Source organism: Tiliqua scincoides, chromosome 3 (genome assembly GCF_035046505.1).
Source record: "Tiliqua scincoides isolate rTilSci1 chromosome 3, rTilSci1.hap2, whole genome shotgun sequence".
NCBI classification, from domain to species: domain Eukaryota; kingdom Metazoa; phylum Chordata; class Lepidosauria; order Squamata; family Scincidae; genus Tiliqua; species Tiliqua scincoides.
Window position 1 is genome coordinate 151,813,707 of NC_089823.1, and position 72,089 is coordinate 151,885,795.

Below are 72,089 nucleotides of genomic sequence, written 5' to 3' on the forward strand. Positions count from 1 at the left end.
AAAACACCATGCCCAGTTCCATTCCATCCACATTCTTTTTGTGCTTATTAACATCTAACCTGACAGTTCTGGAGAACCTGAGAGGCAGCTGCTCAGGACTTTGTGTGTCATTTTGGTTGGTCCGAGTACAAGTATTACTAGATTGTAGCAGTGAGATTTTTTTTTTCTTAATGGACCAACATTGCTACCTACAATTTTATTAACAACAGGTGAGTCTCCTACGCTCTTGACAGATAGACTGCACTTATTCCTTTTCCATAAATTCGTCTACCAATAAATTGTTTTCCACTTGGTCAACTGCCTCTCTCTTCAAGTGGCTAGGCTTGTAAGAAGCTGCTTCCAAGTTGTTCATCACTGACTGTTACTAAAGCACAGGAGCAGGAGCTGGTTGACACTTTGGCAACTCTAGCCATGAATTTTGGTTATAATTTAATCATGATGAAGAAACTGTACCTGATGCCAAACAAGAGGTAGAAGAAAGAAAGCGCGTCCTGAAGAAAGCTCGGTATATGGGTAAAGCTGTCTATATGGGATGAGAGCACAGAAGGACTGCTGGGCAGACCAGTGTCTGATGAACAGCAGTCATGGCTTTTGCCTGGTTGATGTGTCAGACACGTCTATAGAGTGTAGTGACTAATTGGAACTGAAAGGGAAGCAGGATAGTCTCAGGACAGAGCACATTGCAGGCTCTAACGTGGCCATCTAGTTTCTAACCTTTTGACCTTAGAGATGCTGTTTGGGAATCAAAGTTCATTCATTGGATTGAAAAAAGGATCCTTTCCCTCCCCCCCCAACTTTCTTTTATGCCCCTTCACCACTGCCCTTCACGGAGAAACCCTTGTTCAGTCTTTCCAGAAAAGGAGAGTTCAATTAGCTCAGTCAATCATCAGGAGAAGAAAAAGGCTCAATGTGTGGGCCTCATTTGGGCCTGCAGTGGCTTTGAAGATATGATTTGCTCAGCCCAAGCAGAACCAAACAGATGCTAATTCACCTGCAGTGTGCAAGACCAGGGCTCAGTAAATGCTTCTCTCTCAAGGCAGCGGATGGGTGAGCAGGCTTCTCTGACTTGACCGAATGACTCAAAAGGAAACTTGTGTGAGAGAGTACTAGAATTCCATTCACTTCTCCTTCTCTCACATCTCTCTTTTTCTAACTTCCTTTTTCATTATGTCGAGTGATGATACAGCCGTCTTTCCTTTTCATTCATCTTTCCTGGCAGGAGGCGAGGGAGATGGCAAACAAAGGAATACCATGAAACCCTGCAACAGAAATGTTGACACTCTGGACAAGATCTTAGGGTGGGCTCCCCCCTTTTCATATTCCCCCACTTCTTCCCCTCACACCTGTTGCGGAAGTTTCAAGTTGTGCAAATTTGGCCCAGTTCACACCCAGTTAGTGATCTGTTCACACTGATCAATGGTTCCTGGTCCTTCCTGTCTCATTTCTGAACACAGGAAGAAGAGCCCTGCTTGATCACACCAGAAGTTCATCTTGTCCAGCATTCTGTTTCCCACAGCAGCCAATCAGCTACTTCCGGAAAGATAAAAATATAATCCCAGTCTCCAAACACAAAGCAATCTTTTGGTTATCCTTTTCCAGTTATGTTTCTTCACTGGTAGACTACCAAGAAAGCCTAAGGCTCCTGCTCATAGTGCAGTTGTTATTTTACATTCAGTCCTAAACGCGTTTATTTGGTAACAATCCCTGTCTCACTCCCAAATACATGTGTTTATGATTTCAGCCTTTATTATACTTCTTCTGAAGGAAGACAGCCCAGGGCCTTTGCGGGCCTCCCTCATACAGGGATATTCTGAGCTTCTATTCTGGTATTTTGACCTTGTGGGAAGGAGTGGATGCAGTGACAATGGCATGTGCTGGATCCTATCCTCTGTTTTTGTAACCTCCCCTCCCTCTTTTTCTCCTTGCACTCGCTGGTGCAGGTTTGCGGAGACCCATTGCCGGGTGGGAGGCTTAAATCCCAGATTTAAAACTTCATTCCCTTCCGAAGCCTCCCTTCTGAAGCCACCCCCCCCCAATGGATACAGCTCCTGCCCTTTTAGCACAGCTGCACTGGTCTGAAGGGAGGGGAAGATACGATTGCGCCAGAAGCTTTAAAAAAAGAGCAAAAGATCAGATTCTTAAGATTATAAATGCAGCTACCAGAATTTGTATATTCCAGATTTATATCTGGATTTATATCTGTAGTGTCTATTTTGTACTGGAGCAGTTGTATTTTCTTTCTTCGGTTCCTGCTGATAGTTGAAGAAGGCAAGTAGAGATGTAAACTATGATTCTCATGCTACCCTGCTAGGAACCATCTCCTGACTGTCTGAATCAGGGAAACTGTTACCTGTTCTCCTAACTGTCCTGCCTCCGCTGCTACTTGGGGGCAGAACTGATAAGAGAAATGTTAATGTTTTTTATTTTTATTTTTCAAAATATACTTTCCCTTATCAAAAATTGATATAAAAGTCAGGAGAGGCTGTTGACAGTTTTTCTTCCTAGTTAAACACATCCTCATCTCTTTGGATTTTTTGCAATTTCAAACTATACATCACTGGATGATTCTCATGTAAATGTTGGAATTATTTCCGTTAAAAAGTGTTGTGTTTGAGTTGGCATCGGGGGATATGAAAGTTCTGTCGGTGGTGATTATTTACACATGGCTCATGCAGTTATGTAAATGGGCAATAAACATGCATATGAGAACCGACCCAGAGTGACTGCCTCACCTGCGCATCAGTCAATTGCCTTCCAGCTGCCTAATAATGTAGAGGGCAAAAAGCTAGATCATCTTGTCTATGGCATTTCACCCACCTATTTTCTATTTTTCACATGCTAAGATCAACTAGTTTACTTTGTTATATAGTTATATTACAGTTTTTTGAAAAGCGGTATATAAATATTCTGAACAGTGATAATAATTCCAGCATGCTGAAGGGGGTCAAACACCCATTCAGTCGGTGACTCACTCACCACATCCTGGTTTAAATAACTTTTCAAAGATTTTGCTGAACACCTGTGGAAAAACACACAAGACTGGCTCAGCATATCCAAATTACTCCTGGATTTGGAATCACTCCAGGAGTTGTTTGCTTGTTTTGAAGTTTTATTCCTTGATAATTTTGACCAAATTATCTCCAAGGCAGCTTGCAACAGTTGACAATACAAGACCTTCCCCATAGTCCTTGATCTTCAGGGTGGAGGCAAAGGGTGAAGTGGTTTCCCCCTCACTTCAGTGGCAGTTAGACAAGAGCCCCCCCCCCCCCCCACTGGCGCAGAATGCAGTTGTTCATTTTCTGGCCAATGACTTAGGATGTGATGTAGCCTCCCAGTAGCCCTTAGTTATCCTCCAGCTGGTGGCAAAGGTCAGCCAAGAGTGCCTTCTCCACCTCAATTCTGTAGTGACAGGGCAATTCAAATTGATTTCACCCTGTAAAAATTGTCTTACGAATGAATTATCCTTGAGTCACTTCAGAAGGACTGCAGAAGATACCCACAAGACAGAATCAGGGTATTTATCACTCTTCTCCCTGCAGGAGGACACTTAGGGCACAGTCCTAACCCCTTATGTCAGTGCTTTCCAGCACTGACATAAGGGCAATGCAGCTCTGAGGTAAGGGAACAAACATTCCCTTACTTTGAGGAGGCCTCCGTGGGTGTCATCCAACTGCAAGATGCAGCACACGTCCCATTGGCAACGCTATGCCAGTGCTGGAAAGCACTGACATAAAGGGTTAGGATTATGCCCTTAGATGTTCAAATATAACCAATGAAAAAATTACATTTTTCTTGAATGATGAATAAAGTATAAATGAATACAGTATTTTTTTTCCTTTTATAAAGCACATGTAGCTTTCCCCAAAATCTATTAAAAACAAACCCAAATCTCATCTTTCTTTCTTTACATAAAACCAAAATATATTGTAACACATGCTGAGGCTCAAAAGATAGAGGGCCTGATCCAGAGGAAGTTTGAAGTTTGATTTGCTTATAGTCTGATTAAAATCTATTAGGGCCCAATCCTATCCAACATTCTAGCGCTGATGCAGTTGCAATACAGCCCCAAGATAAGGGAAAAACAATCCCTCACCTCAAGAGGCCTCTGTGACTGACCTCCAACCGCAAGATGCAGTGCATGCCCAGTTGGCACGGCTGCATCAGCTTCAGAAAGTTATTATTATTATTATTATTATTATTATTATTATTATTATTATTATTATTATTATTATTATTATTATTATTAACAGTATTTATATACCGCTTTTCAACTAAAAGTTCACAAAGCGGTTTACAGAGAAAAATCAAATAACTAAATGGCTCCCTGTCCCAAAAGGGCTCACAATCTAAAAAGATGCAAAAGAATACCAGCAGACAGCCACTAGAACAGACACTGCTGGGGTGAGATGGGCCAGTTACTCTCCCCCTACTAAAAAAAGGGGAGCACCCACTTGAAAAAGTGCCTCTTACCCAATTAGCAGGGGTTAGTTAGATAAGTTAGATAAGATAAGTTAAGATAAGTTAGATAAGATTGAGCCGTTAAGTGAGTTGCTACTGATTTCAATAGGATGATTAATGTTTTATAAAATTGAAGCAATCCTGTAGTAAATGCCCAGATAAATACTTTCCCTTTCTGCTCATTTTTCATGTGCCATAGTAGGGCCCAATCCTATCCAACTTTCCAGCATCGGTGTAGCCAAAATGCAGCCACGAGGTAAGGGAACAAATGTTCCCATACCTTGTGGAGGCCTCTGTGACTGCCCCCCCCCCACGGGATGCAGTGCACACCCCATTGGCACGGCTGCACCTGCACTGGAAAACTGGATAGGATTGGGCCCCTAATGTGCTATAAAGAACCTTCAGTGTGGTGGCCCCCCAAGTTTGGAATGTGCTATCAGAGGTGAGGAAAGTGTGAACTGTCTTGTAAAGCAACTTTTTTGTTTTGCTGGGCCTTTAGACTATGATTATTATTGAGGACTGCTACTCTTTCTTGCTGTGTAAACTAACCATGCAGTGTTGTATTATTTTAAATCAGTAGCTAATTATTTGTTTTGATTGTTCTTATGGTGCTGTGGACCCATATGGTGAAAGGTGGGATATAAATGTAAGTCATAAAATAAATATTCCTTCTGCCTTCCACTTCATTGTATAGAATTTTGCATATCTTGATGTTATATAAGGCTGTGCCTTCTCATTTCTCTGTGAGTACTGGTGACCCTTGAAAGAAAATTTGCAGTAGTCTTTAGGAACAACTGTTCCATGAAATATCATTCAGCCCTTAAGGCTGGGCAAAGTTTTATGTGAACAGGTGCTGAGGGAAGGATAAAGAGCTGGTGTTTGAGACCTTATTATAATCACTTTAGTTTTTGGTCTTCAGTGGCCTAGAAACCTCTCACAATGTGGATCCGAGTTTATCTTTCCAATATAGCGAGGAAATTTTTCTTCAAGTTCTCTTCTTAAAAGTGTGACCCTTGGCATCTGTCTGGCTTCAATCCAGCGTGACTGTAGCAGGCAGTCTCCACTATAGGCTGTTTTCCCTTCTGCTGGAACGCTAACCACATTGTATCTGTCCAATATACTATAGCTACAGAGACCCTTCCCAGACTTGGGTTTGGAGAGTGGTTCCAGGCCTCTTCACCCTCCCTACACACACTCTCCAAGTTGAATGGCCTATTAGGGAGCCCCTTTGTGATGTAATTGGATTTCTCCCCTTGTTAGTTTGCAATGAAAATGTCATCTAGATCAAGAGAGGCGCCCATTCTTCTCAAATTAAATTCAGTCATCTCTTTGGTGAGCTGTGAAACTATTCACACTGCAGCAAGCAGAGCAGCTGCAGCCCCTAAGCTACTACTCTCCAACCAGAGCCCACTTCACTCCTGCCAAGTTGGTTCACTTCCTGTGGAGAAATTCACTGGGGCCCTTTTAATTCCAAGAAATGAAGGCTTGTCCCATTTTCAAGATGGGAGTCTTGATCTTGACTGTGACATTTTTCCATGGATTCTGATGTACCATAGTGGCTTAGAAGCTTTTACAAATCAAGAAGCTTCTGGTTCAAATGTTGCCTCTGTGATGAGCTCACTAGATGACTGTACACCAGTCATTCTTCCTTGACCCTTCCTGTTGCAGCCCCTGAACCCATTCCACTCCAATCTTGGGGGCTCCCCTAATGCTTAAGAGCAGTTCTTAGGTGGCAAGGGTGATGCTGTGAAAATAGGTAGGGTTGGGAACTTGACTCAGACGACTGAAGTTGCAAAAATGCGCATTTTTCACTGACTTATTGACTCGCAGGGGAGTGTTCAAAGAGAACCCCGACACACAAACACACACATCCCGGCAGCAGTACTGTTTTTTCCATGCCAGGCTTTTTAAAGGGGGCGGGGCAACTTGTGTCCTTTAGACTCCTGAAAGTGTGACTCAGAGACTCAGAAAGTGCCCCCATTATGACTCTTTTCGAGTCAAGTCACAGGGGGGCGGTGACTCTAGACTCGACTCAAGTCAAGCTGCCCTGGACATTCACATCCCTGAAAATAGGTAGGGAATAGGTATTAGGAAACCCCCTTTACACAATTGCAGTTCCACTCACGCTTCTTAGGACCCAAGCCTATGTCTTAGTGTTTGCATGTTATTGTCTTGTTTAGTATAATTCTGAAGAAGAGCTACATGTTGCTCAAAATGCATTGGATACTCACATATTATTTCTTGTACTAAAATTGCATATGTATCCATTTACTGATTATTAATAGAATTCTAGGCATGTCAACTCAGAAGTAAATCCCATTGCTTTCAGTGGGACTTACTCCCAGGTAAGTGTGCAATGGATTGTAGCCTATGCAAAACAGGGAAAGTTCTTGGTTCTGATTTTATCAGGCATCAATTGGTTTGAATTCTGATATTGAATATTGAATTCTGATATTGAATATTTTGATGGATGCATTACATGATTCACCTCACTTAAAGCAGTGTTCTTCAACCTTGGGCTTGGGACCCCAATGGTGTTGCAGCAACTTATGGAAATGAAAAAGACCACTGGACTAGAGCACCACCAGGTGAAGGGAGAAGCATCTGGTCTAACCCTTCAGGTACCATTTTGTCCAGTCCTGCTCAGGATCTTAGCAATTGTGCTAAAATAGCCAGGCTTCATGGTAACGTTTTCTTCTCTCTCTAATAAGAACATTTGGTCACAGTGAACAGTGCTGGGGGGGGGTGTAATGGGAGTGGGGAGTGGGTAGTGACAGGGGTGGGGTGGACAGAGAGGCTCTCTGGAGGGGTACGGTGTCAACAATGGGTCCCCAGGCTCATACTTTATTAATTTATTTATTTTGCCTTGCAAGGTTTCTGAATTTTATGCCAAGTTAAAATCAATGGGTTTAGATACTGCAGGATTAGGCATGCTAGGATATGCTGCTGCATTTAGGATTATTAGAGATAGATCTTTAGACATCAACATCAGGAATGTTTAGCATGGCAAACACCATACGCTCCTCACTGTTTTCTCATTTACCTATTAGCTACCAAGTGATGGTACTTATTTATATCCACTCTACAAACTACAGACAAGGAGTTCCTTTATGTTAGCAAAGTGCAATGCCATCCCTTCAGCCCTGCTGATAGGTCAGTATAGTATACCTAAACTAGAAAGACTCTGTTCCTGCAGAATGAAGCATGTGGAAACACTTGAACATGTGGTTCTGTCTTGGCATCTACATCAATCCCCACATCAGAAGTATCTTGCTTCCATGCTCACTACCTTCAGGGGATGGGTCAATGCTGCCTCTCTCCGAGCCCTCCTATTGATAGAGGAGGACACGAAACTTGAAAATGTAGTGTGATTTATTCTAACAGTGTTGAAAAAGATTGAAGACCACTGACTTAAAGCATCAGGACCATTGCTACAACTCTTCTCCCTATGCTTTGCATTCAGTGATGATCTAACATTTACAGAAGGGCCTGGGATAAGTAACAAATAAAGTGGTCGATGCTACACATGAAGCAGGTTGAAAATGCAGGATTTATGGTTGTATTCAGCATGAAGATCAAGTTATTCAGCAGCTCCCTCCAGTACATAGAGGTATCTCTTATGGCAGTGGTTCCCAACCCATGAGCTATCATTCCCTAGGGACCTGTGGAACTCAGCCAAGGGAGCCACTAAATCCTCACGAAACACCCTCAGCCCTATACTATATAGGATTGTAGCCCGAATTGGGAGCTGTGACCAATGGCTAGTAGGTAAAAGGAACCACCAGTTGAAAAAGTTTGCGAACCACTGTCTTATGATCTTATGATAGGACAGGAATCCTCCCCCCATAGTGAACAGTCTGGAGAAAGGGAGTTTTAACTCCTTCATAAGAAAGGCAGATCTATACCACAAATTTAAACTGGATTAATTCCCTTTTCACAGGAACTCCAACAGACAACAGAATGGGGAACTAGGAAAACAGAATATACTCAACACCTTCATCTAATTCTAATTGCCAGGATCCTTTGGGGGAAGCTGTGATATTTAAATTGGTATGCAACCAAGATAAGTTTGTGGTATTGATATACATAAATAATGCTGGATTGTTTTCATGTTTAGGATTACTTTTATATCATCCTCAAAAACAAGTAGAGTTGGCAATGTCTCTTATTTTGTATGGTGGTACATTTTCTTTACTGCTCTGCACCTTCAACTATAACTTGACATACAGAAATTCAGCAGATGAAGTTCTCCTTAAAATAGAGATATTGTTTCAGGAATAGCCTCACATGCTACATTCATGTGTGCCCGGTTGCCATTAAAGGGATGTCAGCAGAGCCCATAAAGGAGCTAGTAACCCTTGCTTGACACAGGCAGAATTCATGTGTTGGGTCTCTAGGATACAATTCAGGGATCAATTTTAAATTATCTAGAATTGTACCAATAGGTTGAAAAATAAATCCCCAAAAATTCTCTCAAAAAGTCTTTAGAATTCTGGGCAGCCTTAGGAGGTGGAATGGGTTGCTAAAAGTGCTCAGAAATATCCTTTAATGATTGTTTGTTTCTGAGGCAGTGGAAGGGAAAGGGATTATTGCTGCAGTCACAAACTTTGAGACTGCCTTCCCTACTTTTCCTTTTCGTCCCCCTTGTCCATTAGGAAAGAAGGCAGTCATCTGTTAAAAGAATTAGTTCAATTGCTCAGGCTCTTACTGTGGGCCTATAGCATAGATAGGTTTCTCAAAGCCCATGTTAGAGCCTGTTTTGCTTCCCTCTAAGGAGGAGATGTAAATTGAGAACCCCAAAAAGATGGCTTGTGCTATGAATGTAGGTCGAGCTTCAGCTGAGAGGTAAACTGTATTTGAACTGAGAAAATGTACTATGCCCCTCATGCCAGCTCATGTAATGTTGCTTCCTGCATGAGTTTGTGCATGGTTGTGGGGGACACACACACACACACTCAGGATTACTTAAACTGTAGTGGAAGGTACTGTATTTCTTCCTGGCCTTCATTTGATACAGCTTTCACACAAGCCTGCACAATTAGTGATTCACCAAGACAAATGCAGCCCACCTACTATACAACCTCCTGTGTTTGCCTACCGGCCTAGTACTGGAGAAACAGTTGTGTGGACAAACATCTGACAGCTTGGTAGCACCATGGAAGCCCCAATAAACTGGTGGACTGTATCTGACTTACAACACAGGCCTATGCATGTTGACTCAGAAGTGTCAATGAGTTCAGTGGGTCTTATTCCCAGGTAAGTATATACAGGATTGCAGCTTGAGAGAATGCAGGTCTGTTCTTAACCTAGTTTTGCTCAGCCCACAGGTGTACACACTTGATCCCTGTTGCATATATGTAATGTTGGGCAGAAATGGCTTAGGGCCAGGCCTCAGCTCTGGAACATAGTAATGCCTTTGAGCATTTGCAGACAGACCTAGTGTTACCAACATCTTTCTTTCTTTGACAGAAGTTCTTGCAGAGGGTTTCAGGGTTTGCCCCATTTTATAGAAAGAAGTTTTCTGCTTTTAACAAATCATCAGGTACCACTGTTGCAACTGTGGTACTTCAATGTGATAAGTCAGTAGTATCCTCTGCAGTGATGTTCACTGGAGGCTAGTACTGAAGGTCCTTCAGTATAAGAAGCCATTATGCTAATACTGGTGGGTTCCAGCAATCACTCTTGACACCTGGCTAAGAACAACAGATGATTTAATAGTGAGGTAAGAAGGAAAGCTTGCAATCTCAGGGTGGTTATGGTAGCACAAGAACAGAATCTGAAAAGGATAAGTGAAGTCTCCAGTTGGGCCTCTGTGGCTGCTAATTCAATAGTAGTACTCTTAGGAGCAACAGCCTACTAGGCCCAATTTTCCAGGACTTCCCCAGGACAGCCTGTGTTAACATTTCTGCCCAGCCCACAGGTGTACGCATTTGATCCCTGTTGCGTATATGCAACATTGGGTAGGAATGGTTAACAAAAGACCCAGAGCTACCTTGCTCCAGTTCCTCACTGCCCCCAACCCCCCCCCCCACTGCTCCCTGACTGTAACTCTCTCCATCTTTGTCCTTCAAATTCCCTACTTGTTACCACCTCTCTCCAGCAAGGCCTCCCTTAGTTATTACAATGGTTCTATGTCAGAAAAAGTGACACCTACTGATGCCTTGTATGAGAGACTGGGGGCCCAATCCTATCCAACTTTCCAGCACTGGTGCAGCTGCAATGCAGTCCTGAGGAAAGGGAACAAATGTTCTCATACCTTGAGGAGGCCTCTGTGACTGCCTCCCCACCACAGGGTGCAGTGCGCGCCCCATTGGCACAGCTGCACTGGAACTGGAAAACTGGACAGGATTGGGCCCTGAGAGTCCAGTCCTATGCATGTCTGCTTGGAAGTAAGTTCCATTGTGTTCAGTGAGGCTTACTCCCAGGAAAGTGTGCACAGGACTGCAGCCTTAAACTGCTAAAAGAATGACAATCCTAACTTGGTCTTTAGCTTCCTTCTGAGTAATCCCAGACACCCAGATGCACCCCCATCTAAGAGCCAAAGATTAATTTCAAGTCAAATTGCTTATTTCTGTGACTTCATCTTCCATCCAGACTTAGTGCCCTCTTCAGCTGTCTGCAGGATCTCATTTCCAATGGAGGAAAGGAAATTAACAAGGTTGGCCTCCTTTTGCATACAGTCAATACCAAGTAGGGAAAAAGCCCCTGTTGTGATTACTCTTTCCTGTATCTCACAATACGTGGTGGAGAGATTGAGGCTGCAATCCTATCCATCCTGCAATCCTGACAGTAAGCCCCACTGAACTCAGTGGAACTTACTACTGAGTAGACCTACATAGGCTTAGGCTGTGAGGAGCCAGCCCAAAAATTGAGCATGCCCTCCACTGCCCACAATGAGTGCTCCACTCTGCAGTGACAAACCTCCCTGTGATGAAGGACTCTGGGAGGGAGGGAGCCCAGCAGCACCATCCCCGGCCACAGCTTGTTCTTTCCTGGTGGTACCCAATGCATGGTGCTGTGAGACAGAGAGAGGAAGCAAAGCACATAATTTGGAGGTGCAGGAACAGCACCCCCCCCCCCATAACCCAGGGCCTCTGAGAGGAATTTTCTCAGTGGGTACAAAGTTTCTTTTGGGCCCCTTTGCAAAGGGGGAGGGGAGAGTGGAGACAGTTGGAAAAACCTTTGGAGCCCAGGTCTAGCCACTTGTGTGGCATTGGCAGCTAGATATAGTAATATGGAAAACCAAAAACACTCCTAAATCTCTCTAAAATCTTTAAAATAGAGGAAATCATGCAGAAAATTAGCATCATCATATTTAGGCTCACACTAGAATGGAAAGTGTCCTGAGCATACCAAAACTTGCTTCTGCAGCAGCTGTAGTCTTGCAGCTGTGTCCCTGAGCTCCTATACACTCCTTCATGGCAAGCGGATCTACAGGGCAAAGAGCTACTGTAGCAGGCCCTGATTTGACACTGTGTTAAGGAGTGTCATGTATGCATTCCTTGGCCCAGCATATTTGGCTTGCTGGTAGCTGCAGTGGCACGCTCATGGTAGTGATGCCAGCATCCCGTGTGGGCAACAAGTCTGAGTATATAGGAAAATGTGAGATCACAGGAAATTTCTGGGCCCCCTCCTTTCGCTCTTGGGCCCCTTTTTGACCCTGGGCCCAGGTACAAAATACCCCCTTTACCCCCTCTCCTAGGCCCTGCCTTAACCCATTTTTGCCCAGCACACAGGTGTACAAGTTTGATCCTTGTTGCGTATATGCAACATTGGACAGAAATGGCTTAAAACAAGAAATCCCTCTTCTCCTCTGAGCAGTGGCATAGCTAGAGGGGGGTGCCAAGCACTAAGTTTTGCAGGGAGCCTCACCGCAGCGTGCAAGGGGCGCCTGCCCTTCGGAGCCATTCAGCGGAGCATGCCTCCGTTTTGCGCCCGCCGCCTGGAATAGCTCCGAAGGGCAGAGGCCCCTTGCACGCTGCGATGAGGCTCCCTGCAAAACTTAGTGCTTGGCACCCCCCTCTAGCTACGCCACTGCCTCCAAGCCCGCTTCCCACACATCCACCCCCCAGTTCGCCATGGTGCCCGAAGAGGCGGGTGCTCCACTCTGCGCAAGAGAGAGGACAACCCACCACCTCGCAACTTCCGATGATGTCAGGGCTGGAGGAAGTGGTGGTGCTTCAGCTGTTCCTCAGAGCGAGAAGAAGTGGGGCGTCAGCGCGCCAGCGAAGTGGTAAGCGGATTGAGCAGGGACGGGGGGGGGGTGTTGTAGCCGTCGCCCCCTTCTCCATCGCCGGCTGTGGACTCCGTGGCTAGGGAGGCATCCAAGAGAAGGCAGCGAACGCAACTCGCTGTGCTCGAGTCAGGCTGCGGCTTTCTTGCGCAATCCTAGGAATGTCTACTCAGAAGTAAGTCCCAGTATACTCCAAGGGGCTTACTCCCAGCTAAGTGTGGTTAGGCTTGCAGCCTGAGAAGCCAATCCTCTGCATGCCTACTCAGAAGTAAATCCCATGATAGTTAATGGGACTTACTCCAGGAAAGCGTGGATAGAATTGCAGCCTTGGGCAGCTTTGCACTGGTGCTGGGACAGGCGGTGGAAGTGCTGACTAGGGCTTCTCCCTTGTCGTGAGCAGCTCCCTCACCCTCAAGTCTTTGCTGCAAGGCAGTGGTCTCCACCCTTTTGAGTGCCACAACCCCAAATAAACGAAGTATAGGACTGGGGGTCCACAACTGAGTCCACCCCCTTCCTGGGACCCAGTCCACCCACCCCTCACTTGCCCTGTTTCCTCCCTACTTCTTGTGTCTTCACAACACCCCTGTGAGGTAGCACCCTGAGCAGGGTTGGCCTAAGGAGCTGAGGGACAAGACAGCCAGAAGAGGCTATGCAGGATTATATTAACCATTTCTGCCTGTTTGCAACAGGGACCAAATGTGTACATCTGTGCGCTGGGCAAAAATGGGTTAAGAACTCAGTTTTGATAAGGCAGTAGCATTATTGGATTGGACCTAAGCCCTCCCTTGCATGAGCTCTGAAAGGCTGCTGTGACCCCCCTCCCCCTTTGAGTGTCACAAGCCATAGACTGAAGAACATTGTTGCAATGATTTCTAGGCCAGAAGGTGAGAGTATTCCCCAGCTCCTCTCCTTTTGGAAATTAAACTCTTGGTGCAGGGTGTGGAAACTTTCCTCAAGTAAATCTGATTATGATAATCTTCTTGTCTGTAGAGGCCTTCTGAGCGTTTAGAGTTCTTCCTCATTTTCTTTATAGGGCACTGTTGGTGGCAGTGGTGGTGAGACTGAGCGATTGTGGCTTGTCTAAGGCTACCTAGTGAGTTTGTGCCATAGGTGAGGTTTGAACTGGGGGCTTTTCTGCTTCACTCTTAGCTCTTTGTGCCTTGTGCATCCATCTGATTGTTTTTCTGTACCGTACAGATTTGGCTGGGTCTTCAGTCAGTACTGGCTGCCTTGCTGCTTTTGCTGCAGTAGGGTAGTGTATGATGCCTGTGTGAAGCTTTCATGCATGACATTGAACTTACCGTTATGGGAATGTTTCCAGTCTAACATTTCAACTGGGATGCAAAAAGCTCTGGTTTGAATGCAGCCTGGAGCCCGTTCTAAGACAGGGAGCTATGTTGAGAACTTGTCTGTTATGCTTCCAGCAGCCATGACTGAGCAGGGTGGGGTGATGGTGTCTTCTAAAGAGTGAGAAGGAAATTGGCTTCCTCAACTTTCAGTTAGATTAGGCTGCAGTGTTTAACTGATCAGTCCTTTGGTTGACTAAAAAGGTGTGGCCAGTTAATCAGATGGCAGATTTAAAAACATTTTTAATAAAAATAATTATATAATTGCTAGATTGTGGGCACAATTTTGAAAGTAGCATTTCTTTCACATTCAGAGTTGATTATCTTTTCTAAGATGATGTTTGTTGCAATTCATTCATACATCCTAACAATGGATAAAGCACAGTTTTTCTTCAAAACTGTTGGTTTCATTCTTATGTATTTCCTGCAGGTTTAATGGATTGACTGTGCAATCCCATGCTGATATCAGTGCAATATCCATCCTGTCCTGCCCAGTAAAAGGGGGAGGGGAAAGGAGCCCAAGCAACTCACTGCTGGCACTGCCCTCCTGGTAACTCTACCAGCATCTATGGAAACCCTGACACAGCCCACCAATCATGGGGTGATAGCCTGATGTCAGCCTGACATGCAACAAGCCACTGCAATCTACTTAATCCCAATAACAGTGGCCAGAGAAGCACTACCAGGCAGAACTAAGCAGGGGGTGGTGGCAGGTTCAGGTCCAATGAGTGGCCACCATTGAGATGATTAACACAGTAACACCCACATGCATACACAGAACAAAAGTATGCCACAGCAACTCCCCTTGTAGGAGGTACTGTGACACAGACATAAAGGAGACAGAATAGAGAACTGCTAGGAATTCTAGACCTGAGCGCCAGGTGCTAGAATTCCTAGCAGTTCTCTACTTCTGTCTTCTGCATGTTTGTGTCACCATAGCTCCTACAAGGGAGTTTTAAGCCTTTCCGCACAAACACACAATCCCAAGAAAGTTTTTGACTAGAGCAGACCAACAGAAGGAAGATAGCTCCTTTGGAAGAGACTAGCCATGTGAAATAAACATGCAAGTTGGCTCTGGCAAGGGTTTGAATTACACTATCGCATACAATGTGGGGAAAATTACTGTATTGAATAGTTGATGTATCAGGATGTAATAATCTTTGCAGGACAAGGATGTGGCAGTTAGTTTTGGTGGGATCAGGCACCAGCATTCTAGCTGATTGTCCATTAAAGGATGTGTGTCTATTCTGAGAATGCTGCATTTCCCCAGAGTTCAAATAGCAATATATTGTCAGGAAAATTAGGATTTCTCCCAACTACTAGGGCTGTTGAGATTTGGGTGCCATGTGGAATGTGATTGTGCCAATCTTGTATGAATTTTAACAAGCGTTTATACAGTTTTATTTCAGTGGGTTTTTATTGTTAATTTTTGTCATTTTGTCAGTAGTTCAATCATCAAAGTCAGTAGTTCTTATTTATCCCTTAGAAATTAAAAAGTTGTGTTTTTTTCCATGTGTGTTAGTTTTAAGGGCAGAGTGAAAATTCTAATCTGTATTAGCCACTGTGAATCAGAGGGCTAACACTCATTCTAGAGTAATTAATACAAAGGAAAAGGATTTTACTACACATATATGGAATTGATATGCCCTAGGCTGTCTTGCCCATGCCCATATTCCTAAAGAAATAACTGGTTTCATTCAAATCTTTTTTTCCTCATGTAGCAGGTGTTACAAGATAACAATACAGTACAGTTCTCAAGATGGTGCGAATTTTGGCCAATGGAGACATTGTACAAGATGATGACCCTCGAGTAAGACAGAACACTAGGAACAGGGAGAACTCATCCCGACCGGTGAGGAGAGATGTATGTATTGTTTCAATGTTGTTTAGAATTACTCTGTAGGGTACTTGAAATAAATATTGAAACCTCTGAAGAATTATGAATGGTCATGACAATCTACATTTGAATTTTAAACCGCCTTCCCCGGTAGAGAAGGTGTTCCTTTATGAATGAAAGTCATAATATGTGAAATAGTCCATACGTGTATTACAGGGCAATCTTAACCCCTGCTAATTGGGTAAGAGGCACTTTTTCAAATGGGTGCTCCTTCTTTTAGCAAGGGAGAGTAACAGGCCCACCTCACCCCAGCAGTGTCTATTCTAGTGGCTGTCTGCTGGTGTTCTTTTGCATCTTTTAGATTGTGAACGCTTTTGGGACAGGGGCCATTAGTTATTTGATTTTTCTCTGTAAACCGCTTTGTGAACTTTTAGTTGAAAAGCGTTATATAAATACTGTTAATAATAATGATACTAATTATGTCTGTTTACTTGCAAGTCAGCTACTGAGTTTAATAACATTTCACTGTAGTTATTCATGTTATGTCAAATATTTCTGTGAAAGTGTGCATTCTAGAAAGTTTAAATGCTAAGATCCAGTAGCTAATAGGAGGGTATTGGCTTATTGCTTTGAAGTTATTTTACTTAACTAACTTTTTATGATGCTTTCTGTTGTATTGTAGTATCTTAGGTTAGCTGTGTTTTTGAGAGTAAGGTGGAATATAAATATTTTAAATGAAAAGCAAATATCAGCAATCACTGTACTGATTATAGTTCTTTAGTGTATGAATTATCCTCCTTTTTTCCTTTCCCAAAATTACCTCTATGGCAATAATGGCTCCCATAAGCAAACTTAATCCCATAAATCAGCGGTTTTCAAACTCTCAGGGAGAGTTTGAGCTACTCTAAGTTCTTGCAGGGGCAGGGGGGAGGCAGCGGGGGCGGGGAAAAGGCAGTGGTGCAGTTGCGCCGCTCAGGCAGGGGCTTGAGTCCACTTACCTGAACCTCCTGCAGCCTCCAGGGGGTGCAGGGAGCCCTTTGCGACCTTCTGCAGGGCTCCCCGCAGCTTCAGAAGTGAAAGTGGAGCAATCGTGCTCCACTTCCACTTTAGCAGAGGCGGAGCGAGATCGTTCCGCTTTCACTTTCAAAGCTGCGGGGAGCCCTGCAGAAAGTCACGCAGGGCTCCCTGCTGCAGGAGGCCTGGGTAAGTGAACCCAAGCCCCTGCAGTCCCCCTGAGCAGCGTGATCCCCAGGATTGCGCCGCTGCCTCCTCCCTGCCTCCAGGCTGCTCCCGCTCCTTAAGGGGAAAAAGGCCAGGGCCCACAGGCTGGGACGTTGCGACTCCCCAGTTTGAAAAGCCCTGCCATAAGGAATCCTATAAACCACCTTCAGCTACATTTCTGGTTTTTGCAACTCTGTGTTCCATGAATAATGATATAGTTTCATGAATTCACTCTTTCCTCTGGGTTCTCTCCACAGGGGTTTTTCAACACAATGACTAATGCAGGCCCTGCCCCACAACAGTACTACCACCAGCAGCAGCCGCCTCAGGGTGCCAGGCCAGAGGAACGCTCACCATTTTCAGACATCAACCAACAGTTGGTGAACATGGGATTCCCAACCTGGAACCTTGGCAACCAGGTGGTGGAGCCAATAATGTCCATTCTGTTGCTTTTCCTCCTCATGGTGGTGGGTGTGCGTGGCCTCCTCTTGGTAGGCCTCATCTATGTCATTTCACATTTGAGCCAGCGATGACAAGGACTTCTATGGAGGCTGTGACTGCTGTCCAACTAGGGTAGAAAGCCAGGGGTGAGTGAGTGAGTGAGTGAGTGAGTGAGTGAGTGAGTGAGTGAGTGAGTGTGAGAGAGAGAGAGAGAGAGAGAGAGAGAGAGAGAGAGAGAGAGAGAGAGATGAATTGAATGCTCCCCTTGTGTGAGTGTGTGCTTGTTTATGTGTACAATCATCTCTCCTGAGAACCTTTGTATATATAATTCATGCAGGGCAGAATTGAGGAACAGGGGTGTTCATAGTGTCTGTGTTCATAAAGGTACTATTACTTCCACATCAGTTGCCTCCTTAGTGGCCTGAAGACTTTCACCGGGAACGCAACGTTTATTTTACTGTCCTGTGCAGCATATAGTTGACTCTAGTGATGGCCTCTGCTGAGAGATGAAGCTTGATTTTTTTTTTTTGTCCAAAGGATTGAAAGAGCAGTAGCAAAATCCCTGATTAGCAAGAACAGAGGCACACCTGGGCATCTCCTTGAACCTAGTCACAGAAGACCCTCTCTCTTGTCATTGTCTAAACAAGTGTTGGTAGAGCTCTGAAAGAGAAAATACATGAAACACTGCCTGAGGTAGCAGTGGTAGGTAGCACATACTGCTTTGGTCGTTCAGGTCCTTAAGTGTGCAGATCAAATCCAGGCGGACAAGAGAATGGGTACAGTTGAGAGGATGTGCTTAAGTCCTGTGGGATTTATACTCTTTCTCATCTTATTTACACAGAGGTAAGTCCCACTGATTTCAGCATGCTTCCAAGAATGTGTGCTCACGATTCCAGCCACATTTTTATTTCTTTAAATTGTTTGTATCCCACCTTTCCCGCCGAATAAGTGAGGTATTCAAGATGGGATTTTGAGATTTATATCAGCGGACATGATTCAACAGAACCTTCAGGATAGCTGCAACATGTAATGTAGCAGTAAAATATCAGATCAGGTAACATATGTTAAAATCAGAAGAACAGCACAAAGCAGTAAAGACTGTAGTACATCAGATCCACAGCAGCAGCAAAAAATTCCCTGTGTAACCTTGGAACAGTATGGGTGGAAAAATTAAGTGTTGTCTCCTAATGCTTGCTGGAACAGATCAGGCTTTGTTGACCTCCTAAAATGTATACCAACATAATTCAGAGCAGTTGCGAAAATGGGCCATGTTGGAGCCCTCCAGTGTGAGAGGAGGTAGGACTTGTAGGTAAATTCAGATCTTTGAGCCACACTAGGCCAGTGCACACTTAGAGTGACTCCCACATGTTGGGACTGTGAAGGGGCTGCTGGACTTGTGGCTAGGCAGTGCTTTGCAGAAGGACCATTTGCAAGTCTAGCTTCCTCCACATAGGAGCTGCATGCAAGCTCCTTGCAGTTTGTGCAGTCATGTATACAGTCTCCATGTGGAGACACCAATTCTTGCCAGTTGCTCATTTGGGAGAGTATTGCTCACAGACAATCCTTGTGGTGTGTATTTGGAGGCGGCCTGAACTGTGAGTCAATCCATTGTCTCATAATACTGTGTGAGTGTGTGTGTGCATTGCAGTGGGGGAGCTTTGCTGAGTATGGGTGCAGTGGGCATCAGTGTATTTCTACTAAATAAGATGAATTAATGGAACGATGCCTCTTCAAGTGGCTGCACTTTGCATCCTGATATAACATGCTGGGAGTTTTGCTGCAAACTTTCTTCTGCTAAAGTGGTTGAAGGAAGAGAATTCAATCAAGGAAAAACTATTTGTGACGCTCTTTCTCGACTCTGTGGAGCACTGATTGCAGATTGTTCCATAATACTTTATTTTTCTCTTTCCAAGGCTCTAGCCTCAGTTTTCTTCCTTTTGATCTTGTTCTAGAAATAAATAACCCAGGCTTAATGAAAAATCAGAGACCTACCTACATTTATCTGTTTTATTTCAAGTTTGTCCTGAGGACTAGGGAGAAGTTGCAACATTCACAACCAAATCTGTGAAAAATATAACACACACACAAAATGCCTGACTAACTCATATTTATCTATATTAGATTCTAGATCTATCTATAATGTTTATAATAACTCCTGTCTATAAATCACAGCATTTCCTTGAATAGCCACCAAAAGACACTGCAAGGAAGGCCTTTTTTGATGTTTGGAAGATGCTATGGCTAGCTTCTGAGGCGGGAGGGGCGGCTGGGGGAGAGATTAGAGACAGACAAATCTGAGTGGAGAAATTGTAGGCCCTATTGTTTATTTTTAACCTAAAATGTCAATAGCAATTCAATGAACATTGTTTCCACAACCTCCTCTTCCTGATTCCTGCCATTTTCTGCATGCAGTAACTTCTGGAGCCATCCCAAGCAGGAATATCTGCAGTGACAGGGGAGAAAGTAGATCTGAAAATGCCTGAATTTTGCCTTCAGGTCCTGGATGTGGGCTTCCTGGATTCATTTGTTTGGCCACTGGGGAACAAGTTACTGAACTAGGTAGAACGCTCGTCTGATGTAGTCCAGCTTTGTTTATGTTCTTGCAGTGGGTGGAGTGTAGGCCTTATTAACAAGTCTCATGGAGGGAGTTCATTTTAAAAAACAAAGCAATAACAAAACAGCTAAGCATTTTCTATCATTTTAAACATTCACTGAGAAATTTTCTAGCTTGTGGATGTGGAGCAGCAATATACAGAATGCAACATTTTGGTCAATTATTTGAACAAGCACAGGGTTACAATGAATAGCAAGCCATCAATAGGGCTAGGATCCAAAGAACCACTCTATCTGCTCAACCCACCTAGTGGGACTTTGGGTCTGTGTTTTCTGGAACAACAGCCACCTCTGTTAACATGGCAAACTGAGGGGAAAACTCCAAAGCAGTTTATAATAATGGCATGCATGGAACAGCCTGTCTGCTGTTTCAAGAAAAAAGGAGAAAAGTCTCACAGGGCACACTCAAGCTCTTGGATAGCAGTCAGTTGACATTGGCAAAGGGTTGAAGCAGTATCTCACCTGCTTCCCTAAATGGTGCTGGTGCTGGTGCTGGCGCTGTAGTGCAGTGTAGTGTTTCCATAATGCTGATACACAGGTGGGACACGCACTTGAGGCTGTGTTTCTCAATCATAAGGTCTATGAATAAAAATAAAGTTTTTTTTTTAAAAAAAGTTCTGCAAGTCTATTTGGCAATATGACATCAAAATATTAGCTCAAGGCAGACAAAAGTCAGAGATTGGGGGAAAAGAAGTTGTTGTACAACAAACAGATCAGCAGCAGTGTATCACTATTATTAGGTGGTGTCAGACTGTTCTCTGTGCTCTGAGGAGATGAACCTGAATGTGTATAAATGACGGTCCATGTCCCTGAGCAGATTTATGTGAAAGTAAATGGAACTTGAACATAGCAGCTTTCAGAGTCCCTTCTGCTCTGAAATCTTTGGTGTTGTAACTGAGAGTTGTGAGTTAGCAGCTCACATCAGGTTGCTCATGAAAGTGGGTGACTTTTCTGTTGGGAATAAAGTTGGCCCACAGTGACTGGCAATGTACCAACTGGCGGATGTCTTCCTAGTGTGCTTTTGTCACATGGCTTTTTTATTGGCTTGCACCCATAGATTGTCCAAATTTCTTTAAAGAAATACGTGCTAGAGATGGAGCTTCAGTGCTGGGGGCCCCTATTGTGAGTTTGAGTGACATAACTAATCCTGTTAGTAACTTGTTCTTGAATTTGTGATGGAGGTGATGCTCCCTATAATAAAAGAACAATGAGCATGAGTGCAAAGGGTGAGGGTGCCTCCTCTGAGAGTGTTAATCTCCAGGCCTAATCTTCTCAATAACTGTTCCTGTGGTAGGTTAAATGCAAAGCATGACTATTCAGAGTGGGGGGATGACGACAACGCAACAAGGGTATTCATGCAATATGCGTGTTTGCCACGTAGACATCGAATATATATTTTCAAAATAATACAAGTGTTCATCAAAGAATGATCTTGAAATTCTTACACTGAGATCAAGAAATTTACAAAGCACCTGCTATAAATTGGAGCAGCGGTCTTCAAGTTTGTGACCACTGAGCCCTGAAAAAGCAGTCCCCATATCGACCAGCGCTTACCATTCCAGCACAATGCTCACAAGAAGCCACCTGCAGAGTGATGCTGTGTAGCCTGCTGCCCCAGCAGGCTTTGCGCCTGGATTTTCAGGCTAACACGACTATGCAGAGGGTCATGCTGCAGCAGTCAGATGGGCTTCTTGTGAGCAGTGCACCAGAATGGTAAGCACTGCTCACAGTGGGGAGGGCTTCAGTATTGCACCAGATGTGACCGGTGGGCCGTGGTTTGGCAGACGCTGAATTAGAGTAAACGTTAGAGCTTAGCAAAAGAAAAAAGCCACAGTCATCAACACAGCGCATCTTTGAAGAAATACTCACCAGTATTGATGAATTGTATAAAAATGAACCATGTTCATTTAAAATAAATATTATTGGATTTGACTGCGACCTTCTCAGCTTCAGCTGCCATGTTAACTTCTCTGTTAAGATCAGATGCTTCATCTTTGATTCCAAAGTAGCAATATCAGTTTTTCTACCTTCTCACACTCCAACCACGTGTGGATAAAAGTTCCTTTGATTTGACAGCCCTCTAATGGACGAACTATGAGATGTAAAGTGTAATTTAAGTTGTGTGTGATACCAACAACATATTGGCTTCCCATATAATCTGTCTTCAGAGAGGGCAATACTGACTTACATATTTTTTTCACTGCTGAAAATGGTTCCTCAAGGTTGTAGAAATTTCCTTTCCAATATTTTGTTCCCATACTTTCTTTAATTCATTCATTGTACCAAGATGCTCAGGCTGCAGTCCTATGCATATTGAATTCAATGAGACTTACTTCCAGGGAGACATGCAAAGGTTTGCACCGTCAGTGATCATGATGTTATAAATGTTAGGAACTGCTCCTTAGATTTAGAGATGACAGAGAGTAATACATTTTCTAACTTTGTCAGGAGCTGTGTGCCTTCTTTAACTACAATTAGGTGCAGAATTATAAGATGATTTTGATAACATGAATATGCTCCTCGTTACATTTTTCTCTGATCTGGTTTCCAGTTTTTCCCTTTTCATATAGATCAGTGGTTTCCAAACTCTTCAGTGTGGCAACCCACCTGGTCCTCCATGGTGGGTCAAAATGCAATGCTCTCTGTTGTAACACAATGCCTTTTTGGGAGCCCCTAGAGGCTGCTTCTGGATTGCTCCAGGCCTCAACCCACTCCACTTCCAGTCACTTCTGTGGGACATTCTGAGGGCCAGTTGAGGCCACGGGCCCAGCATGACCCAGAAGCGGCCTCCAGAGGCCCCCAATAAAGCATTGTGATGCTACAGGGAGCACTCTATTGCAGTTCGGGACACATGGGGTCATGACCCACTGCACATCAGGTCACAACCCACAGTTTGGGAAACACTGATATAGAACATTTAGTCTGGATCTGTATAATCCAAAATCCTCCCAACATTTAAATTGTTGATGCTTTTCTCCTGTTTAAAAAGTAGGAGATTATCTAGGTCAGGCATCAGTGGAGATATGGCAGGTGCCAATTTAGGACCCAGTTCTTCCATATGCATAAAGCTACTGTTAAGAAAGGATTTTTGAATTTTGTCTTTAGTACCATGAACTACCAGAAAAAAAGAATCTCATGTCTGTTAATCATAACATTTAATTATGAATCATAATTAAAGCATTAATCATGGATCCAACACCATTGCAATCATGACTTTGTTTTGCTTGATTCCTGAATCATGTGTATGCGTGCTTTTATTTGATACATTTTAAAATAATCATCTCAAATGTGAGATTCACAGTCCTCCCAGCTTTAGTTGACATTTGGATAAATTTGACCACTTTCCTTGGTGAATAAGCACCATATTTTTTCCCCCCATTTTGAAAGTGTTCAGATGATACCATCCAAGGAATTTCTTGAAAGAAGAAAGTCAATTTAGGGAAAGCTGTCATTTTTACCACCACCTTGTGGTCAAGCCAAGATAATTGCATTCTGGACCACAAACCAAAATCATGGTTAATTTGTTTTAGGATAAGATTATATTTGGGCCCCATCTTACATGATGGTTACGTTCCAAGGTCAGTTTCCCTTGATTTCTGTTAATCTGAAAGACTCAGTTTCTGTGAAACAAAACAATTTCCTGACATGATACATGCTTTTATATAACTTCTAGCACTGAACGCTATGAGCCACTAGCACTAAAGGATACAACTCCCCTGTTAAACCCTCACCTTCTCTCACCTGCACAATATAGTCAAAATATTGAAAATATGACTTTTGGTTTGTTGAGTATTAGTAAAAAAAAAATTGAAATACGTAATAATAATGAAATCAAAGTGTGGAATTAAACTTTAATTCATGGAACTTTAATTCCAGCTCCATGGCTGTCCAGCATATTGGGGATGCTGCTTCTTAGGATCATCAGGAACATCCACGTGACCCTCAATTGGATCATAACCGCTGGTTTGGGAACCATGAAGCTAGAGGCTTGTATCAACCAATCACAGGGGCTGATGTTATATACACCTTGTTGCCTTGTGAGTCCCAAGAACACCCAGGCCATAGATGTTTGCTAGGACAGGTCCCAGCCTCAGGCCATGATGTTCCTGGCTTATCTCCCAAAGCCTGTGACATTCCCATTTGCACAAGGCATGGAACCCTGGGCTTGCTCTTTCCAGCTACCATAAGCTTTGGGCTGCTCTGGGGATGCAAGCAACCAAGAGAGCAAGCCATTTCTCTGGAACGGGGTGGGGCGTTGCACTGAGTATTGTCAAGGGTGCCTCTGGTTGCAGCTGCTTGCTGCAGTGTGAATAGTTTCACAGCTCACCAAAGAGATGACTGAATTTAATTTGAGAAGAATGGGCGCCTCCCTCGATCTAGATGACATTTTCATTGCAAACTAACAAGGGGAGAAATCCAATTACATCACAAAGGGGCTCCCTAATAGGCCATTCAGGCCTCTCTGTGTGTGGTGGGACTTGTGCAGAACAACAACAACAAAAAACCCTCCATTGCAGAGGGAAGCGCACAGGCCATCCATCAGCCACACAAAGCAGGGCTTGGCGAGGGAGGGAAACACTCGGCCCAGCTTTGTATGTGCCGGACTAAAAGAGAGCATCATTTGAAAAGTTCAAGAGACACAGAGAGAGGGAGTGAACAGCTCTCTGCTGAGATGGGGCTTAAAGTGTCATTCCAGCCAGCCGGTTTGTGTGTGCTTGCATGAGTGTGTGTTTACACTTCAGCCCCTATATTGATGAAACAAGGCTTTGTGATTCCTAAAGTGCTGGTTTGGGGAAGCTAGTCAGTGAGAGTCCTTTGGGGTGTCGTCACAGGTGACACAAAGAACACTGTTTTTGTCTTTCTGGTGGGGGTTGCTGTAATCATAGTATGCTGAACAAGTCATATTTGGAACACAATAAACTTGCCAACTTAATTAAAATGATAGTTCCTAGCAATGTGGTTCTGAAACATCACACCCAGACCATTTAGAGCACGCATGTCAAGCATAAGGCCCGCGGGCCCAGAAAGAATTCATCTGGCCCCCATTATAATTGGGTTCTCCCAGCATGACAATTGAGCTCTCTCATATATGAAAATTTGAACAAGATGTGCACATTTTTTCCTTCTTTCATATACAGCTAATGAGTTTCCATGTGAGAAAAAAGTGTTTATTTCTGGCCGTTTGCTTATGATGTCACTTTCTGTATGCAGTACACATAAGCATGCATGATTCCGCTGGTGGTTCAGGTCCTGGACTCTGGAACAGGGAATCCTAGAACTATTCCCTGTGTGAGACCGCATGGCATGGTGGACCATGTAGCTGGTAGAGCTCACAGAAGGGGAGGCCTGGAGACCGAGAGGGAGGAAGCAGTAGCATTCCCAGAGGGGGGTACAGCACTTGGATTTGCAGGCACCTCAACATGCCATTTAAGCAGCCTGCTTTCAGAGCTATTCCAGGTAGTGAGAGCAATGCAAAGACATCAGCTCTGCTTTGCTCTTGCTACCCATGCATCCAGGTGCCTGCCAAACTTAGCATTGTGCCCCCCCTCTGGGAATGCTACTAGGAAGAAGGAAGCAAGGTAGGTAGGGGCACACTTCCACAGGTCATAGAGCAGCTGTTTTCCAAAATTGTGGGATTTTGAGCCCCCAATCTCACAATCTCAAATGAGTGTGGTGTCACCCTGAAGATACAGGAAATTTAAAAAAAACAAACAGTGCAAAACACTCTTGGGGAAGTGATGTCTCCTTTTCTTGCTAATCTTTACTTCTTCACTTTGGCCCCCTAATGGACCAAGTCAAATAAGAGGGGCTGGCTAAGCAGAACAGGTGTTTGGTAACCCTTTGCATTTGTAGACCACTTTATGGTGTTCAAGCCACGTACAGGGTGACCCTCCTTATCTGTGGGTTCAGGACCCATGAATTTGAATTACCACAGTCCTGACTCACATCTGAAGGGCCTCACCGAACCTCCTGGATGTGAGTGAAAGTGCTTTCCTGTCTTGCCCAGATGGTGTTCTGAGGCAAGGGGAGGCCACGCGTGATCTCCACATGCCTCAAGAAGGCCTCCCAAAGGCTTCCGAGAGGCACTTCTGGTTTTTTGTCAATATCCGTGGGCTTAGTACAGTGGTTCCCAACCTTTAGGAGACCGTGAACCACTAAGGAAAAATTTGGAATCATCACGGACCACATGCAACTCCCCACCCCTGTACACAAAAAACACATTTAAATTGGTAATACAGGCAGCCTTCATCATCCATGGGGGTTTCAGAACCCCCACGGGTAAGGAAAACTGGGTATTCAAAACCTGCGGTTTTCCCCAACTCAGCTGGAACTGAGTTTTAGTCAGGCTGGAGGCTCTTCTGAAGCCCACAGAGGCAACAAGCATCTCCCACACCCTCTGCAGGCTTCAGAATGAAGCCCGGACTCATTTAAAGGTGACTTCTGGTTTTTAGCACAAACAGGAAGTCCCTTTAAATTATTCCGGTCTTCATTCTAAAACCTGCAGAGGCCATGGGCAGATGCACACAGCCTCTGTGGGTTTCAGAAGAGCCTACAGAGATGAGAGGAGCACATCTCCCCTTGCCTCAAGAGGTTCCAGGTTGGCTCACACCACGGGTTACGTGGGCATCCTGTAAGATTTATTTATTTATCCTGTAAGATTTATTATTCATAGAGATTATTTGTGGTTTGCTGCTTTTGCTGCCAGCTGCAGGCAGTTCATTCTCTGGCCTCTATGGTGATCCGTGGGGCTCACTCAGTGAGACACTGGATGTGATCAAAAGCTATTTTTTTCCCCTGAGCCCTTGCAGAACCAGTGGTTTAGTATCTGTGGAGTGGGGAAAGGGGGTCCAGGGAATCTTCAGTATTCCCTGCAGATACTGAAGGTGAACCTGAATATGTTATCTCAGTAATCATGACAGCAACCCTGTGTGGTAGGTTAGTATTAATATAATCATATATCCAACATGAGTGTGCACATACACTGAAGTAATCTTTTGATGTCTTCCTGTGGTGCCACTGAGTGAATTGAGACAGGTTGCACCTAGGGAGAGAGTCTTCTTGGCAATGGAGCCCTATTTGTGGAATGCTGTCCCTGGGGAGGCTTGCTTTGCACCTACCATGATGTTGCCAGGTCTTTTTGTTGCCAGGTTATTTGATGCAAGACCTTATTTTCCCTGATTCAAACAAATAAATTGCTGAATTAATGTTGTTTTTATCTGAGGTCTTATTTAATTTTCACACTCTTATACCACCGTTCCACCAAGGAACACAGGGTAGTGAACATCATTCCTTCTCTCCTTTTGTCCTCACAACAATCCATGAGGTATGTGAGGCTAAAAGATAGCGACTGACCCAAGGTCACCCAGGAAGCTTCATTGAATTTGAACCTGGATCATTCAGGTCTAAGTCCAACTGGAGACTGATCTCAATCCATCCCTAAACATTATATTTCCAGAATATTGCTGGGACAGGAACAGGCTGTTTTTGCTTTGTTTAAGCAGCCCTGTGCATACAGAAACTGTCTAGCATCTTTCAGAGGCTAATCCAGGTTTGCCGGAAGGCTCCTAAACTGCATCTTCAGATTTTACAGGCTTCAGAATGGTGGGGCTTCTCCTTTCCCTGCAACCTTTTGCTTACCATCTTAAGACTTCTGTAGACCTTGAAAACTTGCTATGTTTTACTTTGTTACTTTTAGTTGGTCCTAAATAAAGCATTGCCTGAACTTGGACTGTGGAGTTTTTGAAGGAAAAAAACAACAATTTAAGAATAAGTTTTTTTAAAGTTCCAGAGGGGCAGTCAGGTTAGTCTGTTGCAGCAAAAACGAAGAAACTTGTAGCACCTTAAAAACTAACATAATTTATTGCAGGGTAAGCCCTCTTATCATCAGTATGTGCAAGTGATGAAGAGGTCTACCATCTGCAAAAGTTTATATTGGAATAAATTGGTTGATCTTTTAGGCACTATAAGACTAGTTTTTTAAAAAACATACCCCTTGAATATGAATATAAAAAGCAACATTTTAAAATTGTTGCAAAATTCCAAAATTTCAATTCTGCAGCTCTGAACTTGGGTGAAGTGTTACTTCTATTCTTATTGTAGAAGACTCACTTAAAACTCTTTTTCCTTTCTCTTCCAGCCCTTCCCCACTTCTTTGTTTTCTTTATTTGCACCTGGTCCATCCCTGTTACTTCTTTTTTCCCTCTCACTTTTTGTTATCCCTATAATAAATCTCAAACATTTACATGATTTTCCAAATGACAGTTATAAGATTCCCTCTGCTACAGTCATTGCAATAATAGACATTTAAGAGGCCGAATGCAAATGAAGACCTGGGAAGTCAGGTTGCTACATAAAGGCTTCTGCTGAAACACCTGCTACCTTCTTTGTTTACATGTCATGAAAGTGTTTTGGTACATCTCAACAGTCAGTTATGGGAAAAGTTTGAAATGCCAACATGCCCACACCCAGGTCTAGCTTGTGTGTTCTTCTTCTTTTTTTTTTTAACTATCTCTCAAACCTGATTTTCAAAAGTAAAATTTATAAGTCAAATTTGAATTGTGAAACATTGTCAAATTTGTCCTATGTTTGGTTTCAGTTCTGTTTTCCATTTTCAGAATGAGTCTCTCATTGAAACCATATCTGTTATAATTAAATGGATGCCATTATTACTCATTTTGGGGAATACATCAATCATCATGTTGGCAACCTTCAGTCTTGAGAGACTATGGTATCGCGCTTTGAATGGTGGTTCTGGCACAGCATCTAGTGTGGCTGAAAAGGCCATTTTGCGAGTGACAATCCCTTCCACACTGGGAGCAAGTGCAGTCTGTCCCTGGTCTGTCTCCCTGGCTATGGGCCTTTGGGGAATACAAGACAAAAGAAAAGACTTGTCTGAGCTCAGAGCTGTCTGGATGCTGTAATGAACCATAGACGGGTCACATTACTTTATGAAATGGAGATAATTTCAGTGTGGGTTGTCAATCTGGTGTTATTGAAAGACCCAGTAACAGGACCTTGGTGGCTCCAATATGGGCCACTGAGTGGGTGCGCTACCTGGTGGATATTGGGTAGAATAACACTTTTTGCAATATGAACAGGCACTTTTTCTCTAAGAAGATATATCCCCTTGCTAATGTTGTACTTCTGCTAATCCCATGGCACCAAATCCTTTCACTCCACATATTTAGCAAGAGCTAAACTTGCTGAGACAGGGAAGCCTGAGTGTGTTTTTCATTTAACTGAGGAAGGCCTGTGCTCAAGAAGGCCAGTGCATCATAGCCTCTGAGGAAACAACAATAACCAATTAGAGACAAAAAGACAGGCAGGGAGGCAAACTGAAATGTCCTTCAGAATGGTATTAGCAGGGCCAGCTTTAGGATCTGTGGGGCCCAATTGGAAACATTTTCAGCAGAGCCCCAGGTTCACAGCCAAGCTCAGTAGAATCTTATAGAAATAAAAATTTATTCTAGTCTTTATATCTCTATGGTAGAATGGAAAGCAATCAAAATGTACACTTTAAAAAGTGCATGTGAGTCAATGAACCAAATCGATCTAAGCAGATATTAATATAAAATTGCAGAACAAAACAAAATTTTGTTTGCTTATTTTTTATTTTTATGTTCTTATCATGAGCTGTTTTGGGCAGATTTTATTCTGGAAAAGTGGTGTATACATGTATTAAATAAATAGATGGCTTGTTGTTGGCAACCTTCAGTCTCGAAAGACTGTAGTATCGCGCTCTGAATGGTGGTTCTGGAACAGCGTCTAGTGTGGCTGAAAAGGCCAATTCGGGAGTGACAATCCCTTCCACACTGGGAGCAAGTGCAATCTGTCCCTGGTCTTTCTCCCTGGCTATGGGCCTTCCTTCTTTGCCTCTTTGCCTCAGTCTGTTGGCCAAGTGTCTCTTCAAACTGGGAAAGGCCATGCTGCACAGCCTGCCTCCAAGCGGGCCGCTCAGAGGCCAGGGTTTCCCACTTGTTGAGGTCCACTCCTAAGGCCTTCAGATCCCTCTTGCAGATGTCCTTGTATTGCAGCTGTGGTCTACCTCTAGGGCACTTTCCTTGAACAAGTTCTCCATAGAGGAGATCCTTTGGGAGCCGGCCATCACCCATTCTCACGACATGACCGAGCCAATGCAGGCGTCTCTGTTTCAGCAGTGCATACATGCTAGGGATTCCAGCTCATTCCAGGACTGTGTTGTTTGGAACTTTGTCCTGCCAGGTGATGCCGAGGATGCATAGGAAAGGCAGTGCATGTGGAAAGCATTCAGTTTCCTCTCCTGTTGTGAGCGAAGAGTCCATGACTCGCTGCAGTACAGAAGTGTACTCAGGGCACAAGCTCTGTAGACCTGGATCTTGGTATGTTCTGTCAGCTTCTTGTTGGGCCAGATTCTCTTTGTGAGTCTGGAAAATGTGGTAGCTGCTTTACTGATGCGCTTGTTTAGCTCGGTATCGAGAGAAAGAGCGTCAGAGATCGTTGAGCCAAGGCCCACAAAGTCATGGACAACCTCCAGTTCATGCGCAGAGATTGTAATGCAGGGAGGTGAGTCCACATCCTGAACCATGACCTGTGTTTTCTTCAGGCTGATCGTCAGTCCAAAATCTTGGCAGGCCTTGCTAAAACGATCCATGAGCTGCTGGAGATCTTTGGCAGAGTGGGTAGTGACAGCTGCATCATCGGCAAAGAGGAAGTCACGCAGACATTTCAGCTGGACTTTGGACTTTGCTCTCAGTCTGGAGAGGTTGAAGAGCTTTCCGTCTGATCTGGTCTGGAGATAGATGGCTTCTGTTGCAGTTCCAAAGGCCTGCTTCAGCAGGACAGCGAAGAAAATCCCAAACAAGGTTGGCACAAGAACACAGCCCTGCTTCACTCTGCTTTGAATGTCAAAGGGGTCTGATGTGGAGCCATCAAAGACAACAGTGCCCTTCATGTCCTTGTGGAAAGATCCGATGATGCTGAGGAGCCTGGGTGGACATCCGATCTTGGGGAGAATCTCGAAGAGGCCGTCTCTGCTTACCAGGTCGAAAGCCTTCGTGAGATCTATGAAGGCTATAAAGAGTGGCTGTCATTGTTCCCTGCATTTCTCCTGCAGTTGTCTAAGGGAGAATACCATATCAGTGGTGGACCTGTTGGCTCGGAATCCACACTGCGATTCTGGATAGACACTATTTGGCACATCACATCTGGCACATTCTGGATAGACGCTATTTGGCACATCTGGATAGATGTGCCAAATAGATGGCACAGCTTGCTTTATACAGCAACCACCCACCTGCTGGTTTAACAATTTGCAGCTTCTGTCTAGATTAGCCCTGCGCAACAATTTTTTTAAACTAAAAACAACACCAGGAATGAAAATCTCCTTTAACCTCCCACCCAGTTTGACCCTAATTTTATGTCAGTTTAAGCAAAGGATGAGCAAACTTGTGCTTTCCAGTTATCACCACTAGATGACACCGGCTAACCAGTTGCTGCCTCTTGTGGATGACAGAACAGGCAACTTCCCAGCAGCACAAGGGAGTTTTAGGAATACGAATGACAACTGAAAGCTAACTACTAATACCCTTTGTCCTTGGTAAGCCTTTAAATTCAGGCAATATTCTACCAAATAAAATCAGGTCTGTTTTACCCAGTCTATGGACAGAAGGAGAAAGTACAAGTAACTGATAGTCTGTCTTGGAGGTTAAAGGGGGTTTCGAAACACAAAGTATTGTATAGATATGTACATTGCAATGTTTTTGAATTGAGCGAGCGTCAAAGATTGTGATGATTTGTCGACACATCCTAGAGGACAACTGGAGTTGTGTGCTGACTATTTGATGGAGTCCTGACTCTGTTTTTCCTTCATTGCATGTTCTCAGTTGCCAACAGAGAAATGTAACAGTCAGGCCCTGTTTGGAGTCTAACTTTACCTTGTCTTGAAGAGATCAGAACTGGTGCTTCTAAAAGTAGAGAAAAGAAGTATTTTCAACAGTATGGATTGGTGCAATATGGGTTTGCATGATGGTCATGTGCAGGTGTGAGAATGCACAAAACAAAATAGAATTTCAAAATAAGCAGTTGAAAAGTTACAGATGTTTTGGGGTTGGAAATAACTCCCATTCATAAATCCAGGTCCAACTCTCTTGTATCTGGTTTTAGGGATTGAAAGCTCTTGCAATCAAGAGTGATCTGCTGAAGTCTAATGGCCTCTGTGTGGACTAGTACCATGAGGGCTGAGTCATTACACTGTTACACAAGAGCCAGTATGGTTAATTTTGGATTGCTCAGATCAAGATATGTGATCTATTATACAATACATATACGACCAATATTATAGGGCCATCTGTAATCAAAGGACCAAATGACATTAGAGTGGTGAAAAACACAATATTGTCCTTGTTTAATGATATTCTGTAACTGCAGAGAAGCTAGCAGAAGTGACTTCCTTTTCTGCTTTTAAGGATTAGTCCAGTGCTCTTGTATTTGTTGGCATGACAGGGTGGGACAATATGAAACTGCCCGCCAAGCAGGATGCAGGATTTCATTTGCCATTTTGAGTCACAGGAAATGAGCCATAAAAAGAGGCCAGTGGGCAGTGCTAAGCTTCGGAAAGCATAAACTGTTCTGAGAAGGCCAACACGCTGTTCCACTTATTCACCTTTTTTTTGGCACAGAAGTCCTGGAATATATGAGTGATCCAATCTCATGTTCAATTGCTAAAGGGGGAGGCAGTCTGGAAGCACTTGTGCTATGTTCAGTCCAGATGTGTACCTTTTCATTGCCTGGGCCAAGTTCTGAAGGGAAAAAAAGTCATTTCTGAAAGTTTGCTGTAGAAGACAGCTATGCACAGAGGTGATGGGCCAGCCCATCACCATTTCATCAAGAAACCTCACCCTAACCTCTGGAATAATTCTGCACTTTAACAGTTTCATTTCTAAATTAATAAGACAGTGAGAGGACAAAATCCGGTGCTTTAAAAATGAAAAGGGAGGACATCTTGCTGGAAATATGGGTGGGCAGGTGGAGAAGGGGAGATTTATTTATTTAAAGTACTTATATCCTACCTTTCAGGTTTAAAGCCTCCCAAGGCCACGAATAATAAAGTTAAAAGGAGAGAGAGAGAGAGAGAGAGAGAGAGCGCGAGAGAGCGCAATGACCTTAAACCAACATGAAGAAGAACATAAAATTGCCAGTTTAAACTGGGATAAAATCATTCAAAAGCTTGACAGAATAAAAAAGAAGCCCACCTAAAGGCTCCCTAAAAGGGAGGTCATCTGGCAGATTTCCTCAGGAAGGAAGTTCCAAAGGCATTGTGTCACCACAGAAAAGGTCTTGTCTCTGGTTCTAAACTGCCAAGCTTGTGTCAGTGGCAGACCAGAGAGTATGGCCTGCAAGGCAGATTGAAGGACTCTGGCGAGCTCACCTGGGCAGAGGCTGTCCTTAAAGTAAGCTAGGTCCATATTGTGTAGGGCCCAAAACTTCAAAGTTACACTTTGAAGTGGGCCCAGAAATGCACTGGCAACCAGTGTAGCTACTATGTCCATTCACCTATCATCATTCTGAACTATGTGTAGTTTCTTGGCCATCTTCAAAAGTCGCCTCACAGAAAACACATTACTGCAATTCATTGCGAGACTGATAGCTGACCCAGCATTCAATTTGCTGGAATGCCTGTCTGTCATTACAGTTATGAGACTTGGCTCACCCCAAGTGAGCTCTCTTTTTCTATTACATCTATTCTCAATGGAATTCAGATTATTACTGAAATTTTTGGGCGATCTCTGTTCTAGGATCCCCCAACACAGGATAGTGCCTGATTGACATTCACCAAATTAGCAAATCATTTGTGGATTTGGAATTCCTCCAGGAAGAGAATGCATTTTTTTCATCAGGGTCAGGATGTTTCTGGAGACCTTAATTACTAGATGAGTCTTGAGACGAAAATTAAGAGCTGAAAGGGGTGTGGTGGTTTTGCTCCCTTGCCTTGGAAAAAAATCTACTTCTCTTTCAACACATCATATGAAGTTCAAATCAAGATACTTTTGGGATAACAAAAAAGTAATATACAGGGCATCTCAAAAATGTACACACAATTTATAGTGTCAAACATCATAATTCACACATATGGTGCATATGGTGTACACAGAAGCAGTTGCTTCATCCAGTTAATTAATTAACTAATTAATTAGACCAAGTACTTGAAATATTACCCATTGGTACCTATGCACCACTCACATCATTTAAGACATCCACCAACATGTGCGCTGGGATGGTTCCACACATCTCTTCAATTACTTCCTTTAGATGTTCGAGTGTTGCAGGTTTTCTACAATGATGTATGTATGAATTAGAGCTCATTAAAATGCATGCACATTTTTGGGAGACACCCTGTAGTATTGCATTCTCAGATGACCTCTTCAAATACATATATAACTCCAGGGGTGGCCCATCTATTAGGCAAGATGGTGCGAATTGCATCAGCAACAAACTGAGGGGCAGTGAGAGGGCAGTGGATTTGGGGTGCCCTTCACACCAAGTCTGCTGATGTTGCCACCTCCCTACAGCCTGCTACAGATCCAATCCACAATGAACTGCTTTCTGCCTGCTAAAAATGAGCAGAAAGTTGGTCATTTGTCACTGTACCTTTTTCCTGTCTAATAGCAAAGCTGGGGAGGCCAAAATGGTAAGTACTGCACAAGATGTTGTGTAAGAGGCCCCTCCCACTTGCTGCTGAAGTCATTCTGGGCTGTGATGGCAACATGTAGGCGCTCACAAAACCAAATGACATCTCCTGTTACCAACTGCTGCCCAGAATGGCTCTGATGGTGAGTGGGAGGGGCCGCTTACAGGGCGCATTTTGGTGTCTGCAGTATTTACCGTTTTGCCGCTCCCAGCTATGCTACTGCTCCTGGCATAGTTTCTTTAAACGTGGAAATGCAGAACTTCCAGTCTGATGTATGGGGACTGCACAAACAAACTGCTTCATTCACACGGTCCCTTTAAACCAAACTGGAAGTCCTTTTGCAGTTGAAGCAACTGTGTGAGGAGTGTGGTGTCTACTATTTTTTCTTATAGCATAGAGCTGGCAAATCTGAGGTGGTATCAGATGGCATTCTGGGTTGTACCTCCCTTGTTTAACTCTACTGTACATATTTAGCTGCACATATTATATGCTACAAGGGGAAAGAAACTTTGCTAAATTAGATTAAAACCTTCTGATCTTTTTCATCAAGGACCTTAGTTTTTCCAGTTTCCAGTCTCTTACTGCTACATTTGGCTTGAGAGACATTTGCTCACAAGGCTATCTGAACCAGAAATGGCGGTGGCAAGTGGCAGACTTGAAATCCATCTGCCTACTGGTCATCTTCTAATAATATTTATATAGTATATATAATATATTATATATATAATAATGCACTTATTTTGGTCGCCGCTAAAGAGAGTAGCCCCATTGCGGGGCTGCTTCCCTTTCTCGGGGGAAGGGGACGAACATCCCGTTCTCCCGAGGAGCCTCCTGCAGTAGCACAGGAGGCGCAGGATCTGGCGGGAGCCCTCTGTGGAGCCGCCAAGCCTGGGCGCTGCAGCAGCTCAGGATTGGGCTGCCCCTCTTTCCCCACATGCTGTTTTCCAACTGAAAATCTGCCCCCTCGATTTTGGCGATTTTCAGACTGAAAACAGTATGGGAGGGAGTGAACCTCTCCTTCCTCACATGTTTCAACCAGGGTGCCCCACAATGGCTATTTTTTTAATGAAAAAGTGGAGTTTCCAGTTCCAGTCTCAATGGAATGACACAGAATTGTATGCCTGTCCAGTCTGAGTCACTTTGGGTGCCCTTTTGGGAGAAAGGTAGGGTATAAATTGAATAAACAAACAATTTTGCTTCCTCAGAACTGCACTATTTAGGTAAAGCAGACAGACAGTTAACAAGCAATCCTTCGAGGAGGAGCAAACAAGTCTGCATGTTGACTGCCTTTCTGCCTTACGTGAATGGTGCCCTGGCTTTCATGTCTAAGGCAATCTTAGTTTCAAGCTTGTTCAATAAAGTTCCTTCAAGAATGAGTGCGGTGCCATAAAAAAAACCCTTCTTCTGCTAGTTAGCTTTATTCTCTTGTGAGAGGTTAATGAGAACCATACTCTGAGTTAAGGTTCATGTACTTACGTCAGGGGTCACTGAGCAAATTTTGCTTCCTGTGTGATGTTGCTCATGAAAACAGCCTGTCAGTCAGAGCAGGATATTTGTCTCTTCTCAAGTAAGGTTCATGGATATTAGCATAGCTATACTTAGTTCAGAGCGCGATACCATAGTCTTTCGAGACTGAAGGTTGCCAGTACAGTATACTTAGTTCCATAAGTTGGCCTGGTGTGTGACAACCACATCTGTATTGGTTGTCTAAGCCTGCCTAGTGCACCAGAAAATTAACAAGCTTAAGTTAAGGCAGTGGTTCTCAAACATTTTAGCACCTGGACCCATTTTTTAGAATGACAATCTGTCAGGACACACTGTAGGTGTTGTCATTAATCTGGAAGTGATGTCATGTCCATGAGAATTATCACATGAGAATTATTGACTAATGACCCATAGATCAGAGTGTGTTAACTTGCTATATGACTCTCTTGACAATATTGCTGTGCCTTATTATTATTTTGTTGAATTGTGATTTGATTTTAGTTGCCTTTTAATGTTTAGTAGTTTATTTTTATTTTTGTTTTGCTTTTGTTTGTTCACTGACTTGGATCACTTCTGGCAAGAAAGAAAACATATAAACATTTTAAAAATAAAATAAATAATTAGGGTGGTGTGTCCTTGCTGATTAATCATACCTGCTATAACATTGGATCCAAGAGCTGGATAGAACAATAGTGTTGCACTGGTGGAAGGATCTTGTACTTAAGCTTCTCTGCTGAGGTGCCCATGCAGCAGTTTATAGGATTGCACTGCAAGCCATTCCCTTGCTTCGTATTGATTCAAAACCATTGTATCATCAAATTGTTGTAAAGAAGTCAAACTTTGTGCTGAGCTAGAAGCAAAAGAGAAGAGGGAACTCACATTCAATTGCTGTTTTTTAATTTTAAAAAAAATATTTTTCAAAAACAAATATAAACAAACACACAACACAAAAAACCAAAAAACATAACACTTACACAAAAGAGGGTGCAGGAAACATATAATATATCGCTAAAACTAATAAATCATTACATATCTTAATTTCCTCTTCTAAATTTACTTCTTAATATCATTTTTCATTCATCATTCGTCTATCATATATCAAATTATATATATAATACAATCATCTAAATGCCCTATCATATATTTCTAAAACTTCATTTTCAACCAAGCATAAAAAGGTTTCCATTGCTCAATTTGTGTCAGTTTTTGTTGGTGATCCAAAATTTCTGAAAGTCTGTCCATTTCCACCACATTCATTATTTTCTCTTTCTCTTCTTCCTCATTCTCCATGGAACATATCTCAAAATTTTAACTTTATAGTCATCCACTATCCATTCCTTTTCCTGTGAGGCCTTCAGTAATTTATCTCTGTAAAAGGTTCTGATGAATTTCACATAAGTTTCTCTTGGTAATTAGTGTTTTCTCAGATAAAAAGTGCTCTCACTGGATCCAGTTTTTTAAATATCTCCTCTATCGATGTATCAATCCCTTCTAATATTAATCTGGCAATCCTTCATGATGTATCTTCTCCTTTCTCTTCTGGTATATTTTGTATCCTCACCACTCGAGCTGCACTCTCCATTTGAATTTCCATTAACGTTGTTTCTGTGTTATGCTGATTTTCTTCTGTCTCCGATATTTTATCTTGATCTTTTCTTATCAGTTCATCTAATTGTTTAGTTAAAGCATCCACGCTGGCTTGGGTCTGTACAGATTGGTTTATTTGTTGCTGTACAATTGCCAACAGTTTTTCCATATTATCTTGCGTAGTCTGTTTCCAGTCTTTCCCTTTTGATTCCTTTTGTATTAATTTTCCAAGTTGCATCTCCAATGCTGGCAAGCTTTGGACTTTCGCTGTTTTAGCCACCATCTTTGTTAATGTTCTTTAAGACCACTAGATGTCCTCAGTGTATTATCTTCCTTGCTCCACTTATCCAGTTCTTTAGATTTATTTTTGTTTCTTATCTACTGTGTTTATACTTGTAGCCTTGGCAACCACATTCCTCAATCCGCAAGAATGTCAAAACATCCAGCCGCACTCCCAAACGATAGTAGCAAACCAAGGCAATAAACGGTCCAATGCACAAACTTTATCCAAGGACAGTTAATTTACAATCTACCAAAATTCAAAATTATAAAGTTGCAATTATATTTTCAGATAACCATAACAAGCTTGGTAAATCTCTTCTACAATTTCTCCTCACATCGATAAGCAGCTGGGGGGTGGAATTTCCCCCCTCCTCTTCTTCTCACAGCAAGAAAGAACCAAATCAGGCAATCAAATTACTCAGTTCACGCCATGCATACACAAACGGAATAACACTTACTTAAGTCTTTCAACATCTTTCCCTGCAGGGGCCTTCAGCTTGATTCAAAGGGAAAGGGGGGGGAGAGGGGCCAGCCAGTACTGAGCAGATGTGCCTTTCTCAGGCTCTTGAAAGGCACTCTGTTTTTCCCCCAAAACTGCGGATCCGAGGAGATCTGAGGATTGTTTGTCAGGAGAGACAAACTCCTCCATGTGATGGCATAATTCCTGAGGAGATAAAGCCCGGCCAGGAGGCTTTCCCAGGAGATTCCACCATCTTGGCAGCAATGGTGAAGAATTCACATTTAATTGTTCAGGGGAAACATTAAAAGTCAACAGCATAACTGGTGAAACAATGTAGGGTCTAAAATAATTCAGATTTAATCCTCCTAAGTGCTCTTTATTATATATGTGAGGTCTCTCTCTCTCTCTCTCTCTCTCTCTCTCTCTCTCTCTCTCCTTTTTGGTTTTGGTATTCAGATCAAAATCTGCTTAATTTTTATTATTTGAGATAGTGTCCCTCTTGATATCCAACAGTTTAATTTCCTATCAATATTTATGACAGCCTGCAAAACAATTTGCAGAGTGACTTGGGATTCCATTACTGCTGCTACTGGTTATGCAAAAGATATCACTTTCCAGCAAGACGACCATAGACAGCAGGAGGCTAAGGGGAAAAAAAATCACACTTCCCAGGACTCTTGCAAACAAGAAGAATCTCTTGGCTAAAACAGGTAATCTCATTCAGGAGTTAAGCAAGGATCTTTTTTTTTGGGGGGGGGGGAAGGTGGAAACCTGGAAAAATGAGCTCTCTTTTGGTCATACTCCCATAACTTTCCCATGTAAGTGCTTTATTCCCTGTAGGCAGACAAGTGCATGCTGGTATCATGTGGAGGTGATGATAGAGCACCTATTGCTTGATGAACTTGTACTTAAAAGGGGGGGGGAACCTTTTATGAATGGGGAATTTCTTCTTAAGCTACACTTCTTTGTAAAAATCTCCTGGGATGTGTGTTGTACTTAAAACCAAGAGTAGTTTGTTTTGGGACAGCAAATAAACAGCCTAACTGCCAATAAATTATATTACTTATTAAGGAGAAAAAAAGTAATGGTTGTGACAGGGAAAGATTGGATATTAATTAAAATGGAATAAAGTAAAACAGGAGAAGAAACATTCAAGGATTGCTGCTTTTCTTGCCGCTGTTTTTATTTGATGCTATGTTCTTTGTTTATCAGTATAGGTTGCTTTACTATCATGTCCTGCTCCTTGATTGGTTATGTTATGTGTAGTGTTATTGTTTTATTTTTTATCTACTTCTAGGCATTAGTGAGTGAGTGGTTTGTCAGCTCCTTATTTAATAATGAAAGTGATGATGCTGGATATTCATCATTATATTTGTATATTGCAATAAGGACCTTGAAGATTTCCTTATTTAATTCACCCACCTCAGGGTCCAATCCTATCCAACTTTCCAGTATTGATTCAGGGAACATTTGTTCCCTTAACTTGGGGCTGCATTGCAGCTGCATCAGTGCTGCAAAGTTGGATAGGATTGGACCGGGCAGCCCAATCCTAGCCTGCCCTGGAGGCTAGATGCATGGGGCTGGGGTTGCAGCACATCTCAGAGTAAGGGGAATTCATTCTGCCTTCTGGTGCACTGATTGTAGTTGCCCAAGAACAAATTTAGAAAGCAAAGGTTCAGTTTAGGTTTGCAGAATTATCTGGGAGTTGGGCCATATTTTCATACAAATGCTTTTACTAGCTTGGGCTGAACTATCTGGAAAGAAGCAATGGCATATGACCTTTCCTTCCATTACTACAGACTTATCTGCAGGGGTAGACAAGTAGGATGTGCTGACTGAAAGGAGTAGTGCCAAGTAGTTACTGCTCACACTTCCCTTCCTGCTCTCCACTTTCCCTTCTTATGGAGTCAGCAGCTGAACTGGGAGGGAAATTGGTAGTTCTATCCACTGCCACCATAGCCCAGGCTAAGGAAGAGACAAGGTAGAGGGTGGCTATTTGGGAAAATTCCCCCTCGCAGGACAGGATGGAACCTGTGACAGAAGCACCCATGAACGATCAGATGTGACAACCCACTGCATTATCCGTGAACATGGACCAAGCAAGCAAAGAGTATTACTATTAAAAACACAAAAGGAAATGGAACTAAACAAAACCGGAAATGGGGAGGTAAAAAAGTATAAATGCCTGAAGTACAAATGCCAGGCTGATGTAAAATACCTGAACTCGGCGGAATGGGCACAAAGAAAAAGCTTGACTACCATAGTTACTGGAGTATAAGTCCATCACACAGATAAGTTGAGGGCAGGTTTTGAGCCAAAATCATGGAATTTTCTATGACCCTCGGATAAGTCTGGGTTAAACTTAAGGGGCGTGTCTGACTTTAGTTTTGTCTGATTTTACCCAAGTCCAGATCCTGAAAAATAGCTTTTCACAAACCAGCACTAGATTGTGTGTCTTCCACAAGCCAGCACTAGATTTCACAGCAGACCTGGCAGAAACACACAGGAACATTCCTGAGCTTGAATATAAATAATTAGGTTTGATGATATCACAGTGTTGCCTGATGGGAAGAATGGAACCCATCTGGTCATCTCATCCCACCTCTTTACCGTCCTAGACAGACAAGTTTGGCAGTAGGTTCCTCCCAATCTCAGTAGAAGACTTGACATCTCCAGAAATGAGGAAGGACCCCAATCCACAACTAGCATGTGGCTGCCTTGTAATGGCATTTTCAAACTGAGGGTCATGTCCCAGCAGCTTTTATGTTGCTGAGCCAGCATAAGAGCATCTGGGTGTCCAAAACTGAGAGATAACATGCAAAAACTAGAGAGGAAAAAAAGTGCATTCATCATAGCTTGTCATCACAGGTTCTTGAGGCTCCTTGGTCAACCATTTAATCTTGTCCTTCCACTACACAGATCATTTTTAGCCTCACAAGAACCCTCTGAGGTAGCTTCAGAAGAGAGATGGTAGGCTAAGACCAAACATGTTTGGCAGCTACAGAAAGAGATATTGGGACTTGAATGTCCAGTGAAATGGATATATAAAGAGCTCATTCTTATATTCATTGCTTTATTAACTGCAGCCAGTACTCTTAACATTACTGTTTCAGACAGAAAACAACATATTTCCACCTGGAAGAAGTTGGATGGGTTCTCTACTATGGGAGAATAGCGAGGCTTGTAAAGAGGCTGTCAAGCGGACTTCTTGGCAGCAACCATGCTCCAAGCCTGAGTAGCCCATACAAAGTTGGATGAGACATCTAAGAACTCTCCCACGCTGAAATTTCCACTCCATGCCCATCTGGACATTTTTTTTCCAAATAAGTCTCAGGAGGTTACAAACTGGCCTGTTTAATCTTGCAGGAGAATGCTAAGCTTTTATTATCACATTTTATATTGGAACATGGTTCTTTCCCATATGGAAATAAATTGGAAAAGAAACTCAAGTGGATCCCTGTATTTCAATCATTCATGCTAATTGCTCTAAGCCTGCCTTCTCCTTTTTGATTTCATTCTGCCAGATTGCTTTCGAAATGATGAAAGGCGTTTTAATTCTAAAAGGAAAGCAGGCACTGAAAATCAAAGCCTCTCTTTAAGATTTCTCGGAATTACAGCAACTGGGGCTAATAAAACCAAGGTTATGAAGTGACACAAAGCCTGGAACGGCCGGTCCCCTTCCATACCATTCAGCACAACAGAAATCTATTCATAATTGGGGGTGGGGGAAAATGTCATATGGAAAATGACTCATTTCCCACAGAATGGTGCTATAGCAGATTGCATACAAATATTGATATCTGTTTAATACACTACAAAAATTTGGCCAATTTTCACGATGTATAAAACATGCACGACACAAGATGCAGTCAGTACAGTTAGTAATTTGAATGGACACTACTGGGGCAACATCAACTCAGGTGCAATTCCAGTGGCTTCAGTGGCCTTAAACGTGGAGCAGTTCTTAGAGGAGCTCGGTTTCCTTGTGAGGAGAGTAGTGGAAACTTAGGGTGCAATCCAGAGGCGCCCTTGGAGGGGGGTTCCAAAACAGCATCCCTACAGATGCAATGCTTGTACATTAGAAGACTTTTGGCAGATTATACTCTATCATCATTTGGATCCCCCTCAGAGTATCTGCCCAGAATACCTAAATATACTTTTGTGGGTATCCGCACAACAGCTGGACATACCCTTCTGGTCCACTTCCTTCTGAACAGCAGTCTTTAGCAGTTCCCATTATCTTCTTTATTCTCCAAGGGGTAAGATATCACCTTGAGATAACTTTAAAATAAGATTCCCAAGTGTTCCAAGCATCCTAATTTCTTGATTAAGTAAACCTGTGTGTTCTGATATGGGGTACTTATCTTATTTCACTCCACATTAATGCCCTTGATCCCTCAGCCATGAGATTGAGAAACTCTCTGGGCATTGGATGGTTAGAGATTGGTAGAATTTCATTTGATCCCCCAGTGAGATATTTGCACAGTTAGATATTTTCCCCTCAATATGAGAGTCCTACAACTCTTTAACCCGGCAGGGCTGGCAGCTATTGATGCTCAGGTATTTTAGAGTCAATTTCATCTCAGTGATAAAGTTATCACTGAGATGAAATTTAGTTCTCCACCCCCACAGCAGGGATGCCCAAGTAAAAAAGGGGTATGGACACTGCAAAGGACCCTGTCACAGGGAGCTCCGAGGTAGCCATTTTGAGACCCGTGTTAATGAACTAAATTCCAGCATGATTTTGAGAGCTCCTCAGTGGACTAAGCCTGAAGGAACGCTGGCAAATAGTTGACATTTTCACAGCACCCAAACTGCCTGCCCTTACAGGGTACCATCTAAGCAGGAAAGACTTAAAATGGAATTGGCATTGCTGAGAGCTATCTGCTGCCTAAGCAGGCAGGAATGTTAAACCTGTTTCAGTTCAGGGAATGAGAGATTTGGTGGGAATGGGGGGAGGGAGGGAGGGGCAGCAAGGGGGATGATGCAAAGGCCTTTGCGGAGCAATTTCAACATTCCGTAGAACCCTCAAACACAAGTCCTGCAGCTGACGTCAGGGGCTACAACCCTGATTTAATAACAAACCTGTTTGTGTTCTCGTTATTACGTGTTTGACATTCTTCTAATACAGCAGCTCCTGATACCAGACAAGCAACCAGTCTGTAGGGGTCACTTGTGTTCTGCATTGGTATGAGGAGATATGCGATACTTTTTGACCTTGCAAAGTCTTATCTTCAAGCACTTGATTATATACACCGCAGGCAAATGCAGCTTTACAAACATATTGCTGCCATGGGCATATTATGCAGGTGGGGTAATATTGGCTGCTTTCAACTTTGAGATGATACAGACTGAAGTGTAAATGAAGATCTTTTATTAAACTGTGTGACTCTTGCCAGGTTGATGTAAAATAGTTACTGCTATTGAATTCTATTCTTTATTTGGTGTTCTCAGAACGTCTTCCCTGAATACCACAAACTAGTCATAGAACACACCAGGACTACACTGAATCCTACCTTTCTTCTCTGCGAACAATGCCGTTCCTGGCAGAATGTTCTGATTATAGAGAGGGCCTTCGCTGAGTGCAACTCCCTGTTCATGAACAGAACAAACTTTTGTTCATGGAGCACCCAGTCAGGATAGGACCTCTCAATTTGTACTGTCACTATCATTAGAGGTAGAGGGGCCATGTACATGCACAGGGGGTCAAAGTCACTCATGGAGGGTTTGGAGGGGAGTTTTTTCAAAAAATTGTTGCCTATCCAAACTGTGGCACCTTTTTCCTCATTTTTATATTATGCAGAGGATAAAGTGGCTTAGCTGTTTAAATGGAGATTTGGAGTCGCAGGTTTCCATCCTGGTCAATCAAGAAGTTTTGTACTTGGATACAGATACCCAAAGCAAATTTCACTTATACTGGGTCAGCTATGAAGAATACATGTTTAGGGGAAAATGCAGTTTTTCCTTTCAAATACACAAAAACATCAATAACTGGAAATAACTAGACATGATTATTTTCTAGGGAAAAGTTGTGGCTTAAACTGATGTACATCCATTTTAAGTATATTCTGTATTTTGTATGTGCATCTGTATTTGCGTACCATGTCTCCTAAGAAGCAGCCCAGGGTGCAGTTGATAACCCCTTTTTGCTATGTCATATCTTACTGGTAATTGTCAGGTCCGGCAGGGTGGAGGCAAGCAAATAGTTGAGGGCCCAATCCTAAGGAGTGCGTGCCAGTTTACTGCCGGCACCCTAGCACTGGTGCTCCACCTGTACTAGCCCAGCGCTGGCTGGAGCAATGGAGATCTGCCATTTGGCGGTCGCGCAGACCACTGAGAAGTGGAGAGGTAGGTGGGGGCGTGGGGGAGGCAGGGAGGAGGCATTCTGAGGCAGGTGGAGGAAGGGCGGGGAGGAGGGAGCGGGGCAGGAGGGAGGCAGGACTAGTGGAGCTTTCCTCCAACTGATCCAGAGCCTCCATGTCAGGCTGGCTGCCTGACACAGACTCTTGATTCTGCTCCAACCTTCAGGTCACCGTAGAATCGAGTAGCCCCATTGTAGGGCTACTCAGTTTACCTGGGGGAAGGGGACAAAAGTCCCCTTCTCCTGAGGAGGCGGCGGTGGTCGCCTGGAATGCTCTGATGCAGTGGCAGCCATTTTCTGCGCTGCTGCAGCCCTGCACACCGGGCAGCTCAGGATTGGGCTGTGAGTTGTGAAGCAATTAGGCAAGTAATCAAACCAGTCAGCAAGTAACTTGAGAGAGGCTCAGGCTGAGAAACCAGGTCAGAGTCTGGAGCTATAGGAGTCCAGGTGGAATCTTCCTAGCTGTTGTGTCATCTGACCTCTCTGAGCTGGTTATAGCTGTGCCTGTCTCCTGCAATGGTTCAGAAGTATCCTTCTCTTCTAGCAAGCTGCTTTACAGCTCAATCCTAAGCTGCCTACTGCCAGTGGGATGGGTATGCACACTGTCACAAGTGTACCATAAGGCATGTTAACACTACAGAAGATCCTGGCACCAGCAGAAAGGTCTCTGCCTGCCTGCTGGCACCAGTCAGAGGCCAGCACCATTGGAGCAGGTATGCATTTCATGTGCTGGCAGTGGGGCAGGAGAAGAGCAGAATAGAGACAGGGAGGTGTGCAATGGGTCAGGGAGAGGGAAGGAGGGGCATATCAGGCCCATGAGGGGTGGGATGGTGGCAGAGGCGCCTGCTGGATTTTATCCCCCCCCCTCCTGGACTTTATCTGCTGACAAGAGTTTGCTCAGATCTGTGCTGGTGATTTTGCTGACACAAGCCCAAGAAGCCCCATAGTGGTTATTGGGGCTTATCACAGGGAAGGGAATGTCCCCATCTTTTGGGAGATCTCCAGCAGCATCTTCTTACATGCTGGATGCAGCGGAGGCCATTTTGGCATTGCCGCATCATGGCTTGAAAGGGCTAGCTAGGATTGGGCTGTTAGTGGTACAGAGTATTTGGTGCCAGAGATAGCAATAATCTTTTTGCACACAAAAAGAGGTCCTGTCTCACAAACAAAGTCACTCATAGCAGCTGAATCCCATAGGTAAAAACTCCACAGCAGGGTGTAGCAATTCTTAAAAGGAAGCTGGTCTTTTTGTTACATCTTAAAAGTGATTGTGATTTGACTTCCTGTGAAGCATTCGGATTTTGATTGGTCTTCTGAATCATTGCACTTCCATTGCTTCACATGCCTTATGCTCTCCTTTGCATTGTGGACTAAGATTGTGAATGCACTTCTATACCACTTCTGTAGGTCCTAAGGCAGTGAAGATCACTTTACAGTCTCAGCTTCTGATTCCCTATGTGACCGTTAGGAAAACTCCATTCTCTCTGGGCTAGACTTAACCTGTGAAGGTTGTTCCTGATGTAAGCAAGACCAGGAAATCTGTTTTATGTAGCAATTGCTATTGGTCACATAATTAAAGCTAGCCATTAGCAAATGGATTGTTGCGTTTTAAAAAAAAATCTTTAAGTTGCTTTTGCAAAATGATGGTGGTTTTAGAATTACTAAAATGGTGGTTGAACTGTGACTTTCTCCCTAATTTTAACACATTTACATAGAACTGGCTTTAATGGAAAACAGGGCACTTCAAGTACATAGGAATGCCTATGGCTATGGGTACAGAAATGAAGCCCAGTTTGGGAAGGCACATGCAATCTCAAATGATGTACAGCAGTTTTACATTTTAAAATATTTTGTTCCTCAGGTAACTATTAAGAAACTTCACAAATGGGGGTAAGAACACCAATCATTTCCCTTTGCTCCTCATTTATATTAAACTCTATTCAGGCCATGACCTAAAGTCTAAAGTTTATCGCATACGGATCCCTGCTGCCCTTCCCTCTGGCTGAAAATTAAGGGCGCTCCTAAACTGTGTACAGTATGCAGCCTGCAGGAGGAGCTGTCTTTCAGCACTTAGAAACCATGTGTGGAATAATCATCAGGAGCGGAAGAGGGGTGTAAGTGTAGCCACAGAATTCATTTCCTGGCAGAAATGAGGAAGACAGAGTAAAATGACTAGCAGTATCTAGTGGACTGCAAAGTTACTAAATAGCCTGATGGACTGCATACATTTGACTTGGATGGGAAGCCATGAGCTACCTAGAGATAATAAGACAATATCACATTAGTCCTCTTGTGACTTGTCCTGGGGTGAAAGTAGATGTAGAATTCATAGTGAGCTGTGTGAGGTTGGTTTGAAAATGGCCCTGAACCATTTTTAATACAAATATGCCACAGAGCTTTTTCTGTCCCAGAGTGAGCTTTGATCAACCTGCTAGTTTTCAACATAGTCACTTCAAACGGACTGGCTATGGACACATCCAGCTGATGCCGGTGATGTCCCCAACACATCTTCCCTGTATCAATGAAGCAGTTTTAAAAATGTTGGGAGGATTTATTGACAATGTGAAGGATGGAAATATGTCATATATTTTATTTATTTTATATTTAATATATTTAAATACTCTTTAAAAATTAATAAAGAGGTGCAAAGGGTAAAATTTCAGCAGATCAATTGTTCAACTTGTTGGACACCTGTAATGCAAACTGTATAGATGGCATCACATCTTGGGCTCTGTGACTGTTCTGTGACTACTCTGAAAACTATTTGGAAAATCTTATGCTTGGCTTTACGCTGAATATGAAAGTTAAGATCAAGGAAGTCATTGAACCAAGGAGGGACACTGCCCAAAGACCTTTGCATCGCAAACATTGCTGAAAAACCTGAAAAAACCTTGATATGAAAGAATTACTTGGTTTGTGTACTTGATAAATACATATATTTTACTGTTACTGGGGCCAGAAACAATGCATTAAAATTGTATTAAGATCCCAAATGGAATTATAAAAACCGCTTTAGTTCTACATGTTCTCAATCCCAGCATCTATCTATCTATCTATCTATCTATCTATCTATCTATCTATCTATCTATCTATCTATCTATCTATCTATCTATCTATCTATCTATCTATCTATCTATCTTTCTTTCTTTCTTTCTTTCTTTCTTTCTTTCTTTCTCTACCCTCACATACTGCACTGTGTGGTTCTTTTTATTTCATCAGCCTGAACAACAAAATAGGGCAAACCAAACAGGTTGTTCAGTTTAGTCAGCATGAATGGCTTCCATTAGTTAGTGACTCCTATCCAAATCTAAAGAGAAGGCAATTCTCACATGATAAATATTGTCACCACACAGTTGTTACCATATGTGGTAGGGAGTGGCAATCCTTGTAGCTCTCCAGCTGCCCAGGCATTGATGACGCCGGGCTGTGAACACTCTCTCTCTCTCTCTCTCTCTCTCTCTCTCTCTCTCTCTCTCTCAAATGAATTATTCTCAAAGGGTTCTGGCTGATATGACATTAGAGGCCATTCAATTCAAAGAGCCAAAATTAAAAGATACTTAGAAAAAAGGAAGGAAGTTGTTCCCAATATTTTCACAGCATGAATCAGAGTGAAGATTTTAAAATCTTTTGAAGTATCATTTAATTGCGTCATTTTAATTTACTATGGTAGCGGAAAACAGTGAGCATGGTTTCAACATTGAGCCTGAGGATGACACCGGAGATCATGATAAATTGCCCCTCCATGCTAGAGGAGCACCAGTAGCAATGCCTCGGGAATTTCTAATAACAGATCAGCTTCCCAGCAAAGCCACAGACAGGCTGGAGGGGCGACTACCGTTTTGTGACTCAATCCGAGATTCCATATGTCCAGGCTGCTTTTTGGCAGTTTGTTATTCCCATTAAGGAGTGCAGCTTTGCTGTCCCGGTGGGCATAACTACAACTCTGAGGTCAGAAGTGTGTTCTTATAATAAGTGGTCTGCATTTGGAGAATTCCAAAGGTGACCTGGGTGAAAGAAGCTCTCTGTTAGCTCAGTTATTCCTCTAAAACTCATGCTGAGCTTTGTACATAAGAAAATTTAAGCATCCTACTGAGATTTTCTTTGCATCTGGATTGAGATGTTAGCAGCAGTCCTCAACATGATAGAGATAGTATGGCAAATAGTCTATGTTATATACACAAATTCCAGGGTTCTGCATCCAAATGCATAAGAGACTCACATAGGGACAATACATATCAGTTTTTCATGTGCCTCATTTTTCATATGCCTAACCAGTAGATCTGAACATTTACAAATGCCCCATATGCTGTGACTGATTGGGTCTGGCTTATCTTGAGCTCCTAGGAGGATGAGCAGGATAAAATCTAATAAAATAAATACAATGCGTAAAAGTCTGTGCTTGTGTGAATGGAGATTGAAGTTCTACAGTCCCTGTGAATGGTGAGCTGCTAGTAGATCTGGGATCAGGGGCTACATAGATTGACCTCTCCCTGCCCCCAGTGGCAGGAGATAAGCAGCACCGGGAGGAATAGGGCTTAAATAGTCACTCCTTCCTTCTCCCAGACTGAACTAGAGGAATCAGAGAGGGAGGGGACCCAAAAGCCTAGGACAACTGATAAAGACAAGATTAGACAGATAAAGACAGGTAAGATGCCAGAAGACCTGCAGAGGCTTTCACAGAAGAGGAAAACTTTTGCCAGGCATTAGGAAACCAGAGGCAGTTACCAAGGAGGCTATTTACAGAAGAGTATATCATTGTCATTCATTTTGTAATTGTAATCCACAGAAGAAGAGTAAGATGTAAGATGGTGGAATGGTGGATGGTGGAATGTAAGATGGTAAGATGGTGGAATGCCTCATCAAAGATAGAATCTCAAAACACATAGACAAACAAGCCTTGCTGAGGAAAAATCAGTATGGCTTCTGTAAGGGTAAGTCTTGCCTCACAAACCTTTTAGAATTCTTTGAAAAGGTCAACAGGCATGTGGATGCGGGAGAACCCGTGGACATTATAAATCTGGACTTGCAGAAGGCGTTCGACAAGGTCCCTCACCAAAGGTTACTGAAAAAAACTCCACAGTCAGGGAATTAGAGGGCAGGTCCTCTCCTGGATTGAGACCTGGTTGAAGTCCAGGAAACAGGGAGTGGGTGTCGATGGGCAATTTTTACAATGTAGAGAGGTGAAAAGCGATGTGCCCCAAGGATCCATCCTGGGACCGGTGCTCTTCAACCTCTTCATAAATGACCTGGAGACAGGGGTGAGCAGTGAGGTGGCAAAGTTTGCAGATGACACCAAAGTTTTCCGAGTGGTGAAGACCAGAAGTGATTGTGAGGAGCTCCAGAAGGATCTCTCCAAACTGGCAGAATGGGCAGCAAAATGGCAGATGCGTTTCTATGTCAGTAAGTGTAAAGTCATGCACATTGGGGCAAAAAAATCAAAACTTCACATATAGGCTAATGGGTTCTGAGCTGTCTGTGACAGATCAGGAGAGAGATATTGGGTTGGTGGTGGACAAGTCGATGAAAGTGTCAACCCAATGTGCAGCAGCAGTAAAGAAGGCCAATTCTATGCTTGGGGTCATTAGAAAAGGTATTGATAACAAAACAGCTAATATAATGCCGTTGTAGAAATCTATGGTAAGGTCACACCTGGAGTATTGTGTCCAGTTCTGGTCACCGCATCTCAAAATGGATATAGTGGAAATGGAAAAGGTGCAAAAGAGAGCAACTAAGATGATTGCTGGGCTGGGGCACCTTCCTTATGAGGAAAGGCTGTGGCGTTTGGGCCTCTTCAACCTAGAAAAGAGATGCCTGAGGGGGGACATGATTGAGACATACAAAATTATGCATGGGAAGGATAAAGTGGATAGAGAAATGCTCTTACACTCTCACATAACACCAGAACCAGGGGACATCCATTCAAATTGAGTGTTGGGAGAGTTAGGACAGACAAAAGAAAATATTTCTTTACTCAGCGTGTGGTTGGTCTGTGGAACTCCTTGCCGCAGGATGTGGTGACGGCATCTGGCCTGGACGCCTTTAAAAGGGGATTGGACATGTTTCTGGAGGAAAAATCCATTATGGGCTACAAGCCATGATGTGTATGTGCAACCTCCTGATTTTAGGAATGGGCTATGTCAGAATGCCAATGCAAGGGAGGGCACCAGGATGCAGGTCTCTTGTTATCTGGTGTGCTCACTGGGGCATTTGGTGGGGCTGCTGTGAGATACAGGAAGCTGGACTAGATGGGCCTATGGCCTGATCCAGTGGGGCTGTTCTTATGTTCTTAAGAGTTTAAAACCCATAACATGTGTGCTAAGTAATTGTTAACATGGCCAAGGTTTGCATAATATGATGAATGATGGATTTTCTGCATCCATGATTTTGCAGGAGTAATACAGTAATTATTCGGTGGCTTTTGTTCTGCAGGGTAATCATACAGTTCCATTTGTACATAACGAATGTGCATGTCAATGAACCCTTAGTGGTTCTTGCTGAGGACCAAACAACAGTCAGTGCTTGAAAAATGCAGTTCTCCTGCATTGTGATTCAGGGACTTGTATGCACTCAAACTCAGTACTTTTGCAGGTTTTGAAAATCCCCCCCCCCCCCGGTCTGTGTGGATAATCCATTAAACAGACAGATGATTCCTGCTGGGCATAAGAGAACCCTGTGGTCACGAGAAACTGTTCTCCTGTTACGTCTAGGCAGGTGGATAGACTGTCTAGCCAAATGTAAACAGTCCATGTTTTCATTTTCTGCTAACACCTGAGAATGAGTACTCCCACACAATTGAAAATCCCTAGGAGGTCCAGAGGATCTGGAATCCAGGTCTACTATTGCCAAAGAAAGTCAAAGACAGGATAACGGAAAAGAAAAGAAAAAATTTCCTCACTGCCAGTTATTGCTAGAAAAGTCTCCTGGAGGTTGAAGAAGCTCCTTTCTCTGCACTAAGGTGGGTTAGTTCTTCTTGAGCATATATCATTGTCTGAGAAAACATTGCTCAAGACGCCTGTACAACTACTGTTAGGTAAAATATCCCTCATATCCTGCCTCTAACTCTGAACCAAGGCAAATAAATATGAAGCTCTTTCCAGTATATAATGTCCTTTCATCAACAATACTATACTTTCTAATATAAGTTGCCATCAATGTGAAGACCAGTACATCATGAAAAGAGATGTTCAGGTGAATTACTCTGGTCTTATGATCCAAACACAAATTAAAATGTGGGTCATAGCTATTGAAATGATGATCAGCCTGAAGAATGGCAGCCCACAAAAGCTGCTGAGACAGACCTATGATGCTTTAACACAAAGGACTGTGGGAAAACAGGAAATAAAGATGCAACATACCACTACCTTACCTCCACCAGCTGACAGGCAACAATTATTACAGGTGGGGCCTCAGTATCTGCAGGGATCTGTTCTCGGACCCCCGCTGATACTGAATGTTGTGGATAGTCATATCCCTGATCTTCACCCCATTAACCTCTCTGAAGGGAACTGGAGCTGTGTTTCATGAGGGAAACCAGAAGTGATTTTTCCCCCCACCTTTTAAGGCATTTTAAGGCCCAGGGAAGCTCCTGGAAGGCTGTGCTCCAGTCCCCTCCAGAGGGCTTTCTCAAACCCGGAGAGGCAACCTGTGTCTGCCCGCTGCCTCTTTAGGCTTCAGAATAACCCGTAGAGGAGAAAAAATGCCACTTTTGGTTTTCCACTTTCTGGTTTCTTTCTTCCCAAGAAAGCTTGAGAAGTTTCTCATCTGCTTGAGAAGAAAGACTGAATTTGACCCGTCCTCTAGTACTCTTTACGATTTCAGTATTTTCCCTCTCCTTTTCTCCATTTGCTTTGGCAGTGAAGAAGGAACATTGTCTGGACACAGCCAGAGAATGCCTATTGGCACAGGCCACTTTTCTTCAGTGTAAACTGGACAATACTGAAGAAATATGTACAGCAGCAAATGTCAGAGGGGAGATTATCCTTTTTAAAAAATGCACATGTACAGTTACACCAAGTCCTACAAAGTAACATTTCCATGGCTGATCAGCAAATGGCAATACCAGAAAGTTCGGAGAGTAGTAAGGGTTGTGTGGGATGGACAAACATTTAGTCTTGCATGGAAGAAAAGTGGAATAATAAAAGGCTTGGGAGAGGATAGCTGCAGAGGAGGAAATGCTAAGCATTTTTCTAATTTATTAGGCAGGCCAATATTTCATGAGTTTGTTTTCTCTGTCTCTGTGAAGACTAGTGCTGTGTAGGTTCACATCCCTTTTCTGCTTGAAAGCTCCCAGCAAGCAAGTCTGCCAGCACAACTCAGTCTTGACCAGTAACATTCCCTTCTTTCATCATTCTGCATCCCAGGGGAAGTTCTTTTGAGCTGAGGTTGGCACCAAAACTTTTCAAAAGTGAAATTCAAAGCAAAGTTCAGGGTTTCTCCCAAGGAGAAATTTCTGAGAATTTTCAAGAGAAGCCAAATGAGTTTCTATAAGACAAGTGAAATTTCTCCAGGGATGTTTGCACATCTGACCTAACTGTGCTAGTGACAGACTGTACCACTGACAGTCAGTCTTTCTGAAAATGTAATGTAGTCTTTTTTTCCTTAGTTGGCGTGGCAGTGGTGCAAACCCAGAAGCGCCATCACTGCTCACTCGCCACTCCCCTTAAAGGGGAAATTGGTGATTCCCTCTGTTGGGAGGGGGGGCGTCACAGCTCCCAGGCTGGGAGCCACTGTAATATAGTAAATGGCTATCTTGATCAGACATTTAATGCTGAAGCTTAATTTCCTTATGAGAAGTGGATATGCCTGGAATCTACATAATGAGCTAAAGATCCAAAATGTCATTTAACCTTTGAGGTGTTAGGCTGTTCAGTTGTTTACCCTATCTAGCTTCCTAGGAGTCCATTGTTTTCCTTAAAAAAAGATATCCAATTGCCCCCAAATGCTCAGTCTTTAAGGCAGTGGAATTGAAACAATTGAAGTTTCTGTCTTATTGTGAATAATGTTCTAAATATGTTCTCCAAATCTCTTCTTTAAGCTTCTGATTTTTTCCCTATATAATTTATTACATATCATGGAACAGGTTTCAAAAGTTGTACTATACATGATAAATTCGCACAGACTACTTTTTCTGTTATCAACTGGATTTACAAGTGCAGTTATTTTTTGGAAGCATTTATGCAATGCGCAGTTGCTTTCTGGGTGGGAAATGCCCCATGGAGAGCCTTGATCCTGTTAGAATGTGTTAGTGTTTATTTTTATTGTTCCTCCTTGAGGTGTCATTTCTCATAAGCCAGTGTTTTTCGTACACTTGAACATTATAATAAGATTCTGTGAACAACCTGGAATATAGTTCATCTGAGGGTATCACAACAGATCTTTTAAGAGACATGTTAACAAGGCAGAACACAGACGGATCTTGGCTTTTCATTGACTTTTAACAAGGCTTCTCTGTCCTGAATGCTTGCTCTCCTTTCTACTGTTATCAAAAAGTTGTATGGAGATCCCCTTTGTTTCAAAACTTGGCATAATATTTTAGAATCTTTATAACTATCCTTAATGTATGTACAATTGTATCTAATCCATTTGACCATGGGGCTTCTTAGTTTTAACATATGGCATCCAGTTCTGTGGTAGAGTGGTACGCTATGAGTGGATGCTACTTGTATGTATGCACATTAGGCAGAAGGGTTTCTCTGTAAGGGGGTATGTTTAAGAAGTAAAAATTGGTTCTGGTCCCTAACAGAACACAGGGCCCAATCCTAACCAATGCGTGCCGGCTCACCTTTGGCACACACTGTCGCAAATGTACTGTAAGGCACATTTGTGGGCCCTAGAGCTGGTGGGGCGCTGGTGCTAGCCCAGCGCTGGCTGGCTGGCACTGGGCTAGTGCCAGCGGAGCACCGGAGCTCTGCCACTCAGCAGTCACGCGGACTGCCAGGAAGTGGAGAGGTTGATGGGGGGGGCGAGGAGGAGGCAATATTCTGGCACAGAGAGAGGACAGGGAGAAGGCATGCCAGGGGAGGGAGCAGAACAGGAGGGAGGTGGGACTAGTGAAGATTCACTCCACCAGATCCTGAGTCTCCATGTCGGGCTGTCTGCCCGACATGGAGGCTCTGAATTCTATGACAACCCTTGGGTCATTGTAGAATTGAGTAGCCCAAGGGGAATGAAAGTCCTCTTGTCCCAAAGAGGTGGTGTCAGCTGCCTGGGGCACACTGGATGCAGTGGCAGCCATTTTGGGCGCCATTGCATCCCCGCATGCCTGTCAGCTCAGGATTGGGCTGACAGTGGCCCCCCTGCAAATATGGATGTTGGCCTTCTATAGCAGTGATTTTCAACCCAGTGTGCCATGGCACTTTGGTGTGTGACAAATGGTCCACAGGTGTGCCACTGGAGTTTGGGGGAGAGTAATTTATTAGTGGGGCCTTTGGTGAGCAGCTTGGTGTGCCTTGTTAAAAAACTAATGGTGTGCCTTGACAATTTTAGTGCCTTGTCAGTGTGCCATGAGATAAAATTGAAAATTGCTGATCTATAGTATTATATCCAGTGGTGGGATTCAAGTAAATTAACAACAGGTTCTATGTCCTAATGAGCAATGAGCAACTCAGCTTCAATTGTCTGCCGCAAAGGAAGTTGAAAGACTACGGCTGCACTCCTATACTGTACAGTACACACTTACCTGGGAGTAAGTCCCATTGAACATAATGGGACTTACTTCTGAGTAGACATAGGATTGTGCAGTCATAGGATTGCACTGTAACTTTAACCCAATGTCTAAATCCAAATTTCAAGGCTGCAATTCTGTCCTTACTTACAGGCCTCTGGCCACTAGTTTCCAAGGAGGATAAATATGTGGCTGTGCACATATTGACATTTTTTCTTGAATTCTCAAGGCAGTTGTATAATGAAATCAGGAAGGCACCAAGAAGAGGAGGTGGGAACTGCCAGGGCTCCAGGTTACCAACTTCTGGAGACACCACAGCAGCATAGCACCTTCACATCTGCACAAACCAACTTGCTGCACTGGGCTTTGAGCTGGGCCACCTTCCTTCTCAGTGGGAACTTGGTGATTTTTACCAGAGCAGTCAATCCTCTCAAGGATCTGGTTCACTTTTAGAGGTGAACATCTGGTCAGCAAGAGAGCACTGAGCACATAGTCTGACACCTCATCATCAACCAAAAGCAACAACAGCATAGTAACATCTTTACATCTCCCCTTCTTTTTTGTTCTATTACAGCATTCCTCAGCATCTGCCTCTCGCCATTTTGCATGGACCACCTCTGGGAAGTACAACTGGAAGTAACTGGAATGACTTTATCACCAGTTATTTCCATACTAAGAGGCCAGACATGACGCAACAAACCACGGTAAGAGGCTCAGGCTACAATCCTATCCACTTTTTCCTAGTAGTAAGTCCCATTGACTATAATGGAACTTACTTCTGAGTAGACATGCATAGGATTGAGCTCCCAGGGTAGATGGGAGGGCTTTTTTGAGTGCAAGAAAAGCGGAACTGAGCCTCCTACCACTGTTTGTTGCATTATATTGCTGGTCTTACTGCCAGGCAGTGGAGGTCTGGGGGGGGGGGTCCTGCCATGAGTGCCACTGGGCACCACCTCAAGTACCACTGGTGGTATGAGTACTACTGGTTGAGAAATGCTGCTCTATTGCTTTTACCACCCAGCCCCAAAAAGAATTCCAGTGAACTCTAAAGCTTCCCCCTCCAACTTCCAGCTCTGCAATCCAATGCACATCTACTCAGAAGCCAAACAAGTTCAAGAGGAGTTGTTGACTTCCAGGGTTTGAGAGAGAATGGCAGCCTTGAAGGACAGTTTCACTAATGAGCAAAAAAGTACTATGAGGGGACTGTTCTTCTAGGTTGCTTTCCAACAGGCAACAGCAGATACCCATCACTTTGGTCTACTCTAGTGGCGATTCTCCCACAGGTTTGGGGGCTGCTACTGACCAGGTAGTGCAAAGCAGGGGCCTGCAGTGGGTGGGGAGGCAGGTGAGGCAGAACCTCCCCACCACAGTCCTTCGAAAGTATTGCAGCTGTGCCCAAGCACCCACAACCCAGCCTAAAAATGAAAATTAACAGCACATGTAACAAGCCTTGCAGGTTTTGAGTTTCACCCTGATCACAAGTTCTTCCCAGTGCTTCTCCAGTTCTTCATTAGGTGATAAGACCTAAACCCAATTTGCAAACTTGTTCAAAAAATCTTCAATTTCTAGTCAGCCTGCCATTTCACTTGCCCGGGGGGGGGGGAGAATAACCTAAAGGAACTTTTTCTGTTAGAGAAGGAGCAATGCCCTCTTTGGGCGGGAGCTGCTCCAGCGCCCTCCTCTTCATCCCACCCGTGCCCCCGACCCACCGGAAGAGCTGAGCCCAAGGAGCCTCCAGGCGCAGGAACAGTCTACTCGCCAGTCAGCCAGCTTGGCCGGGGAGGGGAGGCGTGGGGCGGGCAGCTGGGCTGCTTCTCTCGCCTTCGTCAGCAGGCTGCATCTGCGGGCGCGCCGGCCGTTCGCACCCTTTCGCAGGAGCTGTGAAAGTGAGCTCGCAAGGGCTGGTGAGTGGCAGCCGCATCGTGGGAGACTCCAGTTGGCCGCGTCTGGCTCGCCCCTTCAGCCCCAGCAGCCTCGGCACCTGCTGGGAGCGACCCCCTTTCCCCCGGAACGGGTTGGGCCCGCACAGCTGCTGCCCCCAGGAGGGTTAGCCCTGACATTTCAAGGCGCGAGTTCCCTGGCCAGCAAACGGTTCTTAGAACCAACAGCTGGATTAGGTAGGGGTTCTATAGAATAGGTGAGAACCTGCTGAATCCCACCACTGATTATATCTAATTGTTGGTTCAGCATGGAATGGCACCAGGGTTCCTCTCAAAATATATAATCAAATTTGCGTTTCAGGATACCTGGAATCATCTGAAAACTACTAAAGTACAACAAAACTGCTCCATATAACATTTGTACACTGCCATTTCAGAAGTAGCCAGTTTCAATTGAATAAAAAAGTCCCGGGCTTAAGCTGGGACTCTTCAAAGGACTCTTGAGAACCAAATACACTGTTTTAACAAACCAGAAAGAATATCTTCCCTTGAATGGCTAGAAACCTTCACCCTGCCTTGCAGCTACTTGACACCTGAGGGTGACTGCTTAAGTTACATGTACTTCAGTTATAGCAGGGAATGTGGCCTGAGGTGTGGTGCCAAAGTCTTCATGGAAAAGGTGGGCTTTAAGAAGGGGCTTGAAGGAAGAAAGGTGTTCCAGGAGCTACTCTGTACATAAAGAAATGGAATGTATACATATCTGGACACTGACAAAACTAGACTGCTTGTTGTTTCTTGGAAAATTTCCCTCTATTTAAACAAAATTCCCTCCTGTTTTTCCATCAATCAAAGTTTCCTTACACTAAGGGAAATTTGGTTCCACCTGTGAATGCTGCTTCAAGCCCGTGATCATTTTTCCTCAACATGGTAGGCTGGAGGCCTGTCACAGATGCCTGAAACTAAAGCGCAGACCATTCCCTAGGTTTAAAGTGTGTTCCTGGGGAAAAAAAAACCCAGCAGTGAAAGTTTGTGTTATCTCTCAAAATGAAGAATGGGGAAGGTGGAGAAGGGAAAGCTCTCTAACCAGGACCAGGAGTCTGGCTTCCAATCAGCAGGAAAGGCAGGTGCAGCTTCAATTGAGCAACATATGTTAAATTGCTCTGAGGAACCTTTCAAGCCTCCCTTGTAAAAATCCACATCTTTCTCTCTGCATTTAAAGCATCTTTGTATGGACACTAATTCCTCAAGTATCCAATCCGGGATTGACTTTTAGTGTGTTTGTCCAGGCAGACTGCCAGCAAACCATTCCCGCAATGTTCCCAAGCTCTGACATTTTTGTTAACACTGCAGTAAATCACAGCAACTTTTCGAGTTAAGTTTTTCACAAAAATCTAGAAAGAGATAGAGGCACAGCAGACACACAAACAGCTTTTCTTCCTTAAAAAAAAGTCAGTCCAAAGAGAAATAATTGAGAGAAAGAAGAACCACCAGATGGGAGACACTAAGGGGTGAAAAGAACTGCAAAGCAGTCCATTATCACCAGTGTTTGGTGGCTTAAATAACTGTGAAATACCTCAGATTTGTACTTCTTTTAGGGAAAAGTGATGGCATAAAGATGAGACATGATAAAAGTACAAAAAGTTCTTTGGAGTTTTCTTTGACTGACTCGGTGAAATGGAAAAGACAGAGAAAAAACTGTTAGGCTGTGGTGAAGCCTCTGGAATTCTGTAATCTGAATGCTTGGTTTACAATCTCCCCCACACACCTAATGCATCAGGGGAAAAGAAGTGATGTGGTCCATTTAATCTGCTGGACTCACAGTAGCAACAACTCTGCAACAAATTTAAGGTGGGAAAATATAAATCTGTGGCAAGGATCTAAACTCTTGTGTTATTGAATACCACCCACCCACACACTGGAGTTGGGCCCATAACCGAGGACTTTAGTTTTGCCAACATTTTGTTCCCGCTTCCAAACCATGCTAGAAATCATGTATATATTTTATTTTATTTATTAACACATTATAGCCAAACCTTCAATTTCCAGGCCAGCTAACAAATGAAATGGACTGTATTTTTGTTCACTCCTATTGCTGGTGTTGAAAGACATGATGGGCTGAGCCTGTGCTAGTGTAGGGTGGAGGAGTCTTTCAAGGAAGCAGGTTTATGAGCAGCCTCACAGTTACTACTGCCACAGCCTCCTTCTTTTTCTTCTGGCCTTTAGAGCAGGGGTGTCAAACATAAGGCCCGGGGACCGAATGCGGCCCCCAGAAGCTTTTTATCTGGTCCTTGGACTCTCAGCTCCTGAGCAATGCTGAGGTGACACTGCTGAAAGGGTGACCAGCATGATAATTGGGCTCTCCCATATCTTGAAATATAATCAAGGTTTCTGTATTTTCTTTCCTTTCATTAGCAGCCAATGAGTTCCTACACGAGAACAGAGTGTTCATTTCTGATTTTGACCTGTTTAATGACATCACTTCCTGTGCACGGACATCACCTCTGGCCCTCAGCAGGCATCATGAATGCTATTCGGCCCTCTGTATGAAATGAGTTTGACACCCCTGCTTTAGAGAGCCTTCTGCCATGCTCTCCTTAGTTAACAGAACGTGTGGGGACTGGTGGTGGAACCACCATGCAGGGCCTCTGAGAGGAATTTTATCAGGGGGTACAAAGTTTCTTTTGGGCCCCTTTCCAAAGGGGGAGGGGTGAAACAGAGCAGGGGAGGGTGGTGATGGGCGAGCAGAACAGGGGCAGGAAGGGGTGAAGCAGGGTGAGGGGAGGGTAGAGACAGTTGGAAAAGTCTTTGGAGCCCAGGTCTACTCACCCATGTGGCATCAGCAGTGTCCCCAACATCCCCAGTCATGATAGTGTCCCCAGCATTCCGTACCGGCAACAAGTCTGAGTAGATAGGAAAATAAGATCCCAGGAAATTTCTGGGCTCCTGGGCCCCCTTTTGACCCTAGGCCCGGGTACAAATTATCCCCTTTACCCCCCTCTCCTAGGCCCTGCCACCATGTTCATGCATACTGCTGTCTCACATACAGAAGAATGTGAAGTGGCCCCTGTAAATCAATAAATCTGTGCATATATATATGCATTCGTGCAAATCTGTGCATTTGCCGTACATACAGTTCAAGCTTGCAAACTTGAGTGAAAATATTGTTGCTGGTTTCTGCTCAAAAATTCAACCAGCTCAATTTTTGAACTTTAAACACAATTCTGGCATCTAGTCTAGAGGTGTAAAAAAAAAAAAGTTGGTTTTTGTTTTTAATATTTTTATTACATTGTTTTATTTATTTTTTCTGGTCAGAGGTAACCTGCATTTAGTAGATTCCTGCATTTTCACTGTCATTGCTTTCTCCTAGTCTTCCTAGTCTTCCTTTTCTTTAGCTAGTCTTCCTTCCTTTTCCTAGTCTTCCTTTTCTTTAGCTCGTTTGCCCTCGACATTTTGTTCAGACTGTTAAGAAGTATTACAAGATCATGGTTCTGGATATGCCTTCTTTGTTTAAAGCAATTGGTTCTCATCTCTTGGCCCACTGACAGGTGCCAAGAACCAAGGCAAAATAAATCACTGATCAGACAGCTTGGCTAGGTCCTTTGGACTTGTGCCTGCCCATGATCAGGCTGAAGTTCTTTACTCTTTGGTTCTCACTTTGAAAAAGGAAAGTGCCAGAGGCTAAAGCTATGACTTTATGACCCATGTATAAGGTATGTAGGTAGGACTAAATGTGATATAAAAAGAGGTTGTTCTGAGCTCTGGGGTTAGACCAGCGTCTGGGGCCTCATCAGCTTACCTAATTGGCTGGCTGGTAGGTGAGCTGGAGTACCCCCTTTCTTTCCCTTCTCAGAGGATGGAAGAGGAGGAGCTGCTGCCGCAATTGACTTTCTCCTAAGATAGCTCTGTGGGAGAACTCAAAGCCTCCTGGGACTAGGAGAAAGATCAGCTGGCCAGGGGGGAAGAGGGGTTATGTGTGGCTTATGTGTGGGCACTTACTTCACTGACAAACTGGCTTTCTCTCTGGTGTGTCTGTGTTATCCCAGTGGACCTAAGAAAAAGCTCATTGTCTGACAAATCATGAAAGTATGCATGTCTACAAAATATAGAGTTGTAAAATGACTCCATATTTTTTTACCTGCATATGTGACACACAAACAGCAGTAAAACAAATATGCAACTCTATACAGGTGTGCAGTGCTTAGTGACCTTTCAAATAATGACCCACCACATATACCAGCCATTTCCAACAACTGTGTCATGGCACACTGGTGTGCCGCGAGTGGTCCACAGGTGTGCCACAGGAATTTGGGGGAAGGTCCTTTATTAATAGGGCCAATGGGAGATGTGAGTCCCCACTGGTAGCATGGTGTGCCTTGTCAATTGTCAAAAACCTGGTGGTGTGCCTTGACCATTTTAATGCCTTGTCAGTGTGCCATAAGATGGAAAAGGTTGAAAATTACTGACATATACAGTGACGGTCAGTCCTCTGCAACCGCCACCTCCATGCACTTGCAAAGGTGTAGTGTCCTTCCCTGGAACATCCTGTGGGTCTCTTTGTTTGCAAAGCGATTCTTTGTTTTTGCTTGTTTTTCAAATCCTTTCAGCATAGCTTGCAAATCCTTTGACCTTTGCGGAAGTGGAGCAGCTGAACTCGTGCCATACCAGCCACTTGCCTGCTGACCATGTTGCTGAGCACAATCCTTCGATTCCCAGAACCATGGAAAGAGGTTGCACACAGTCACAGATGCCTCACTTTTGCTGATCTGGGAGATCAGCCCAGTGGGAACTGACCTTCTCCCTGGACCATCAGCACACCTGTTTGGCTTACCTGGGGCCACCCACCCATAGGAGTGCCTCATTGTCTGAACCAAGGGAGGACTGAGGGAAGTGGGACCTAGAGGGACGAATAGAAGAAATTCTTGTTAGAGTCTGGAATCTGATGAGTGTTAAAACAATCACCCCATAAACTGCATCTGCAAATGAGCCCAGTGGACTCCATGTCTTCCTGTCCAATGGGGTAAGGCTATTGTGGCCTGAGGAACTCCTAGTGACCACCAGCCCACCTGGGGGACTGGTGCTACGTTCACAATGGCCATAACAGAAATCAAAGAAAGAAAAGAGAGAAGAACTGAAGAACAGCAGAGTCTAAGCAGAGAAGAGGAAGATGGAATTGAAAGGGTAAGGAAATAAAAAGACAAAAATGCTAGTTTTCTCCTGACTAGATATGTTTAAGAGAAAATATGGAGCAACCACTATAGGCCAGTGAAACAGCTGCTATAAAATGTATAAAAATGTATTTTAGGACAGGGCAAAATCCACTACAGCTATCCCATGTTAACTTCTAGAATAGGGGTCTCCGAACTATGGCCCAGGGGCCATATCTGGTCTGCCACAAGATTTTATTTGGCCCCCAGCAACTTTTCTTTTTTGTCAGAGTATTTACAAATGTTTGACATTTTTACTCATTATTTATCATTTCTCAGTTTATGCATGGCATTATTTCTTTGTAATTGTCATATTTCTCTTTTGTTCTGAATCATATCATGCTGATCACAAAAAGATCCAAGTAAAACTTATTCATTTAAGTTTGTTCATTCATTTATAAAACTGCTTTTTTTTGGCTCACAAAAATGTACAAAATATATGATGTGGCTATGATGTAGCTCTTGTATTGTAAAGTTTGGAGACCCTTGCTCTAGAGTGACTTAACTGGTGAATTCAATATAATCTGTAGGCAGCATAAGACAAGAGAACACAACAAGGGCATTCCCATTTTAAAATGTCCTAATTTTAATAATTGATTCTATGACATTGATAGGAAAAAATACATGGTTGAAGTAGAGATGACCCTAGTTAAGTAACTATATTTAAGGGGATATAAGTAGCAACTATAGATTTTACTCCTTGGGGGAAATGGCATTGCTTCTGTTTTTGTAATGTTTCCAAAGAAAGGATGCAAGAGAATTCCAGAGGGTCTCTTGCAAAATTCTATGCTTACTTCTACAATTTCAGATGACTTGGATGATGTTCAGAAAAAACTTTGGGGTGCCTATGCAGCAAAAAGCATCTCCAAACCTTTTTGGAAAGGAAACCAAATGTTTTAAAAAGGTGGAACTGGCTCATGCTTCTTAACCATCTGACTTTATCTCACACAAGTCACCGCTGCAAACTAGAGACTGTAGGATGAGTTCTAGCTCTCTCTGATCACTGTTTTCAAATCTCCCACTTATTGAGAACCTTTGCTACATTGACCAGTCTGCCAAGGAACTCCAGTGCACCTGCCACAGAATGGCTGCTTTGATTCTGGGATGTGCTCTAGGATACATAGGCAGTTTGCACAGTTAATTAGCCATGCCTATTGCATCTCCCTGCTGTCCTGTACAAAGTGTGCCCTAAGAAGAAAATAAATTCAATACTCTTCTGATGCTATATACTATAAGGAGTGATGGGTAGTGGTGGGCAAGTGTTTTTTTTAGGAAAACTTATGTGTTCAAAGATTTTTCAAATCTGGTTTGAAGATTCCCTGTAAAGACTCTTTCCATCGTGTGTGTCTCGCTTCTTTCCTCTTTCATTTAACTCTTGTTGGTCCAAAACACAGCTATTTATTATAATTTCTTTCACTTGCAACAGTTTAAAGCTCTGTAACCAATCTCCTAAGCAAGGTAACTGAAAGTAAATGTGCCTTTTCCTTGTCTATATCTCTGTATAAACTGTATCTTCTTTGAATAGCTCAGTATTGTGGCTACTGGCAGCCCGATGATGATGATTGAGGAACACCCCCCCCCCCACGAGAGTCCCAGGCTTTCTAGGACACAATTAGACCTGCTCACAATTTGACCCACTCCAAGTGCCAAAACGGCCCCACTTCCCACACTGATGAGGCTTTTGCATTTGGGTCGGCGGGAAGCAAGAGCAGAGTGCTGCTTGTCTTCCTCACTGATATCTTTGACCTCTGAATGTGGGGCTTGATGTCTGCATGTGCCTTACAACTCAGTGATGAGGCCTCAAGATAGGGACCAAGTCCTGTGGCTTCCTGCCCCTTCTGTTGCACGTTCCACAGGGTTGGCAGGAATCCTGATCTTCCCACTTGATTTTCAGGAAACACAACACTCCCCCCTCCTTCTGCTCCCACAGGCCTGCCTGTATATTTCACTGTCAAAGTGTAGGTATTTATTTTTTGCCAACTTTCTGTTTTATTTTCCTCACCTTATTTATGGCTTTTTCCTTTCACCTCCATCCTTGCTGTCTTGTCCTGAACTCCTGCATTATGCGCCTTCTCATCTAGGAGGCATTAATCTATTGGGCCAGATTGTAGAGTGATGGACTTCCCTCATCATCATTAATTTTCCCTCTGCTTCTGGCATTTCCTCTGGATCCCCAGCAGCTGTACGTGTTCTGCTGGTGGCCTCCTGAGCCCCAGTGCCATACGCTAAACTCGTATTCACAGAGGCCTATTGTTTCATTCTCTAAGGCATCAGAAGCTCCTCAAAGCAGGCCTGCCAGACATACAAATAGCACTTGGCCAAGACTTTAAATGGGCATTCCCAAATCTGTTCTCTGAAAGAGTTGTTTTATGCTAAATGAGGGCCATTATGAAGGCCCTAATTCAAAAATATGTAACTATTGCCAGAATAATTTCTTGTTTTATTTCTTTTGTGTTTCCCCTGCCCTTCTAAAGGCTCAGTTGCAGTTAAAATATCTTTGAAATCCCATAAAACATAAACAACAGTCTTGTGGCATCTTAAAGGCTAAAGGATTTAATGTGGTATAAGCTTTCATGGACTAGAGCCTACTTTATCTGAATCATGAAGTCTTATCCTCAGTTGGTAGATTGCATATTGAACGTCTTGCATTTCATGGCCATTTACATTTTTTCACGTGTGTGTGTGTGTGTGTGTGTGTGAGAGAGAGAGAGAGAGAGAGAGAGTGAGAGAGAGAGAGAGAGACCACCCTACACAACCTCAGCAAGAGCCTGTGAGGGGCAAGCAATGAAAGAATCACAAGCATTGATTCTGGAGTCTCATATGCAGCACTACATGAAATATTGCTTTGGGACCCAGATCAACTAGGTGTCCTAGTTTGCACACACTTTCCAGAGTAAGACCTGTAGAATGCAGTAGAACTGACATCTGAGTCAATATGCATAAGATAGTGTTGCTAGTGTTGGCTATGTAGTTCAAGCATCATACTAAGTGAAAATGGTCTTTCCTAAAAATACCCCAAACTGGCCAGCCTGTTATTTTTTCTGGCTAGCTGGCAAAACTATGTGTCGATGGAACAGACTAGATGTCACTTATACTGGGATCCACCTACTGATCTTATCGGCAATTATCATCTATGTGGCTTCACCATAGACTGGTTGATTTAACTAGCTCTCTTCGAGTCCCTCAGTATGAGTGTGTTTTCCTGGGCAGAATTTTACAGAAGTCTCTAATATTGATGTCAGAGAAAATCTAGAAGATGGAGACCAGCTGTACACCATAATGTCACAAAGATGAAGGAACAGTGGATAATATTTCAGTTGTTTATTATGGTGACAGGGACAGAGAAGTGGGAAAATACATTCTGATGGGGTAAAGCTCTGTAGCATATACTAGAATCTTCTCAGATGAAAACTTTTTTTATTTTATATAATACATGCGTACTTGAAAGTGAGTTGGGCAGCCTGATCCTGTGTTCTCCAAAACCGGTGCTCCAGCCCCACCACTGGTGGTGAGTGCTGGGCCTCAGTAGGACATGAGCCAGGAACGCTGGGTGGTAAGTTTTCCCACCAGGAGGCGGGGAGGCCTTTTAGGGCATGAGCTGGACAGGGGAAGGCAGAGAGGGGGAAAAACTGGGTGTGGGGGAGGGAAGGTTGGAGATCATGCCTGAGAGTGGGCAGGAACAGCAACAAGGGCTGCTGTCAGAGCCTATGCCCCTCACCAAGCTGGGCTGCCTGACATGGGCTCTCCTTGTTTCTGCGCCAGCTCAAGGACCAGCCCAGATCCAAGGCCCAGCTGTGCTCGACACGGGATAAGGGAACAGAGGTTTTCTTACCCCAAAGAAACTTTCCAGAGCTTCCCTGGTCCCACAGAATATAGCAGCGACCATTTTAATGCCACTGTACTGCTGGACACCAGGGAAGGATAGGATTGGGCTTCAATTAAATTTACCTAGGAGTGCAGCTTTAGTTAAAGTTGTATTTAAACATGATATTTAATTTTGAATTTAGTTACTGGATGTATTTGTAATCACTAAGTGTTACTAAAAATGTACACCTGAACAATTAATATTAACGGGAAGACCTGAAGAGGTAGGTCCTGCATGCATGTTGATAGAATTGCCACCTTTCCCCCACTTGACCTGGGTCTTTGTGACAGGAAGACATTTTCCTGGCATGGAGATACAGTGATGGGAAAGTCCCATCATACTGAATTTCTGTCTGTCCACTATTAAACATATCCAAGCCCAGCCAGGAAAAAAGATGGTATGCGACATGATTTTCTTACAAAACAGCACATGTAAGATAATATTGCAGGTTATTGTGTCATCCCAAAACAAGGCGGTAATGCAGATTTGAAACTGCATATTTTAAACTACTTGCATGCCACAGAAACCTCATCATTCCAAGTAATGTACCACATGGAGAGGAGAGAGAAGAAGTGAATGGGAGATGACATTATGTCTGGTGGACAAAAGGGGGAAAAATGATTCAAGATAGCATGAGTGAGCTGAGCTCTTCTCAAGGCATGGTGCAAGTGAAATTATTTAACAAATCAAGGAAGAGAAGAGGAAGCACTGGTATTATGGAGAGGGAGTTTTCTGTCCTTCTTTGTAATCTTACCATTAAAAGTATATGCAGGTGGAAGAAGGTTGAGAACCTTTTAAAAGACCAAAGAGGGAGAAGCTACTGGCTCGGTTGATAGGGGTTTAGTCATAATAGTGAATTCAAGAGCAAGGCAGTGATAGGGGCACACACTTTTGTGATGTGAGGTTGAGTGAGGGGAGGCATAAATGCTCCAGCAGGTATAAATGACAGCCTCAGTGGGCAATTTCCTAGTGTGGACAAATTACTAAGGCCAACCCTGATTAAAGTGCCCTTTTATAAGGGGGTGGGAAGTCTAAGATATACACTTGCCAAGAATACCTTCATGTAGAATCAGCCTTGACCATTTGGCTTTCAGCATAAGCCACTTGTCCACCCAAAGCCAAAATATACATCACCCTGCCCCCTTTTGCAGGCAACAGACATTTTCTGGAATTTGAGAAGTCCACATACAACAGCGGGTGCTGGATCAGAAAGATCTTTAAGGCAAATCTCAAGAAAGATCTTTAAGGCAAATCCCCAAGGTGGTCATCTGAGCTGTCGTGCAGTGAAGTATCACAGAAGAATGGAGTCGGAAGCCTGGAAGGCGAAGCAAGTCCACCACCCTCCCATCCTCAGGAATCTCACTCAGCTGCTGCTAGTGGCAGCTGTCTAGAGATCCACCTGCTACCATTGTGTCTGCAAAGAACACCACACTCAACATTGTGATCACAGTTGCAAAGCCCACTGAAATCAGTACTACTTAGCATCTGTGTGGCACTTTTCCCAAGGCCTTTACACATACAGACATGTGTGTATGTCTTCACACATATTTCAATCATCTTTGCAAAAACTCTGTAAGGTAGACTGGTATCGTACCCCTATGACAGATTGGGGGTGGGAGATCCAAGACTCTCCAGTAAATTAATGTCTGAAGTGAGCCTGGAACAAGGAACTTCTTGGCTCAAAGGCCTCCTCTTGACCCCCATCTGTAATCAGATTTAGGGCAGCTTCCTGCATGCCTTTAAAATGTAGGACTATGCACAGGTTGCCTGCATTGGATTTGACACATTTGTGGTATTTGGGCCCTTTCAATGAGCAACCCACCTTGGCTATAATATACCCAGACATCTAGTCAGGCTGGCTGGATGCCTGTCTTAGGAGGTACAGTGTGCCCTCTTGTGGCATGATTTCTTGAATCTCTGAAAGAGATAAAACAGGACAAAACACAGGGTTAAGCTAAGCTGTGGATACATGTTCAATAGAACTGTTCAATATAATATATATGTTCAATATAGCTGTGTTCAATATAACCCATTTTCCATTGTCATACTCAACCACATTTGCCAAATCCATGTTTTTAACTATTAGTAAAATTCTACCCCTGTGCAGTGAATGGTTGTGTGGGGGATGTCCAAAGAGGAGAAAAAAATGCCCTCATTTCCAATCACTTGTGGGACAGAGGGATGCTACATTGAAACAAACAGCACTAATAAATCTGGCATTTGTGCACAAGGCCTTTGAAGAACCAGAGTTTATCATTTTTATATTGTGATGTGTTGGTCAGCTCAGTCAGAAGGAGGCATTTAAAAGGCTCTCCCACTGCAAATGTACATGTTGAATAGTGATGCAAAAAAGGTTTATTTGTTTAAGAGTTTATTTGTATGTAAAATATTGCAAATGATCAGGAAAACCGCTGGTAAGAAAAGGGGAGAGGCTTTGATGTTCCCTCTTGGTCACTAATGTACACGACAGGCATTCATTTTCTGAAACAAATCAAGGAATTCAGCTGTACCTTGAGAAGGGAAGCAGAAAGCTTTTGATGAACCTCAGCACTCCAAGAAATAGCCATGCAATTGGCTGCAGTGTTGAAAAACTAGGAGGATAATACATGCTTTGACTCTAAGGCTGCAGCCCTATACACACGTTCCTGAGAGTAAGCCTTATTGGACACAATGGGACTTAATTCTGAGTAGCCATGCATAGAATTATGCTGTAAAACAAATGCCTCATTTCCAAACAGGATCTATATAGAAAAAGAAATTACGTATTTAGATTGTGGGACTTCCAAACAAGTATGTTCAGCACTGAAATTCAAGTAATGTACTGGCAATTGTAATGTGACTTACTTCTGAATTGATTCACAGTTTATATTTTAGCTTTGAGTACTATACTATACCTGACCACAGTATAATGCAGCTCCAGTCTGCATGCATGCATGTAAAATGGTGCCATGATTGCCTTTGAAATACTTGGAAGCAAAGATTAGGAAGGGATCAAAATGTCAATCTCATTTTTAAAATGATATTTTTTATTGTAAATATTTTAAAATAAATGACATAACTAAATCAAACAAAATTCACATATAAGTTCACGGAAATCCAGAGTGTACAATACACATATGAAAACCAAAGATGAACATTTGCACCAGTTATGACTCATCTTCACAGAATTAGCAATCCTTTCGAAGTATTTCATAGTGGCATGCACAAAGGTTTACAATATGCATGTTTCAGACTCACCAATAGGTCCACATATTTTGTCTGAACACAAAATGTAATGTGAGAATCCCAAGTGGGTTGAGAGGAATGAAGATGCGGTGCAGATGTGGTTTCCAGTCAGTTCTCATGTTTGGCAGACTGGGAGTGGACTGTGGAAACCTCTCTCCCCCAGGCTCTCTCCTCTCATTCGTTAATTTTCCATGCATTTCCCCCAATAGCTGCAAGCATGGTTAAAGGTTACAATGGCACCATTCTTAACCACGATTAAAACTAGGATACCTCTTAACTGGGCTTTGCAAATCGGTTTCCAATTTTGGAAACCCTGGTTAACCATAGACTATGTTTAAAATTGATACAGACAGAATCACTACATTGTGAACCAACTTAGGCTGGTTTAGGGCACAATCCTCACCCACTTTCCAGCACTGACATAAGGGCAATGCAGCTCCAAAGTAAGGGAACAATCATTCACTTACTTTGAGGAGGCCTCCATGAGTGCCACCCAACTGCAGGATGCAGCACACATCCCATTGAAACAGCTATGCCAGTGCTCAAAAGTGGGTTAGGATTTGGGCCTCACTCAGAAGTGAGTCTCATTGGGCTTGCTCCAAGATATGTTTGCTTAGGACTGCAGAGAAATGCAGGAATTCATGTGTGAAGGAAGAAGGGATGAGGTGAGGGCAGGAGCATGTGATTCTGCAGCCCCCTCCCACTCAGAAGCACTGAAGTGAAGACAGATGCAACAGAAAAAGATAGCTTGCAGTGCATCAATCCCAGTTTTGAAATGACAAGGATGCACATGAATGACTCAGACCCTGGCCTAGGTATTGGTTTTTACCCACTACCTGCTTCAGGTCATCTGTCCAACTTATTTAAAATTCTTAAATGTACAACATGAATACCCATCTGTTATCCATGGCACAGTCTTAGGACACATGATATAGCCACCTTGCTGAAGCTAAGCAGGTCTAGGACTGGTCAATGCCTGGATCATAGGTGGATGCTTGGGAACGTAATGCAGAAAAAGCAGCACAAATTCTTTGATGAAGGAAAGGATGGAGTCTAGTCACATCACCTTATTAGTAAAAAAGAATAAAAGAATATAAGATAGGATTGTGTCATAAAGATTACGTACAATACAATGAAATAATAAGCACCATGTACCATGATGGTACTGCAGTAACAACAATATTAGTGTGCCAATTATTTCTAAAATTTACCAACATCAAATATGGCATCAAACACTGACATCTTATTCTCTCTGAGTAAAGGCGAGCCAAAAGTGTACTGTAAGGCTGGCTTCTGAATAAGTTTCTTTGATTTGTGTTGCTGCACGATGCATCACTGTACATACTGGCCTATAGGTCAAAAAATTTATGCCTAAAAATGGAGCCTGAGATCCTGAGTCAACTTATACCCGGGTCAATGCAGTAAATGAAGCGGGATCCTCTGGGAGCTTCTGGGAAGCTAATGGAGGCTCAGCAGCTGTCCTCAGCAGTGGGTGTGTGTGTGTGTGGAAATAGGCTGAGAAGCAGGAAGCAGGTGGAGAAAAAGGAGAATTTTTACCAGTAATTACGGTATTCAGAGACAGCCTCTTCTCCAGAAAGGAAGAGAAGCAAAGGCGCTTCTGGGAACTGTAGTTTGTATGGGCTGCTGCTATGGAATGCAGCACATGCTCCCACAAAGCCTCCCCACAATTCTCAGAAGCCCCTTTGTCTCCCTTCCAGTTTGGAGAAGAAGGGAAATGCCTCCTTCTTTTGCTGCTGCCTCTGAACACTCCTGGCAAGTCATTTGCAAAGAATTTCACCCCCCCCCCCAAGTTTAGGGGTCTGGTTTTTAAAACCCCAGGATAGGATCCGCATTTCCAACTGAAACAAGGTCCCAGGCTGCAATGCACCAGTACTTAAGAGTAACACCCATGGAAAGCACTGGGTCTGCTTCTGACTCAGTAGGGTTGCAACTGTGCGCAGCTCAGTCCTTGTTGATTGTCTCCCTGCTGTGAACTGAACTGCACACTCCCAACTGCATGTTTTATGTTGCATGTTATATGTAGAGCCTCTGGCTTCACACACCAGGCACCTTAAAGAAGGATTTGACTAATGGTTCTACTGGTATGTTGTTTACAGGCACAACACTTACTCTGTTTACACAAATGTTGTGAAGACCAGAATTTTAAAAGTTAATGAACAAAAATGCATCTTATGATCTTTTATTGTATTTTTAATAAATTAGAACTGTACAGTTTTTAGGTAACAATTACTGGAAGGTTATT

At 43.4% G+C, this 72,089-nt stretch overlaps 1 protein-coding gene across 8 annotated transcripts; it reads left to right on the plus strand.

The window, feature by feature from the left end:
- The first annotated feature begins 12,610 nt into the window (after positions 1-12,610).
- Positions 12,611-24,138, plus strand: FAM241B (family with sequence similarity 241 member B). 8 transcript variants are annotated; one of them, XM_066622252.1, is made up of 4 exons: positions 12,611-12,691; positions 15,759-15,901; positions 17,353-17,514; positions 24,026-24,138. In XM_066622252.1, the coding sequence occupies exons 2-4, from the start codon at positions 15,797-15,799 to the stop codon at positions 24,086-24,088; spliced, it is 330 nt and encodes a 109-aa protein (XP_066478349.1). In that variant the 5' UTR covers positions 12,611-12,691; positions 15,759-15,796; the 3' UTR covers positions 24,089-24,138. The 8 variants fall into 8 exon arrangements, with proteins under 8 accessions (XP_066478349.1, XP_066478343.1, XP_066478345.1 ...); XM_066622246.1 differs by lacking the exon at positions 24,026-24,138 and adding an exon at positions 13,725-13,801 and having other exon boundaries at positions 17,353-17,705; XM_066622248.1 differs by lacking the exon at positions 24,026-24,138 and adding an exon at positions 13,725-13,784 and having other exon boundaries at positions 17,353-17,705.
- The last annotated feature ends 47,951 nt before the right edge of the window (positions 24,139-72,089 follow it).

Excerpts from the sequence above, each read along its gene's own strand:
- FAM241B (XM_066622246.1), top strand. The coding sequence starts at position 15,797 with ATGGTGCGAATTTTGGCCAATGGAGACATTGTACAAGATGATGACCCT. Across the intron at positions 15,902-17,352 it reads CCCGACCGGTGAGGAGAGAT|GGGTTTTTCAACACAATGAC; the intron begins GTATGTATTGTT and ends TTCTCTCCACAG.